This window comes from Carex rostrata, chromosome 18 (genome assembly GCF_964058835.1).
Source record: "Carex rostrata chromosome 18, lpCarRost1.2, whole genome shotgun sequence".
Taxonomy (NCBI): Eukaryota; Viridiplantae; Streptophyta; class Magnoliopsida; order Poales; family Cyperaceae; genus Carex; species Carex rostrata.
In genome coordinates, this window is record NC_135935.1 from 9,787,823 (window position 1) to 9,856,046 (window position 68,224).

General features: G+C 33.4%; 1 protein-coding gene and 3 long non-coding RNA genes across 8 annotated transcripts; 3 read left to right on the forward strand and 1 right to left on the reverse strand.

Moving 5' to 3' along the window:
* The first annotated feature begins 3,711 nt into the window (after nucleotides 1-3,711).
* LOC144569682 (uncharacterized) lies at nucleotides 3,712-5,669 on the forward strand. Its single transcript, XR_013516131.1, has 3 exons — nucleotides 3,712-3,755; nucleotides 3,932-4,007; nucleotides 4,442-5,669. It is a non-coding gene; the product is annotated as an uncharacterized LOC144569682 (long non-coding RNA).
* Nucleotides 5,670-37,368: 31,699 nt separating this feature from the next.
* On the reverse strand, nucleotides 37,369-39,610 carry LOC144569649 (uncharacterized). Of its 2 annotated transcripts, XR_013516117.1 has the most exons (4): nucleotides 39,280-39,610; nucleotides 37,935-38,887; nucleotides 37,810-37,871; nucleotides 37,369-37,620 (listed from the first exon to the last, which is right to left on the reverse strand). It is a non-coding gene; the product is annotated as an uncharacterized LOC144569649 (long non-coding RNA). The 2 variants fall into 2 exon arrangements; XR_013516116.1 differs by lacking the exon at nucleotides 37,810-37,871.
* Nucleotides 39,611-40,386: 776 nt separating this feature from the next.
* Nucleotides 40,387-41,971, forward strand: LOC144569734 (uncharacterized). The gene is made up of 2 exons (XR_013516142.1): nucleotides 40,387-40,871; nucleotides 41,475-41,971. It is a non-coding gene; the product is annotated as an uncharacterized LOC144569734 (long non-coding RNA).
* A 13,546-nt stretch (nucleotides 41,972-55,517) lies between these two features.
* Nucleotides 55,518-56,873, forward strand: LOC144569736 (alcohol dehydrogenase 1-like). Of its 4 annotated transcripts, XM_078320204.1 has the most exons (4): nucleotides 55,557-55,643; nucleotides 56,452-56,534; nucleotides 56,617-56,692; nucleotides 56,793-56,873. In XM_078320204.1, exons 1-4 carry the CDS (start codon nucleotides 55,607-55,609, stop codon nucleotides 56,849-56,851), a joined length of 255 nt encoding a protein of 84 aa, XP_078176330.1. In that variant the 5' UTR covers nucleotides 55,557-55,606; the 3' UTR covers nucleotides 56,852-56,873. The 4 variants fall into 4 exon arrangements, 1 of the variants encoding a protein (XP_078176330.1); XR_013516144.1 differs by lacking the exon at nucleotides 55,557-55,643 and adding an exon at nucleotides 55,518-55,543 and having other exon boundaries at nucleotides 56,617-56,867; XR_013516146.1 differs by lacking the exon at nucleotides 55,557-55,643 and adding an exon at nucleotides 55,518-55,543 and having other exon boundaries at nucleotides 56,626-56,867.
* Nucleotides 56,874-68,224: the final 11,351 nt, after the last annotated feature.

Sequence of the window (68,224 nt, forward strand, 5' to 3'; positions counted from 1 at the left end):
AGTGAGGATAAGTCAAACTATATGTCCAGGCAAAACTTACCATCGTCCATGATAAACAGCAGCAAGGTAGAGTACAATTTTTAGTAACTTATCACATTTTTGCAAAATGCATTTCCAAGCTAATAATAATAATATAATTCTCATAATTTATTTTCTTAATATTGTAGGTAACAGACTCGATAATTTCACATGGATGCTCACATGGATGTTTTCTTAATATTGTAGGTGGCAATCTACCTTCAACTTTAACCAGACCTTTTAGTGTCCGAAAGTGCACATTTTGGTGAATTTACAACCTCTAATATATCAACAAACTAGGTGGTAACTTATTATGTGAATTTTTGTTAACTCATAGCATAGTGGGTATATTTTGGGTATATTAGTAGTGTGCAAGTACACAATACTGTGTTGTAAAGGGTTTTTCACTTTCTTTTGATACAATGTGTTGATTATGCTATGTTAATGATTTATGCTTATTAAATGCTTTGCAATCTCTTTTCTCAATGTGTTTTTTATCGATTTGTAAGATGTGTTATCAGTTTGAATGAGAATTGGGAATTGTAAAGGAATATTGGGTTGGTACCGGGAGAATAATCCAATGAAAACATTCTGGTACAAAAAAAAAAGGAGGCTAGTATTTCCAGAGGTATTTCCATGGAAAAAAATGCACGAACTCATTCAAATAATAGCACCAACATTTGACCAGGTGGGGCCCACTTTTGTTGGCCATGAATTTGCTGGGGTGGGTCCTCCATAAACTGCCCTTGAAAATACTCAAGTGGGTCCCAGGGGTGTCACCCTTGGAAATGTTCAAGTGGGACCCATGTTCCCTCCCCTTGAAAATAATCTGGTGGGCTCCACGATGCTTCCCTTGAAAATAATCTAGTGGGCTCCACGATGCTCCCCTTGAAAATAATGTAGACAGAAGTCAAATTTGAAAGTATTTCCAACGGTCCTTTTTTCAAGGGTAGTCTCTTGAAAAAAGCTAGAAAAGAGTATTTCCAACGGTCCTCTTGGAAATACTGACTATTTCCAAGGAGGGTATTATCAACGGTAGTATTTTCAAGGGCAGCGCTTGAAAATGACGATTTTTGGGCTTTTTTCAAGGGTAATCCCTTGGAAAAAGCCATTTTCGGGAGCATGAAAAAAGAGTGAATTCTAGTAGTGTGATTAAATAAATAATTCTTGTGTTTATTTAATTAATTGTTATATATTAAAATTTGTAACATTATTAGATTAGAAATGAAGTAATTAACTTCATCAGTGAGATTTGGGCCGGCCTGCTCAAGATTCCAACACAAGTACATAACATATAGTAAATTACAAATAATTTAATTGACTATTGATTGCTTGATAAATCGTGAAGATGTAGAAGCTAAGCTCGATCACTTGAAGGATATCTGAGGTACTTGTTTTATATACCTTTACTAAAATATTTTTTGGGAGGTGACAGCAGCAGCTAGCCCACAGAAAAGAACTATATAATTAATTAAGCTAAGTACTTAATTATTTAGACTATATTTTTATTTTTGAAAAAAAAGTGGAACGAACGGGCAACTGGATTCATAATTAACTAACCTAAATTTCAGAACCAAAATTAGTACGCGAGTAATCACCAGAAATTAAATATTCATTTTACAAAAAACATTAATTTGTTTAGATATATATCGATCCTATGATTAATGATTATTAGTTAGTGGTCATGAAACCATTGTGTTACATGTGTTTGCCTCTTATTTGCCGTGCAGTAGTCGGCTCCATCATTTGCCACGTCATCGACCTTAATTTCATAAAATGGAATTGCATGCTTTTGAGAAATCCATAATATATATATATATATATATATATATATATATATATATATATAGTCGGTAGGGGAGCTGCTCATTCAGGAACTTTTAAGAATTCCTGGTACAAGAACTAGAATTAGGGTTTAGAGATACAAACGTACAAAAGGATAAGGGCAAAATAGTCGAATTAAATAAAAGAAACAAAAACACACACCAAGTGGCAGGTTTCTATGGCACCGTACCATACAAGTACCTAAACAACTCTATCAGCAAGTTCATTGTTTTTTTTTTTTTTTCTAATTTTGGGACATTTCCTATATATATAAATTACTACAATGGAGGATCAATAGGAATCATCAGGTAGAAGTGTAAGATAACATAGTGGATCCTGGCAACTTTAATTTTTCTTAATTTTGCTAAAATTGTTCTAAAAAAGAATTATGATTTTGGTAATACCAGTCTCTATTAAAATTTGAAATACAAGGTAACATGTCTTGTTTGCAAATAGCACAAGTTCATTCTAAAAAATGTGAATGATTACAACGAGATCATGAATATGTAAATCTACAGTTAGAGAAAAAGAAGTGTTGTAGTAATTAATTTTGAAAATAACTTTTTGAGACAAGAATTTTGGAAAAAATTCAGAGAGAACATTTTTTTTATTTTTATTGAAGAGAAAAAGATATTTCTCATACCTCTTGCCCAATTCATGCATGTTCGTTTGGGCCCCATGTGCCGCCACAAGGTTGTATTAGCCTTCAGCTTCAAATGATGCGAAGAATTCTGCAAAACTCCTCTTACATTTGTGTCCCCCCTCTACCTTTATCACCAAACTAAATTTTCAAGTCAAAACTAAGTATGTAAATTGCAATAAGATAGTAAATCCTTTAATTTTATGCTACAAATTGAAAAAATAGGTTTGACTTTGAACGCATCGTTCCAGGTGGAAAGTATATATAGTGGCATTCATTAATTCCATGATATGATCTGTCTGATCATAATTAAGGTTGACGACTTTCTCATGGCTTAATTCGAACTGATCATCATCGTGCATGGTCCAAATTGATTTCATCCGCTCTAAAGACACTAGCTAACTTGTGGAAATTAATTAACTGCCGAAAGAAGATCGATGATGCTTGGAAGTTGGAACTGCAGATATAGTTCTAGTTAGACATTTTCTAAACCCGGAACGGGTAGAACCCGTTTTGTCCGGCCCGTATCCGTTACCCGTGGTACCCGTACCCGTTTTGCCGAAAGAAGTGTTGTAGTAATTAATTTTGAAAATGACTTTTTGAGACAAGAATTTTGGAAAAAATTCATAGAGAACATTTTTTATTTTTATTGAAGAGAAAAAGATATTTCTCATACCTCTTGCCCAATTCATGCATGTTCGTTTCGGCCCCATGTGCCGCCACAAGGTTGTATTAGCCTTCAGCTTCAAATGATGCGAAGAATTCTGCAAAACTTGTTACGTTAAGAAAATTTTTATAATAGAAAAATAATAATAATAATAATAATGAGAATGTTTAAAACATAATAAAAAAATATATATATATATTTTGTTGTTGAACTAGGAGTTGAAGATTAAAACAATTATAACATAACATTAGTCTGAAATTTCGAAACAGTCAGACTTAATCAAATCTTGAAATTTATACCTTACATAAATTAAAGATTTATTAAGAAATATGGAGATTTTTATATACATATCTATATATGTATATTCTTCTTTTAGTAATATCAAACAAGTGGAGGGTCTATTTTGAAAAATGTCCAAAATGCATGTAAACAATTCAACCCTCTCTCTCCCTTCGTTGCTCCCTTGTGTGTTTGCTGCCAAAAGAAAGAGAAGGAGAGATCATCTCTTCTCTCTCAAAAATCCACCAAGAAACCTTGAGAAATTGAAGAAAAGAATAGAAATTGTTGAGAATCTCTCATTCTAGTGGCCATCTAGCTTCCCCATTGGTACTCCCTTTCTCTCCTCTCTCATCAAAAATCTGAATTTTATCTCTATTGCTAGGGTTTTGCTCAAATCTGAAATATTTGTATAAATGATGAGTAATCTATCTCCATTATGCTTCTAGGTTGTTAATTTAGTGATTCTCTTCTCAATTCTATCTTAATCTTGATTTTCTATCTAGGGTTTGGTTCAAATCCGAAAATTAGAGAAATATTTTGATTTGTCTAGTCTAATCCAACAAACAAAGGTGTTGATTGGTAAGTTCTTCTCTCACTCTCTTAATATCTGGAATTAATTTGGTGTTGATATCTTTTCTTTGTTCCCTCTTTTGTGTATAGTGATAGTTAAACAAAGTCATAATATTTTTGAGGAAGTGCTAATATTGTCTCTGAAAGGCTTAATATTTATTGAGTATGGTGATAATTAAACAAAGTCATAATATTTTTGAGGAAGTGCTAATATTGTCTCCGAAAGGCTTAATATTTATTGTGTATGGTGATAATTAAACAAAGTCATAATATTTTGATGAAGTGCTAATATTGTCTCCGAAAGGCTTAATATTTATTGAGAAAGGCTTGATCACTTATTCCAAAATGGATTATCTTAAGGAAAGTATATAGAAAATAATATCACTCAAGTAAGCATATCAATCGTCGAACAAATATTGAATTAAGTATATATGTTAATATAGGTGTAGGCTCGGTTGAGCAAGATTTTGCGGGATCTTTCGAGACGTCCGAACTATAAGTGCGAGATACGCTTTTCATAATCAGGTGCGGGGTTTCTGGACTTGTTTGATATTTTATATTCAGAATTAAACTGTGTTTCGATTGACATGTTGATTATTGATTGAATTGCATTATCGGATTGTGTTGCATATGCATTGCATTGCCCAAATAAGTGAAACTTGAATTGTTTTATCTGATTGATTTGCATGCTGGTACGGTTATTAATTGTGTTGATCTGAATGATCTGATTTTGGAATTAAAGTCACCGTGCTTCATATCACCATTGGTTGGTGGATATGGTATTATTGTTATCCACCGTGATGACGTTACCCAGGGGGTGAAATCGGATTTGTCAAAGTCTCTGCAGAGACTTTGATGCCCAGTGTTCTAAAGCTTTAGATCGTCTGGCCCTCGGCAGTTCCCAGTACCGGTTGGGACGAGGGGTAAGTGACTTTGTATTATGATTGTGGTTATATGTGACTTGTGCATCAGAGGCATTACCCAGGGGGTAATGCATTTGGATGGTCAATTTGCTTTATATGGATTTTCTGGATGTGAATTGAAACCAGATTTTTAATTAAACGGTTAGGCCTGTAACTACAGATGAGTGTCATGAGAAAAGGTTTTACCTGGCGCAGCCGTCTGTAGGTGTCTGTAACCCTACAGATGAGAGGGAACGAATTGGGGTCCAGATTGGTGGAACATTTGTAGTTACTACCAGATATTCTGAAACCGAGTTAAACCAAATATTGTGTGATTGAATTTCATCTTGACAATTCTGAATTGTGATTTCATTTGGATGTATGTTGTTGGATTTATGCATTCTTGTTTATATATGGTTATAAACTGATAGGAGCTTTATTTGTGTTTTATTTTTGAATATAATCTGTGATTGCAAGTCCAGGAACGATTTGTGGCAATTTATCGCACTGAGAATTTATTTCTCATCCCCTCTTTTGGGTAAATTTTTCAGGTGCTGGTTCGGCTGATCCGGGAGAGGCACGAGGTCGGTAGGCCCTGGTTTCACCGCTGCCTAGCTTGTCTGGTATTGTGACATTAGAGATTATGTATATAGTTATGTTTTGGTTATATATATATATTCTCTATGTCATTTTGTGATGCGTATCCATCGAGATACGGGTTTTGTATACTGTAACCTGACCAGCTGGGATTTGTGATCTGTTTATGTTATTTATTGGTTTTGTTTGCGCGTTATGTTTTACTTTCTATCATATCGTAATTGCCTAGTAGGTATACGGGCAACCGTATGCCTACGACAGGAGCATCTGTCATGCCTCGTGGGCCTCGGGGTGTGACAAAACTCCTCTTACATTTGTGTTCCCCCTCTACCTTAATTTATCACCAAACTAAATTTTCAAGTCAAAAGTAAGTATGTAAATTGCAATAAGATAGTAAATCCTTCATTCTGTAAATAGCATTTGTTAATTCAAAGAAAAAATAATTACAATATGCAGTATATAATTTATTTTATTTATTCATCTGTTATCATAATTTAACATATATGTATAAATTTGATCATCATGTCATAATTTTCGTACACTTGTGAATATTTCCTGTGCGAGATTGAAGTGGATCTATGTATACGTATGGTATATATGGATCTAAAAACCAAGTACGTGCATGCTAATATATAGTTTATTTAATTTGGATTTCACAGATAATAATTAATACAGAAACCATATGAGTTCAAGTAAATTACATTTTATTTTAAATATATTAATACATACTGAGAATTGAAGTACAGTACTAGTGCACCTACCAACAGCCAACAGCCGTCTGTGACTAGTGATAGGCATTAATTGCTTCATTTTAATAAAATATAAAATTTAATTTTATGCTACAAATTGAAAAAATAGGTTTGACTTTGAACGCATCGTTCCAGGTGGAAAGTATATATAGTGGCATTCATTAATTCCATGTAGTGTATTTATACTCGGGCGGGTACGGGTACCCCGGGTATACCCGTCTCGGGTACGGGTACGGGTATACTCGGGTACAAGGGTATTCGGGTACGGGTATGGCGGGTATAATTTTCAAAACCCATACCCTACCCGTCCTATACCCTTACCCGTGTATCCTTGACGGGTAAGGCGGGTACGGGTACGGGTAGGGCGGGTACGGGTATTTTTTTTTTTTTTTTTTTTGCTGTTTTTTTTTTCTGGTTTTGTTTTTTTGTTGGTTTTTTTTCTGGTTTTTTCCTATTTTTTCTGGTTTTTTTTTTTGGTTTGGGGGAAAAAATCAGAATTTTTGAATTTTGAAATGGATGAACAGTAACTCGGGTATACGGGTACGGGTACTCGGGTAGTCGGGTATGGGTTTAATCGGGTACGGGTAAACTCGGGTAGGGTATGGTCGGGTATTGGTCCAAAATAACGGGTCCGGTCCGATTTTTGCCCGTACCCGCGTACCCGACCCATACCCGAGCTCGGGCACGGGTACCCCGGGCGGCGGGTACGGGCGGGTACGGGCGGGTATACCCGACCCGGGTTTTTGCCAAACTCTAATTCCATGATATGATATGTGTGATCATAATTAAGGTTGACAACGTACTTTCTCATGGCTTAATTCGAACTGATCATCATCGTGCATGGCCCAAATTGATTTCATCCGCTCTAAAGACACTAGCTAACTTGTGGAAATTAATTAACTGCGGAAATTAAGAAGATCGATGATGCTTGGAAGTTGGAACTGCAGATCTAGTTCTAGAGTGCTTTCGCATGGCCCTTGTGGCCTTGTCCAATATATATATTGCTCTTTTAATTAGAACATCTAGCTACTTCTATTCATATTCATATATCTAATATCGATCTCCCTTGTCCAATATATTTATCAGTTTCAATTTGTTGCACGTGCCCTTTGCATTCGTCATTAGGTGAAAGTTAATTAAGTTCGTTGCAAATTAAAAGAACCATAAGCACTTAAAAAAAAAAAAAATAGTTGGACCCTCATTTAATAATGTTTACAAATTTTATAAGCAGAATCAGAAAAAGTTCCCAATTTTTTTCAACGTTAGAATTATCTACACATATTAAAAAAAAAAAAATCTTATAGTTAGATATATATCTTTCAACCTTTCACAAAATAAAATATACTAGTAAAACCATTGGTGCATTGAAATTTGAAAAGAGCACAAACCAATTTAATTGAGATGGAATTAATAAACAGGCGACACCCTGAAGCACAACAGCTAAAGGGGTGGTAATGAGCTAAAAAGGTGACAATGATCTAAAATACGAAAAATACAATGGTCACAATCAATGTTATTAAATGTGATTCTTATGCCGTATGCAAAAAGTCACTGCATATCGCATATACAGATTATTATTCGGATTTATGTATACAAAATTAAAAAATGAGAATTCAAATATATATGTATGTATTTTAATTTATTTTCATATAAATTCATGCAACAAATATAATGCCACAAAACACAAGATGTGTGTGTATCGGTCACTGACTTTAGTACTTCCCAATATATTTATAAAGTGCAACCAATTTATTTCTAAGGTCTTTTGTTTTAGGACTTTAAAAAATTACAAAAAGTGACTAATAAATAAGTTGTGCATTACCAAAATACATTGCATTTGAGAGTGCGTTATAACTCAGTGAGATGATGATGTGGCACAAAAGCTTCTTTAGTTGCGGTATAATGAAGGTACTTTAGTCCCACAGCACTAATAATTAAAATGGAACTGTTTGAGAGCCTATAAAAGGCGCTGGGAACTAATGAAAAAATTACTTGACCGGACCAAGTTTGGATGAGTAATTTATGGGTTTTGGATCAGATCCGACATGGTTGGTCTGATTTGGATCCAAAATTTTATTTAATAATTAATAAATATTTTTAAATGAATTGCATAATACATTTGCGGACCGAATAACCATAAGGTTACATATCAAAATATCAAATTCCGATACAAACATAAAATTCTGATACAAACATAGTTCACATAATAAATTTATAGTTCACATAATAAATTCATGCATACCAAATCAAATGAATTTATACAAATTAATATAATTGCTTATAATTAATTTACAAATATTTCATACAAAATTACCAATACACTTAAGCACATTTTAAAGTGTAATTACCATAATGCTGGCTATAACATCCATAGATCATAGTATCCCCAAATCTAAAGTGAACGGATACGGTTAAAATATTAAACTATGTATATTAAATAGATCGTTAATGACCAAGTTAGCTCGTGCCGAGCCAGGTCAAACTCACACTCATTAATTCTGGCTCAAGTCTGTAGCGAGCGAGCTAGTTTAGCTCGGTAAATTAACGAACAAGTTGTTACCAAGAAAAAGTCCTTGGAAGAGTAATTTGTTGATATTGTAAGTGCTGATTTTTTTTTATTAATAGCTATCATTTTATAGAAAATAACACAAATGTCTATGTTTTTCTTGTAATTTTTAAAAATGCGCGAACTATTGATAAATTCGGCGTTTCAGAAAGAAAGTGGACTGCTGAGTTTCTCAGTGGCTGAGATTATATATATTTTTTTTTTTATAATTTGAGGTGAATTTGATGAGAAGAGAAAATTATTGTTATCTTAATGGAAAGAAATGTACCTGAAAAAATAAAAAGAGATGTTATTCGTTGTTGCCACGTGCACAACACATGATTTATAAGGGGACAGTACAGCTTGAGTTTTTCATTTGAAATGGTCGAATTGTTTGATCAGAGCGAGCTGTTCCATTCTTATCTTTGGAGTGAATGAAGCATGGGATATGAATTTTGGTTATGTGCGTATCCTTCCAAATCATCTGACTCAAGCAAATTGAAACGGATGGCCATTGGCCTAGAAAAATCTCAGCCGGGATAACTTCATTCCGGTGCCTATAGAGACTGTACAAATCCGTTTTGAGATTTGCGTCAGGTCAAAAGAATCGTCTGATCGTAATTGTCTCTCATTTCTCCTCATTTCATTCCTCTCATGATCGAAGTGATTCGAGGACTACTCCGACCCTCATTTTATTCTCAAAGGAACTCAAAAGCATTGTTTACTTAAAAAAATAAATAATAGTCAATCATTGTTACATCTCAATTTTCGCATAATTATTCTCCAACGTGCATATAAAACTGTTTTTTTTTAAAAAACTTTTAATCTTATTTAATTTAATATTTTTTTTTGAAAATCGGGCAGAGACTGCCAGATATGCATTCATAGAATTGCCGAATAATACATACATCCTTAACTAATTAGAGATAAGTCTCTGAACCAGAGTAACCTATCCCCCGCTACTGGTTAAGACATACACAATATATCTAAACTTCACAACAATTCTTTTTTAATTGAGTCCCATTCACCTACCTACAAAATTTTTCCCAAAGCGTTGCCTCATGTACCAACCATCCCGCTACAGCATCTAAAGGTCTCACCTTGTTCTCGAAAATTCTGGAGTTCCTAGACTTCCATAGATGCCAGCAAACACAGGAGAAGAGAATTGGCCATCTTCTGACCGATTGACCCAACAGAGAGGAGGCCCTCCATGTTTCTTGAACCGAATTTTCGGCCCTCAACAACCGAACACCAGTTAAAGCTTCCACTCTTCTCCATATAGCTATTGCAAATCTACACTGGAACATCAGATGCACCGCTGACTCAATGCAGTTGGCAGCGCACATTACACAAATCAAATCGCAGTTGAAATGGCGTCTCTGCATGACCTCCTTAGTCAGAATTTTACCTTTGAGCAACAGGTGAATGAAAATTCTTACCGTTGGAGGGATGTTGAATTCCCAGATTTGTTTAAAAGGCCAGTCAGTTCTACCTGCCGCAGTAAGTACCTCATACAGCGATTTAGCACTGTACTGTCCATTCGCTGTCCATCTCCAACTCAAAACATCCTCCGCGTCGGTAAAGACCAGGTTCTCAGTCAACTATATTGTTGGACTCTTGGGGATAACTCTACAGATATCTTTTTTTGGGTGAGGTTGTATAACTAAAGAAGCAGGAACTAAATCTGTTGTGATCCGTAGGAATTGCAACAACCCTGCTGTTCCAAAACTAACCTTTCATTTTTATTTTTGAAACGCACGAATTCTAATTAAAATTGTTTATATGCACGGATCTCAAAATAAATAAAATGTTAGATTTGAAATAACAGGGTCCTGCAATTCCTACGGATCACAACAGATTTATTTCCGAAGAAGCAAATAGTTTTTAGACGGATTCGGTAGTTTACTAGTTTATGATGTGAATATAACTTATAGAGAAAATTTTAATTTATGACATCTGGCTATGGATTCCATATACTATGGTCTCCATTCAGATATTTTTGTTCTAAGTTCATGAAGTTATTTATTATTTGATTTTGGGACATTTTAAATTACGATATTTGCGACGAATACCATAACTCGTAGTGTTAGTTCTACAATCCCAGATTTCAGATTTCGGTCCTATTTTTTGTAGTTTATCTTTTTATTACTATTAATAAAAAATTCGGTTGGTTCTAACTCTTGTAGGACCAATATTAATTTAGAATTTACAGTGTTATTTTTCTAGAAAAATTAAATCTAGATAAATTGAAAAGCAAAATGCCTCTCTTTGTGTATATTATATTGTGCGTTGTCTCAGCATATATGTATTAAAAATTTAAAATATTTAGAAAACATTCTAACGATATTAATCGGTACAAGCATTTAAACACACAAAATATTCACCTAAATATTATTTTTAAATAATATATACTATTTATGACGAAGTGTATAAATACATAATTTATATCTTATTCATGACATTTCAAACTTTTTGTGTGTTTGTTGAAAATATTAAAATTTTGATATATTATTAACGTTATAAAAGGAAAAAATTATTTCTAAATTATAGTCTTCTTGTATCTGAATCATAGTTTAAAATATGGTAATATTATTTCTAGGTACGAATATGTGTGTGTTTGCATTTATGATAGGCTACAGACAAACAATTAATCCATAACGAGAAGGATAATAAAAAATATTGTATTCTAAAGAAGTGAAGAGTTAAGGCTTTTTTCGTTTGTAGAAAAGGAATGTAGACTTTGTGACAGTGATAAAGTGCACACGACAATATTTTTTTTTTCGAGGAGGATATTTGCAAATACTTTTCCCTGCTACGAATGTACACTTGGAATAATAATTAAGTCTATTATCTTTTTTATCTCCTCTATTCGATTTCTATAATATTATTCATACTTTTCACCTTGATTCTCAGAGAAGGATTTTTTTTTTTTTTTTTTAAATTGAAGATGAACAACCCGAAAGGCCAAAACCTATTCGATAACAAGTGTTGATCTGCAATTGTTTGTCATAAACTATGATGTATCAAAATGAGATACATATTATACCTCAACGTAATATTAATTGTGCTATTTTAATACTAATTAAATTAACAATATCAAAATTAATATATTGATTATTTTACGACCAAGTTAAGTTGAGAGTAAGTAAATTGTATATAATCATATACGATCAAGTGAAGTGATTATAATTAAAAATTATTTTTGGATATCACAGTAAAAGAAATATATTGTCATTAAGTATGGTTCATATGTGATAACAAAGTTAGCATTCAATCAATGAAATGATCAAATCAAATGCCATATGCGGTGCCGACTGCCGAGTCACAAGTATATATAGTTCATATTTTCCATATACTGAGACGATACGGACTCCGTTCGAAACGGTTGCAGTCATTTGTCATTTTGTGAAGGCGTACAATGGATCTCTCATCCACCAAAATCATACGTATAAATCTTACGCAGTTTACGTGGCTCATTTGAAGGCTCCAGGTCAGGTCACACGGCAGCAAAACTCAATACGACGATGACATGTACAAGTATGTCAAGAAAACTGGTGTATTAAGTAATTCAAAATTTTACGCTTGCTGAGAAATATATTATTCTGAAAACATAAATCTGCTGTGATTCATAAGAATCACAGGAACCTGCAATTCAAAATCTATCCATTCATCTGTTTTGAGATTCGTGCACGAAGAAAAATGAACGGGTAGATTTTGATTTGTATGATCCCCGTGATTCTTTGTAATCATTCACAGCAGAGATTTATTTCCTTATTTTTTGAAGCCTCCCACTCTTCACTTGTCCATCTCTTGATTGATTGAAAGGGAAAAAAGTACGACAATGGCGAGACGGGTTAATGCTGCTGCAGGTAGTCTTTATTTGAAAATAATACTCTCTCTGTATATGTGATATGCGTGTGTTTCTTCATCCCTCCTTAATGCTGCTGCATATTGTAAGATCTAGACGGCGATAAAATTAAAAATGCTGCCCGATTTGGAGATCTCTGTATGCTTCAGCGTGAGTCTTTTATGGATTTAATGAGTTCTAAGTATTTAGTGGAAATTATCTAACAATTTGAAATTCGATGGATAATATTAAATAATTTTTTGAAAGAAATTTAAAAACCTAAAATTTGATGGGTATACAACCAATTTGGCGAAAATAAAATACTGCTCATTAGATATAAAAAAAAAATGGGGAAAAAAATAGCTATATAATTAAAGCTCAATACTATAAAAAATAAAGGTGTCTATTAGTGGTTTGCTAACGGGTTACCCGTGACCCGTTCCGGGTAACCCGTTAGGGGTAACGGGTAGGGCGGGTAGACGGGTAGGACGGGTACGGGTACAACCCGCAACGGGTAGACGGGTAGTTTTTCCAAAACCACTACCCTACCCGTTTATTACCCGTACCCATTGCGGGTTGACGGGTACGGGTATCCCGGGTACGGGCGGATTTTTTTTTTTTTTTTTTTTTTCCTTTCTGTTTTTTTTCTGAATTTTTATGCTTTGAGATTCGTGCCAAGTTAAAGGACATCCCGGATGGAGTTTAGATATAGGAGTCCGTTTTGAGATTCATGCCAAATTAAAATTGATGACTCAGATCTCATTCTACAAAGTCAGGTATTGCACTGGATCTGAATTTTATATGGTGCCGCCAAAAAAATTTTGAAAATCAAATTTTGTAACGGGTCAGGTACGGGTACGGGTAGATGGGTACGGGTAGGCGGGTACGGGTTGGCGGGTAGACGGGTACGGGTACAACGGGTTTTTTTCAAAATTATGTTGTCCGGTCCGTTTATTACCCGTACCCGTCTACCCGTCTACCCGTTTGTACCCGGGCAACGGGTACGGATACCACGGGTAACGGGTACGGGCCGGGCAAAACGGGTTCAACCCCTAACGGGTTTAGCAAACCACTAGTGTCTATGAAGGAACTCGATCAGAGATAATTAATTGATGATTTCGTAATATTTAGATAAATTATAGTCTTAATGTAACCCCTCATACACAAAATTATGTTGATGAGACAATCAACCTTTTCAAAATTATAATGTTAACGTAACATTTATTTTAGGAAAGTATTAATATGGGCTTTATATGGGCTAATAATAAAGAGTATGACTAATATAACATCAGTGTCATTTCAGTCTATATAACACCAACTCCAAAACCTATCAAATCGAGTTCAAATGGTGAATCCAAACTGTTCAAATCGATCTAGTTCATTAGTTGTGCATTTATATGTAAAATTTATAAGTTTTTGAGTTTATTTGGTATCAAGTTAAGTGGTCAAATGTGTGAGTTTTAAGTTAATTTTAATACATTCATTTTTCAATTTTTTTGCCACTTGATTTGATACTAAAATAACTTGAAAAATATAAAAAGTTGGCATGTAAACGCATCACTCATAAAGTAAATTAGTTTGAACGGTTTGGATTCACCATTTGAACTCGATTTGATAGGTTTTGGAGTTTGTGTTATATAGACTAAAATGACACTGGTGTTATATTAGTCATACTCAATAATAAATTAGCAAACAAAAAAAGATCAACTCAAATTGCGAAGGATAATTTTGGATGGAATATATCTTTTGTTTATTCATTCTCTGCAATATATTTTTTCTTTACTCTCTGATTTGAAGCAGGAAACACAGTGACTGCTTACCGAACCAGGTTAATTAGTTACTTCTTATTTTCACTCTTTTTTTTTAGGGGTACAAATTAGGATTACAAGTTTACAAATTGCACCATCTTATTTCTAAATTTATGAGATATTTGTTATTAAACACTATATTAACCCAATATAGCAGTCATTAAGCACTATATTCCGCATATGCATATCCCGCGCAAATGCATATCTGAATCCGTTTCCGTATAAGAAATCCAAATACGAATAAACGTAGCAGATAATTTTTTGTATCCGAATTGGGGTATTCGTTAAATAGAGAAAATAAAACCAAATTCAATTAGAGATAAACAAAACGGACATACGAATCTAAAATGAAGCGGGCTTTCTAACACAAATTCGCTTTTCTTATCAAAACCAGTATTTTTCCTACAAAGACCTGCCTTGGACTTTAATACCCCATTGTGGGACTAATTTAATATTCCGGACCGGAGCAATTTTTTTTTTTTTTTTTGCATTACTAAAAACAAGTAGGTTTTGATTATAATATTTTTTACTATAATATAAAGTGCATTATTCATATGACTCAATTATCTAACAATTATTAACTTCATATTTGTATTCAAATATGTATTCATAGATTATCGATCTGCTCCGTATCCATATTCGTTGAAGGTAAATTTGATTTTAAATTTTGACATCTTTTACTATCTGTAATCGTTTCCATCACCCGGAGGCAGGCCTTATACTGTACGACCCTGCACCTGCACTAGGATGTATTATTGTGGTAAATCTCCTCCTCAAAATTAATGAGGTGCACTGGAAGAGCCTTCATTGTTCTGTGAATTGTGATTGTCCTCTTACAGTCTTACGCTTCCTTTCTTTTATCAGTGTCCAGCCCGTGCCTTTAGGTCTACTTATACTTATAGTTGTACCTTTCTTTTCTTTCATATCTCAGCCCAAAAAGGCCCACTGATAAATCAATAGTCTAAGAACAAAATAGTCAATCCATTGTGGTTTTTTTTTGGGGGGGATTTCAAAATGCCCTCGGTTAATTAATCAATCCATTAATCCAACTAAATTCTACACATAACATGTACAAGTCAAAACTCTCTGAAGAAATGGATGAAATATTATTTCTGTATTTGCTTGGTGCTATTGAAAAAAAATTATTTTCTTAAACTCATTTCCCTAAATTTTCATTATATCACGTTACATAGCTTCGTAGAAGATTTATTAAATATATGTATATTTGAAGCTTTTTTATCTTTATTAATTGACTGTATCATAAACAAAATGAGAAACTATTAATAAGACTGAATTCAATGTTCTCTTCAAAAAAAAGAAAGAACAACAATATCTCTAATAATAAACGAATTCAATGTTTTTAAAAGTATTGTACCTTACATGTAATAACATAATTACTTAGGGTTAATAAGTGGTGCTGCTGCAGTAGTCCTTGTTACTGCATGCAAGGGATGTAGATGGCATGCATGTGCAGATTTATTTAGATGAACACTAGTTTTTGGCTCTATTAATTAATTGAACACTTTACAATTAATATTGGATTTCAACCAAGCACATACATATATAAATCTCACTTCTTTTTATTTATACATGTACATAACATAAATACGTTGTTGCATTCTTCTTGCTCTAACTCTTTAATTGATGTAACATCATTCTTCTAGGGCTTTGCTTCAGGAGGAGAACTACGTACGTCCACAACCTTTACGATAACTGCAGGATCGATCGATCGTACGTGGAGTGTAAGGTCTTCCGACCACTGGATATATAGCTAGGTTATTGCTGAAAATCACGAGATGACAAAGTACATTTGCAATTATTAATTAATTTACCAATAATGAATTAAAGAATTGCGGAACATATATCAAGTTCTCTCATATAGGGGTCTTCATTGGTTTGTTTCGGTTGAAACCGCACTCAACTAGGCAAATCAAAGTAATAATTTGTTTTCAAAAATAAAATCGAACCGAACCGATTTAGCATTGCAACCGAACCGAACCGAATCAAAGTTTTATTTTAGTTTGTTCTGTTCAAATCGAAATATATATTTTTTTTATTTAAAGCAATTAATTTATAATAAACTGAGGTATATTAAGAAATAAACCGAGTATCAAGAAATAAATTGAGATATTAAGAAATAAATCAAAGTATTTAAAACAATTGATTAAGATATAAACTTGAGTATTAAGAAATAAACCGAAACGGTCCGGACCAAATTCATAATATATAAAAGTTCGGTCAGTTTGGTTATTTTGGTTTTGAATTTTCCAAACCGAACCGAATCATAAAACCGAAAAAACCGTATCATTTGATCCAAACTAATTCAGTTCGATTCAAAACCAACTAACCGGATCCAATGAACACCCCTACTCCCACATGCCACAACCATTATATAAATTAGAAGCAAACATGAGAGTCATCATAAAATTTTGTATTTGGTCACTGAAATGAGCTAATTTTTTTTATCTTTCGTTTGAGTCCTCAATCGAATAAAATAAATAAAAGGTGTAGCGAAAATTTACCCCAAACATATTGGATTCAAATCCCAATTACAACCACGCTGTATGGATGAAAATGAAAAGGAAAACTCATTTTTTTCCTCTTTAAACACATTGTTTTTTAAGGAGCGAGTAATGAAAGAGCACCAATAGCTCCACTGTCCCGGCACCACCTATGCATAAAATTATCTAGCAGTTGTGATGATATATATATCCGGGTCAAATTCCCCTAGACGAGGTTTATTGAGTCATCTAATTTATATGCTAAGTGGGGCATAACTCTTATAGATAATTTATGTTATATTGAAATGGATCTTACAAGTTGCAAATAGCAAACTCTTCTTTTCTCTCAATTTCTGTTATTTTGATATGGATTTAATTGGTAAGTTAGACAATGGCATAACTACAATCTCCGGCCAGCAAAGAAAATAGGCTTCCCAGGCATCCACAAAAATGAGTGAATTTGATGCAAAATTTGACAAATAAAAAAAATTGAGAGAAAAAACTTACAAAAAAATAATGAAAATTGGTATTCAAACATAAACAAAACAGCAGAGAAAGTGCACATAAGCAATTTAATGTAAAATGTCAGCCTACAGTGAAGAGGGTGTTTCTCTAACAAAAAATGGTAATAAGACAGGTGGTAACAAGAAATATTGGAAACAAAAATGATTGGTCGAATTCATCAGGATAGTAAGAAATTGAGCTAGCTTGAAGAAGCTGGAGCAACCATTCAAGTCCTACATAGATCGAAGGAGCTATCTAGTACACAAGTTGAAGTATTGAACTAGGACCAGATAAGGTCAAAAAAAGTTATAGTTCAAATCACATCCAATTCAAAAAAATATCAACGTTCTTTACAGAACTATGAACGTGCTCTAACGGAAAAAAAATTAGAAAAATCAAATCGAAAATATCATTTTTTTCTCGAAAAAAAGAACTGTGTGGATCCAAAATGTCATAATTTTGTAATAGAAATTATGTGGCTAAGCACGCATGAGACGTACTACTTTCCTCAGGACTCAGTATGAGTGGTAAATTCCTCAATTAAGATATGAGCTACATGTGCATGCCGCACATACTCAACTGGAGCCCAGAGGAATCCAGGATGTGTTTGCATACGACCACATTTAACCTATTGAGAAGAAACTATTTAAAACACTGAATTACTGTAAACTATTCTTTGTAGGATTAATTACTGAAACTAAACCGGACTGTATGCACTATTTTTAGCTCTTAGATATTGATCCGCTATAAATGACACTTTTTCAATGATTTTGTACCGGGCTGCTTGATTTTCAAACTTTGCTACTAGAGCTTAAATATCTTTGTATTCAGCCCAATAGCTAAGTCCATGAAATTTCTCAATATATTAGGGCTTTTGGATTTTATGCTAATTCAATTACTCCGTTTAACAACACAGATTATGATACAAATATGAGTGCAAAAATTTCATTTAACAAGCAAAAGGCTAAAACATAACTGTTGTGCTCCATTTTTCTAATCTTAGTTTAGATTTAAAAATCTTTAACAATGATATTTTTGACACAAAATGTTCGACAATTTCATGCTTATTTTCTGAGCATATGTGTTTACAAATTATGCTCTGATCATGCTTTAAGAAATAGAAAAAGGCCTACTTTTTTTTTTTTTTTTAATAAAGAACAACTATGAATTCAGGAGTTGAACACCTGCATTAATTCACAATATACTCCGAACACATTCTTATGCTCAATGGTTTCGTTTTGTATTTCGGAATATTTAATTCATTAAAATTACTAAATACATGTAATATTGTGCATGAAATGAGATCCTGGCTAAAAATTGAAATAATTATTTGTTTCATAAAAAAAAAATTACCTCAAATAGGAATCGTGAAAAATCGAGTCAAAATGAAGAATCTTAACTCTATGTTACGCGCAATGCCAATTCAGTCTAAAGTCAAAACTGAGAAGAAAGTCGAAAATCAACTAAAGTCGGGAGAGCAACCACTCTAATGCAAGTAACTTTTTGAGCCAATCCCAAAATACCCTCTCTGAATTGATATCATCTTTGTTTAAAAAAAACTAATATTTAAAAGGTTACATTTTTCTAAAAATCACAAAATAAATTGTATATTTTTTTTAATTGAACATTACAAATATCATATTTGATCTTTTTACTTACGTACAATCTCCAAAATGATATTTGTGAATTAATTGGATGTTTCAGATAAGACCATATTCTATTCTAGAACTTCAATTGATGAATAATCTCCAGCAGCCAAAATGCCAATAATATTGATAAAATCGAACTGCACTTTCCCTAATACAATTGCTTTGACAGACCACTATTTCTATCCAGTTCATGTTAATTATTCATTTTTTGGTCTCGTTCCATCACAAAACCCTGATAGTTCCACCCTTAATCACATATATAATATATCTTCGGGTTGCAGTGGACTAATTGAACCTTTAATTACTTTGAGCAACCATATTCATATTCAAACATAAAGCAAAGGAGCAAGTATACTGTTTTGAGTCTCTCTCTCTCTCTAGGTTCATAACCACCACCACCACCATCATCACAATAGTAATAATAATAATAATAATAATAATAATAATAATAATAATATAGTAAAAAATAAAAATAATGAGAGTAGGACATTAATTATAAATAATTGTCTATCGATTTTTTATAAATTTAATTAACAGCTTGAGCAAATTAATTTGGACAATCCATCTGAACAAGATCAATTTTAAAATGAAATTTGTTTATTCATTTGTCTAATTATTCATATTGTTTTTGATAAGATGTTTATGGATAACAATAGAAAACCATTTACTTAGTACCATTTAAAATGAAATTTGGATAACCTTTTTGTTCGCTCACAAGTAATGATACAGTAACAATAGAAAACCATTTACTTAGATTATGAATTAGAATATTTTTTTTATGATAAAGTTATTAGTAATATTTCTTCTGTCTTGCTATGAAGATGAAATTAATTTAGATGAGGCGTACATGAAAAGAGTCCATAATATTTATAAAATGAAAATAAAATAATAAATACAATTAAATAAAGAAAGAGTTCAGAAAACTATTATCACCGAAAATGTATAAAGAGAGAAAAACAAATTAGTTCTGCGTTGCTTGTACATTCTATACTTGATTGTGTTCATTTATTTTATGGATGAAATCTTTGATGTATTAATGGTTCAAAAGACTGCCACCTTTTCCCGATAGCTACAAACATTTTGTTATACTGATTTAATGAGTTCTAAGTATATAGTGGAAAATATCTATCAATTTGAAATTCGATGGGAAATATTAAATATAAATTTTTGAAAGAAATTTAAAAAGCTAAAATTTAATTAATGGGTATACAACCAATTTGACCAAAAAAAAAATACTGCTCACTAGATAAAAAAAAAGCTATATAAAGCTCAATGATAAAAAATAAATAAAGATGTCTATGAAGGAACTCGATCGGAGATAATTAATTGTGATTTCGTAATTTTTTTTTTTTTGAGTAAAGTGATTTCGTAAAATTTTAGATAAATTATAATGTTAAGTATAACCCCTTGTACACAAAAAAATTAAGTCGATGAGACAATTAACCTTTTCAAATTCAACAAATTGTTCTAATTATTAAAATAATCACTGCACAATTATCATTACAAAATTAGAATCAAAGGTTTATTTCTATTTTCAACAGTTTAATTAACTACTGACATTGTTACAATTTACGTAAATCATAATTTCGACAGATTTATCTACAATGAAATTTTAATTTTTTTATCGTTATTTTTTATTTGGCATGGATGTAATATTAACACCACCAATCTTTAATTAAGAATATAAAAAAACTTAAGAATATAAAAAAGGTAATTTGTTAATGTCATTGAAACAACTAGCTGGTCTGGAGTTCACCAAAATTCCGAAGAATAAATAAAAAAAAGTTAGAAAAACGTGTTGCACTAAGGAGTAATATATACACGAAACTAATTAATAACAGGCTAGGGGGGAGTGTTAATAAGTGATGAATAAATTAATTAATTAAATTAAGATATTATAACGAAGTGACGAAGGACGGAAGGAAAGATATTTTGGAAATTCTTGAAATCTTTTTATTTTTGATAAAATAATGAAAGGGCATTGGCCGTTTGAATTCGTAAAGTGAGGTGATCCTCTGCAATACCTGAGAGGATACTGATTCCCAAAATAGCACCTTTTGTTACTATACGCCGAACGCCGACTATTCAATGCTAGACCTCTATATCAAATCTATAATATTTTATTTATTTACTATTATTTAAAGCAGGACTGAAAGGAATTGAGGCAACGAGAGGCCCAGTGAGGACTCTGCCTGTCACCTTTTACCTAATCGTGGCTCCAACAGGTATATACGAACACAAATGGAGAAAAACTGGACCGCATCCTGAGCAGACCAGTCAAGATGCAGTGAGCGTAGTGTTTCCCCAGAAAAAAGAGACTCTTAGCAGGTAGGGGCGGATCCACTGTAGCACAGGGGGGGTCAGCTGCCCCCCGCTGGATTTTCAAAAATTTGCTTTTCAGACCTCTGCCCCTCCCTGGAATTCAAATTGCCCCCCCATAGCCCATTCTGGAATTCTAATAGACGGAACGGAGCTCATATAAACTATGAGCGAAACAAATTAGCATAGCCCAAATAGGCGCTGATCCCAAATAGCGAAAATTAGTTGAACCAAAATTCCCTATAAATGTTGAATTGTTGATTTTTTTCAAGTAATTTTGGATTTTTATTATATTGATTGGTATTTTTTTTGTTATGTTGAATTGAACCCGATAAGCTATTGGATTTGAACCCGATAAGCTATTTGCATCCGATTATTGCCACGCCCTGACAAAAATCCTGGGTCCGCCCCTGTTAGCAGGTACATTACTATATATGCAAAAGTAATCCAAATTAAAGCTTGTAAATTTTCACTGCAGTCGAATATAATAAGCATTTCAGTTGTGTAAGATACTTGGTTGTTTCGTTGGTCAGCACTCAGCAGTCAGTAATTGGCGGGGAGAATGCTCTTTCATCTTCTCTCAAAGAAAAGAAACGGGGCAGCGTCTCTGAGCCGTTGAACGAAAGAGACGCTGGAGATGCAAAACCCAAAAATTGAGTTACATTAGATTAGATTAGATTATATTAGATTCGATTAGGGGATCCGGACTCGTACTGGGTCAACGCATTTTTGACCTTAAGTTGAAGTTGAAAAACAACCAAGGAAATTAAGATGATGAAAACATCTCAAACATAAGCTTGCTTTTCTACCAATTACTATTACTACTAATAATGGAAAAATCAATCGAGCGGGCCCCTCGAAGGATCTACAGGATAGGATAGCTAATCAGTTTCTTCTGTTTTTCTACTAATTACTATTACTGAGTCGGCCTTAAATTAATCTATTGGATTGGGCCTACTAAACTGGGTCATGTTGGGCCGGATTAAACTTAATTGTAATGGAGAGAGCATATAATATAATCTTAATTGGAATAACAAAAGTTGGGATTGACAGGTATCAGAGCAAAACAAATTGGGTTTTCATCGAATCCACCCCCTTTCAATTTTCTCCATAAATTTTCACAACTTTTCATTCATGTCTGCAATGCAGATTAAGCATCAGTAAATATAACGAGTACGTCAGGCTAAGAAAAAATGCTAGTCGATCCTTTAGTATGTATATATATTAATTACAAGGAGATATACCTTAAATTTTGAATTAATTGATATGTGGAAAATTGGGATGATTAAAATTCTTTATGCATGGTTCTAATTTGAGACATCTCATGGGATTTAATTAATTATATATATGATCATGTGTTTGGGTCTTAATTTGCATACAGAGCCACGTCTTAATTTATTTTATTTGTACTAATCCGGCCTTGAGATTTTCTAATATATGCAACTAATCTAAATATATATTCTGGACACAGTTAATTGAATACTTAATAACTAAGTGTGAAATTATATGTATCTTATGTCATCAATTATTATTAACCATTTTGCCCTGACCATTAATTATACTGTGTTTTTTTAAGCCAAGATGACCTCAAAGCAAATAAGTTGGGTTTCAAGCTTAATTAGGTTAACTTGTGTAAAAAAAAAAAAAAAAAAAAAAAAAAAATAGGGATAGTCTAGTTGTTTTTTTACATAATTTGAGCTTTTTCCATGGTTCTGTTGTTTTATAAGAATAAGAAGGTGACTGGGCATTAACCGAAACTATGAGAAACGTTGAGTGTTAATGCTATTTGATTAAAAATAAATTTGTGTTGATCAATAACCTTTAAAAAAAAAAAAAAATGAACTGCACCAAAGAAATAACATCTGGCTAGATTGTAGTTTCAGTGGTAAAAGCATAAAATAATGAAATAAAATAATAAAATGTACTTAATTAATAAAACAAATGTGCCATTGACTCCTAGTGTTGCAATATATATATGTGGTCACATACCGCGTATGCAATATGCAATGATCTTCTGCATGCATGAACAAAACCAATGTGCTATCGACTCCTCGTGTTGTGTGCATTTTGCATTGGTATTCCATGAAAATACAATTACAGTATATCAAGGATTGGATTGTTAACAGTGGTTCAACAATAAAACACACAAGCGAGAGTAAATATGCTTAATACGAGAACACTTGTTTAAACAAAAATTATACATATGTACATATAACAAACTTTTCATTTGATGGTTTATTAACAAAAATTACAGATAACAAAAATTATACATATGAACAAGCGAGAGTAAACTTTTCATTTGTACAGGTAGCAAACTTTTCCAGGTAACAATGACTTTTATTTAAAATTCTAGATAGCAAATTTTATTTTATTTTTATTTTTATTATATAAATTGTAAGAATTGACCGACAAATTCGATGCATGTACTATAAATATAAATATAGGGCGCATTTGATGTGTGGGAAAAGATAATTCTAAGAATTAATACTTTATTTGGATAAATATTTCTTGTATTTTCTATTACAAAATTTTGAGAAAATATTTTGAAAATCGAAGAAGAAATATAATCTAACCATACCTATTTTTTTTGTATATATATATTTTGACAATCAAATAACATAAATCCACCAAAGCTTGCTACTTTCCTTTATTTTCCTTTATAAAATAGAAGGCGATAGAAATATCAGAATTCAGTGCCAATTTGTTATATTCAAATGCAAAAGGAAAAATACCATTTTCTCGAAGACCACGTCTGTACAAAGAAATTTTAAAATTCAAACACGAGATTAATTTGAATTCTCTCCGGTCTTGATGTTATAAATGGTGTTGTCATAACCATTTGAGGGTTTTATAGTCCGATGAATATCGAATTAAATTTGGTCTCATGAGCTATATATTAGATTAGTGTTAAAATTTATGTGAACAACTTTATGACTCATGTTAATTCAGTGTGTTCAAATTTTGATAAAAATCGAACGGCTGTCAACATCGTGCAGCAGAACACCTTCAATGACGTCTCGTAGGAATTTGATTGAAACCAAATTAAAGACTATTGTTACAGAGGTAGAAGCAGCTTAACCCTAGTCTGAAGGTGTGTGCTTGAAATCTGTTTGACCTGTTGGCATTGCCCTTGATTACCTTGAAAGGCCAGTGCTAGATTCTTGCCCTTGATTACCTGAAATTAAATTTGGCCTTTGCAGTTTGCAGATCCCCATTTTTTGGTTGGACGTCGACTATATATATACCCATCAAATGTAGTAAAGCTTCATGACATGTTGGTTAATTTACAAAAACATCCAATTTTACAAGAAATTAAACACAGTACATTTATTATATTGTCCACTCCAGCACGTCAAGTGAAAAATGAAAGGAGACGATACGTCGATACTCGATAGCTATATATTAAAATAAATTTGGTAAAAGTAGGAGATATTTGAGATTTTTTTTTTAAATAGAATTCGTAATAATTGTTTCGTTCAAACAAGCCTGGCGCGGGCTGAAGCTAGCAAACTAGCCTCCACCGATCCTAGGGATCGGTGGAGCAAAAAAAATAAGTTCTACACCGGTCCTAGGGACCGGTGGAGCAGCTTTTGCACATGCCACAGCTACCGCACGGAAGGCCACAAAATTAAACTCTACACCGGTCCCTAGGACCGATGGAGCTCTTTCTGCACCGTTTCTGTGCATCGGTGTAGGATTTACATTTCTATACAACACCTTTCTTCTTCTCTCTTCTTTCTTCTTCACTTCCCAGACGCCATTGTTCTTCTTTTTTTTCATTATTTCGTTTTTTTCAAATTCAATAGAAAAGTGGTCATATGAACAGATCGCCACCACCATTGTACTCAGCATCGTCTTCTGATTATTGTTGTGAGTTTTTTTTTACTCATATGCTTATATTTAGTGTTATAAAATTGAAAAATATTTAGAGTTTGATTTAGTGTTTATTTTGTAGTCATATGTTTATATTTTAGTTTTTTTTACTCATATGTGTATATTTTCAGTTATTTTACTCATATATTTATATTTAGTTTATTTTTTACTCATATGTTTATATTTATTGTTTTTTTGTACTCATATATTATGTAGTATTTTTTTATTTAGTATTTTTTTTACTCATATATTTATTAATTTAGTGTTTGATTTTTGTTCAGCAAAATGTCACTGCTATTGATCAATGTGTATTATGGTGGTAACCTTCAAAGCACTTCAACAGGTGTTGGTTATGACATAGGGGCTGCATTTACCTTTACTGTATCTGATTCTACCAGTTTTGCCATTATAAGACGGCAAATATACGTTGGACTTGAATTGCTTCCAAGTCGAGTCAAATTGACAATCAGGGTACGTATGAACACAGCACCGCCCGGATCGTACCATTTCTCACTATTTCGGATAGAAAATGAGGAAACTTGGGATGTCATTAAACAAACTGCAGCTCAAGTGGCTGGATTTAAGGTAATAGAATTGGTAGCTGAGGCGCACCAGGCTAGAAACCAAACCAGTTATGATCCGTGTCCAGATAGTTTGTCCGGAGGTAGTAACACACCGTCGGTTCAGACCGGCTTTGATCCTAATTCGGGCAGTGTACCTGTACCCACCTACACACATCCGGTTCAGGCCAGTGACGACCTTTGTGAGCAATCAGATCAAGACACAGAATCTGATAGAAGTTCTTTTGATGATGATGATTCGGATGAAGCATGGAACGCAGATATGGACGAAGCGGAGGCTGAAATGAACGACCAAGAAATATTGAAGGATTGGCACAACTCGATCCCATTTCTCAATCGAGGACCTAAGCATCCATGTTCCTCATTCCACGATGATTTGCCAATGCCATACGCGGATCGTGCATTTTTTGCGAACCCCCCCAGGTTAGATGAAAAATTTGCTGAAGGTCAAATGTTTGAATCCAAAGCCAAACTAAAATCAGAACTTGCTAAATTTCACCTGAACAAAAACACAGAGTTAGACGTGCTAAACAGCAGCAAAACCAAGTATAGAGTTAAGTGTAAATCTTCAAAATGCCAATGGAAATTGTATGCAATTGTAGTACCAACGGGTGCATGGACAATTTCCACCAACCCGTTTATCCACACATATTTTGGCAGTGCTGAAAGGTTGGATAGTCATCAAATGACTTCTAGAGTAATTGCTGATATTATTAAACCGGGTTTGAAAGATGATCTGGAGTTAAGCATTAAAATGGTCAAGCATCTGGTTAAAGTTAAATTTGGGACAGTAGTGCCCTCGTATAATAAGTTGTGGAGAGGTAGAGAACTTGCAATTGCGGACTTGTTTGGGAGTTGGGAAAAGTCTTACGAGGTGCTGCCATCGTTTTTGGCTGCCATCAAAGCGTCTAATCCAGGTACACAGTACCTACTAGAAAGTGAACCATCAACCAAGTTTAATATCAATATTTTCAACCGGGTTGCATGGGCATTTGGGCCATGCATTGAGGCATGGCCTCATCTTCGACCCGTTATCAGTGTTGATGCCGGGCACTTATCCGGAAGGTATAAGGGTAAACTTTTTATGGCTTGTGCTTACGATGCAGAGCAACAACTCTTGCCACTTGCATTTGCAATTTGTGAAAAAGAGTCTATAGAAAATTGGGGTTGGTTTATGAATTGGTTGCGTACCAATGTTGTCGGACCAGGAAAAATATGTGTCATCTCGGACCAGCATCTTGGTATACGAGGGGTGTTTGAGGCTCCTAATCTGGGATGGTGTGAGGAACAAGGTGAAGCTGTACACCGACTGTGTTCACAGCATATTTGTGAAAATATTTGGAAAAGATACCCTCAAAAGTGGATCAAAAAGGTATTCAAGAAATTTGTTGAGAAGAAAAAAATCTGGAGATTTGAAGAGGGGATGAATTTGATTAAGCAAAGATATGCAGGTGTACATGACTACATTATGAAATTTGGTAAACGGCTCCGCAACTCTGATGCAGAGCCTTTGGCTCTGCATAAGTGGACACAAGTGCATGATGGATTCCTCAATCGGTGGGGTATAATGACAAGTAATGGCTCTGAGGTACTAAACAGTGTATTTAGGATTGCCAGGCAACTACCTGTGTGTGCAATTGTTGATAAGACATTTTATAAGTGCGTCGACTGGTTTGTAAATAGGCGGGAGGTTGCGATTGGATGGGAGGCAACGGGATTGGATTTTTCAATGAACATTACACAAGTTTTACATCGTCGTAATGAGAAAGCAAGAAAACATGATGTAAGACCGATGTATTATGGCCATAACAACTATGAGGTTATTGATAAAGATGGACTTCTCGAGACAGTAAGTTCTTATATGAAAAATCTAATTATTTACTTTCACGTAATACATTTGATGTAAATAATTTTTTTTAATTGAAGGGTGTTCGGGGCGAAGTGAAGTACAATGTTACCTTCCCTCCGGAAGGAATGCCTATATGTTTGTGTCAGAGACCTCAATTAACAGGAATCCCATGTAACCATGTTCTTGCAGTTTGTTTCGTGAGGAGGCTAAATCCTAACAACTATGTTAGCCCATATTACAGCTTACAAAATTATATAAACACTTGGTCTGGTCGTTTCAATGGATTTGGAAATAAACGGGATTGGCCATTGTATAATGGCCCCGTTATAAGGCCAGATCCGGATAAAGTAAATAAGAGTAGGAGAAAACACAAGCGAATTAAAATGGCTATGGACAAGATGGAGGCCCCTGCGAAGAGGCGTAATGCTTGACAACATAATTTGTAAGAATTGGTTGTGTTTTAAATCATTTGTAACAGTTGTACTCATTAATGTTTCTTATTTAGACATTTTTATTGTATTCTAAGAATTGATTGTGTTGACATTGTATTGTATCATTAGGGATGTATCTTATTTAGACATTTTTATTGTATCACATTTTTATGTGAAATATGTGTTTTTGTACCGGAGAATCTGCTGGTATTGAGGCAGCAGCATTTTTCTGCACACCTGAACTTTAAAGATTGATTCCCACCAATTGGCTACACCAAATTTTGTGTTCTTTATATGAAAATTTCGCTTAAGTCATGATCTATATGCATGTAAAACAGTTTTATAAAACTCGGTCCAGAGCTATGTGAAATATGTGTTTTTGTACCGGAGAATCTGCTGGTATTGAGGCAGCAGCATTTTTCTGCACACCTGAACTTTAAAGATTAATTCTCACCAATTGGCTACACCAAATTTTGTGTTCTTTATATGAAAATTTCGCTTAAGTCATGATCTATATGCATGTAAAACAGTTTTATAAAATTCGGTCCAGAGCTATGTGAACCATCAGTTTTTGTACAGGAGAATCTGCTGGCAGCTACAAACAAGCATAATTTGAACAACACATTTAGTCATGCTACAAACATTCAAATAAGCATAATTTAAAGGATTATTAAAGTCAGTCTAATTAAAGTTACAATAGTCAATTAAACATAAATTTAAAGCCAATCTAACATTAACCTTACATTAATAGATCCAATCTAATTACTCTTCAGGTACCTCTGCAAAAAAAATTTAAAATGTATCATGCATTATGCAATAAATTATGGATCCAATCCAAAAATTAAAATGTATCATGTTTAATAGAGATACTCAGTCAAAACATGTTAATTCCTTCTTCGGCGCACACGCGGTGGTCCAAGGGCACCAGTCCCGAGAGTGTACGGGTGAGTAGGCTGCCTTGTACGGTCTCCAACAGGTGGATCCCAGTAGGATGGAACATAATCTGCTGTAAGATTTCCAGGATCTGCAGTGGAAGGAGCATAATTTGAAGTTGATGGAGCATAACCTGAAGTAGATGGAGCATAACCTGAAGTGGATGGTCCCATCATACTAAAGCCTCCCGCTAGTTCATCGATCATGAACTGAGAAATCTGTCCATGCTGTGTGCCGCTCATGAAGTTCTCCCACGCCGGAGGAGGCTCTGAAGTTGAAGGGCGATGGTAATGCTGATCAGGGATATCATCATTCAAATTGATCATGTCCAAGTCCGTAGGGATCCCAGCACTGTCGAGTATGCCTTGGAAGATGTGAATCTGATCAATATCCTCCATAATGGCACGGACATTCTCGAGCATCAGCTTGCCATATGCCATTTGTCCCGGTGTCTTCACCATATCTATTGCTTGCATAGTGAATTGTATCTCTCGAGAAATCTGCATAACACATTTCGAACTGTGACATATTGCACATTATTATTGAAAAATCTAATTTGATTGAAAAAATAAATAATGTACGAACCACACGAGAATGCCTATGACCATGAGGAACGTACTCCATTGTTGCAACATCTCCTGTCCGCAGGGGAGGCTGACGTCGTAGAGCTTCCGGATTGTTATCTGATAGATACACTGATCTCATACCACGCGCGTTGAACCAATGCATGTACATATGATGCCTCCCCATGTCATATGGTCTCCGCTCTCTAATTAGTATTGCAGGCTTCTCAATGAACTCACTATGAGTAATCTTCCAACAACCATCCCTTGTTGAGTTGCCATCATGATACCACGCATCTCTTAAATAACTGATCTCATCCCATGGTAAAGGAGGAGGAGGCGGGATCTCTTGGTACTTACCAAACTGGCGCATGACCCTATCCGCATGCTGATACTCTACCATCCAGAAATGGATCACGTAACCGCAGGTCATCCAATACCTCTTTTGTCCTCGAACATGTCCAGGTAACTGATGATAGTAATCAACGTATGGTCGCCAGTTAACTGTCTCATCAGCTAGTCTGTCGAAGCTATCTCTATATGTGGCTGTACCACCTGTCAAAAAAAATATAAATTTTAAAAAACAATTATAAATCTATCGAATTCATCTCGAATTATAAATCTTTATACCTAAGTGAGGGTTGCGTTTCCACAAATGTCGAGTGGTCCACTTAACACCGAAAGCATTTATCGTATCCTCATCTGCACCACCGAAGGGAGGTGGCTCGTCTCGGGGAATAGGCCGACCAATAGTAAATCGAGTCCATGACCAAATCTGTAACAATAACATCGGACCCGATATAGTGTCTACTCCTGCAAGGCAAGCACGCGACAACTCTCGATAGAGATGTGTGAGTACGGCACCTCGTGGAGTCTCTAGATCATTGATGAATTGCAAGTACATTGTAGGGACTCCATCCGTACTAGAATCCGGAAACATAACTGACCCGAATAAATCCATACAAAAACCTCGGGTGTACTATGCAACTCTCTCAGCACTGTGCCAATCTTGTAAGGGTTCACTAAATTTGGCCCGCACCCATTTCAGTCTAATCGCATAAGCAGAGACGGACAATCGTTCTTGCGATGTGTTAGGATTATAAATCCTATATTTATATGGCATTGTCTCAATGAGGTTATCGTAAAAAAGAGCCGGATCAGCCCCTAGATCATACTCTAAGTATGGGTTCCAATCAGTATCGCTGGTGCCAGTAATCGGATCACCTGCAAATTAAAAGAATTATACAATCAACAATTCACCTTAAAAAAATAGGGATTTAAATTAACCGATAAACAACTTTAATTAGTTAATTACCCTTAATCGGTAAGCCCCATAGACATGCAACATCTTCCAGCGTCACTGTCATCTCACCGACAGGTAGATGAAATGTATTGGTCTCCGGCCTCCACCTCTCAACCAGGGCACTAATCAAATGCGGATCAATCTTGCAATCATTAAGGCGAGCAATTTGATACAACCCTAATCTCTTCAGAGCATCATCCATCCGACTATTGTAAGGAACACTAGTCTGATGTGAATTTATCTGGTTCAATGAAAAAGAAGGCTACCAAAAAGAAATAAAACATTATAAACCCTTCAAATACTTCATATAATATTTATTTGCAACAAATAATTAATAGATATAATCAAAATTACCATATCACGAACTTTCCATGCTCTGTGGTTCTGTGGTGCTAACTTCAATAGCTCCGGATAATTCACATTATCCATTGACTCTGTTAGAAAATTTGATAAACAATATTTTTGCAACTAATGAGAGTCATCACACATAATTATATAAACAAACATTTTTTCAAGCATATGGCTACAATAATCAAAATTTATGTAAACAACATATCATCTAATTTTGATTTTAATAATAAACTTCATGAATATACTAAATTTACACATTTATAATTTTATCTAATTTTAAACTTCATGAATATTACTAATTTTACACATTTATAATTTTATCTAATTTTAAACATCATGAGAGTCATCACACATTTATCTAATTTTATACAAATTATAATACATACTACTAAAAATTTACATTATACTACATGAACACTTAATTACACAAATTTATTCTACATAAATACTAAAATTACACTAAATTAACATCAAATGAACTATAAATTAACACTACATTAGCACTAAATTACACTAAATTAAAATCAAATAAACTCTAAATTAATACTACATTACCACTAAATTACTAAATATACTCCAAATTAACACTAAATTACACCAAATACTAATTTCACACTACATTTCACAAAAACAATCTAAAAATACTAAACAAACTAAATTAAATTAGTTATTTATTTTAATTCGGCTAAAATAAATAAATTAAAAAAAGAGGAATTTTTACCTTATCAAAATCGTAGATCTGAAGAGTTTCTAATTCTCTTCGACGATCTGAAAATTTTGAAACAATTGGATGGAAAAATGATTGAGTATATTGAAAGAATTAAAAAAAAAAAAAAAAAAGGAAGAAGATGAACTCACCGTTTGGAGAAGAAGGGCTCGCACGGGTGGGGAAAAGGAGAAAGGGGGCGAGCTTGCGCGCAGCATTTACAAAACAAAGCTCCACCGATCCGTAGGATCGGTGTAGGCTTCAATCGGATCTTCTGTGGCTGCTGATTACGCTGATTGCGCTGAGAGGAAAATTGAGCTACACCGGTCCCTAGGACCGGTGTAGAAGGGTTTTTTTTTGCTCCACCGATCCTGTGGATCGGTGGAGGCTAGTTTCCGAAAATCACCTAGCGAAGGGCTTATTCGGTTGAATTATTTTAACGTAATTCTATTTAAAAAAAAAAATCGATATTTGATGCTAGCTTTAGCTAGCTTTTACCTTTGTGTACTGACGGTTGGGATTTTCCATAAAGTCACGCAAAGACGTTTGAGATATCTCAGAGGATACCGATTCTCATTTTACTGAGACGTACGTGTTTTGTCTCTTCCTTTCCGCTTCCCAGTGTTAATTTTGATAGCTTGAATTTTATATTTTTAATTCAAGAATCAAATCTTTCGCTGCTTGTTGTGTCGTGTCATCAACAGTGCCTCTGCATGCGTTGAATACGCAATCAAGCACATGATTCGGCAAATTCATTCTTTCTATCATATCATGAATTTTAAAATTTACAATTTTATTTGCATATATAATTGAGTTTGATTCGTATATCATTTAAGCTTATATAACATCAATTTTAAAATCTATCGAATCAATTTCAAACGGTGAATTCAAACTGTTCAAACTAATTTACTTCATTAATTGTGCGTTTACATGCAAATTTATAAATTCTAAAATTTATTTACTATTAAGTCAATCGGTCAAATGAATGAGTTCTTAAGTTAATTTTAATACATTCATTTTTCACCATTTTTATCGCTTGATTTGATACTAAAGTAACTCGAAAATATAAAAAATTAATTTGCATGTAAACGCATCACTCATAAAGTAAATCGGTGTGAATGGTTTGGATTGATCGTTTGAAGTCTATTTAATCAATTTTGAAGTTAGTGTCATATGACACCGATGTCATACTAGTCTGACTCTATATAATTTGAGTATAAAGTCAACTGGTGAAAAAAAGTATAAGTTATTTTTTATCGTTTATTTTTTATTATTTTTTATCACTTTACTTTATACTGAATTAATTAGAAAATTTATTAATTTGATATAAATGTGTTACTCGTGTAGTTTAAAACTAATCTAATAGATTTTTAAATGGAGCTGATGAAAACTAAGTTTTTTAGTGAACTTAAGAACATCTTAATCTCACTTATATATTTGTCATGATATATATAATAGGATCAATTAATGTTCCAATTTATTTCCCATGATATGTCATATCATACAATTTTATTTTAAGTGGTGTTTATTCTTCTCACAGTTAAAATTGATATTCAATAACTACGTACGTACGTACACGCGCAGGGTTAAAATGATAAAAATTATATTCTACATAGAGCATCGTATAAAGAAAGAAATTCTGAAATAATTTAATAATATGCTTGACCTAATCTGCATGAATCATGAATATCAGCAAAATATACATTTATCATAAATTTCTCTCTCTCCTCTTTCCCGGTTAGATAATAAAGCATGCAGTTAGATAACATTTCAAAGATAGTTGTCAGTTTTTGTGATTGTAATAAGATTCAAAGTAAGATCCCAACTGATTGCATATATTAACTGACAAATACAACATGCTACTGCATTTTAATTATTTATTCGTATACATTTTGATCTAATATGCATAAATGGTGTGAATCTTATGTTATCCTAATATTCCTGTATGAGGAGGGATCTAATTACACCCTTTTGAATATGGGTACGGGCGTGCGGCTATACTCAGGGCAAAAAATCTACTATTGAGAGCAGAGAGAAATCTTTTTCTAAATACCAGTTTTATCACTTCTTATTTTTGCTTCTAATTAAACATGTCTGTAAATTAGGAAATCACCTTAGAAGCAGTGTAGCATAAGGATAGTTTAATATATTTAATGGAATTACTGTATTTTTTGTATGATATGTGTTCTCACTACTAAGTTTATTTTATCCTCTATTACTTTATGGTCATGATTATGTGTAAGAAGGATCACCTATTAACTTCATCTCCACAAAGAAATAAATTAGCATTATATAAATATTTCTCTATAAATAAATAATAGATAAATATGTGAAGTTGTGATTATTTGTAGAATGATTATATAAAATATTAGATTAATATCTTAATAGTTTAGGTTTTTAGAACAGTTTTTTATATGAGTACCGTAAATTTAGTTTGATTAAATTTCGTTGGTCTTTTTTTTTTACAAAGTTTAAGTTCTTGAGCGTTTTTGTGTTAATAATTTAAACGTACTTGAAAATCACATATACAATTTCTCGATATTTTGATTTATTTATTTCTTCTTAATAAAAAGTAAACATTAAAATTTAAAATTAGAAGAAAATTTTGAGTAAGAAAAATAACATATATAAGACATTGAGACAAACAAAGAATCAAATTTCTATTTTCGATGGCCAACAATTTCCTTGAATTTATAACCGGTTATTAACTTTTCTAATTATAGCAGATTATAATCAGAAGTAAAAACATATGAAAGTCTTTAAGAAGAGTAAAATTGGTACATGGAAGAAAAAAGTTCTCTTTGCTCTCAATAGTTGAATTTATGCTCTGAAAATAGGAGTTCGAATCCAGTGAAGTAACTCAAAAGTTGAGTTTTAGATCTGAACTGTCCGATTCGAATCCATGATAATTCATCCGAAGTGGAGCACACACATCTCGAACAATGAATCCTAATCCCGATGTGATCTCGAGTGACAGATTCAAATCTGACAGTCGCGATCCAAAACCCAAAAATTGAGTTACTTTAGGTGATCTGGACCCCTGAAAATAGCAGCCCCTTTTGAATATAAGCTATGTAGCCGTACTCAATACGTATTGGATATCGATACATATATGATATGCTCTCGATACATATCAGATTAGTTTAGATGACGTATTCTTAATCTCTTGATACGATCTCCGATACAGTTTGACTCGTTTGAATATGGATGACACATCTGAATACATTGGGGATACGCTGGTTCTGCAGAATCGAACAATTTTATAGCGCATGAGTTATACATCGCGTATGGACCGGTCTAAAACTGTGCACCGCGTAGACCATGCCAAAAACAATTTTCTAGTTGCCTACGGCAACAACGACATACTCCTTTACCACTTTTTTATTTACTAGTGTTTACACATTTGTTGTTGGAATCTAGTAGTTAATATATTTAATATGAGGAGGGATCCAATTATACTATTTTATAGTGGCACATATTAATATCATATTTTTATAAGTTACTTTTGCAATTTTAAAATTGAAATAGTCGATCCGAACCATTCAACGTGATATTCATATTAAAATGTAGCTGGAAACCAAATTTTACATTTTTTTTTTTACAAATTTATTACTATTTATTTAGAATTTTTTAAAATTGATGTTTTTCAATGGTCCAGAGTTACCTAAAAACAACAATTTTGTACACATCTTAATAAATATTTAAAAAAAATATAAAATTTGGTCTCCAAGCACATTTTAATATGGAGATCATGTTGAACGGTTCGGATCATCTGTTTAGAATTTAAAATCGCAAAAATAACTTATAAAAATATATATAATGTCAAGATGTGTCACCATAAAATGATATAATTGGATACCTTCTCATTTAAGATATACTTGGGTTGTCCTAAATTTTTTATATTTAATTTATATAAAACAAGTGTTGAATTAATCATATAATTAATATAACAAAAAATAATATATATAATAAACATATTGTATTATGAGTGTTTAGAAATTATCGTATCGATGATAAGATATTCATATCCGTGTTCATGGTAACATAGTGTGAATCTAATTGTTGAACTTCCGATTAGTAAATGTTTAGTATTCGATCTTGACTCAAAAATTGTTTTATTTCTGCATCATGCGGTTCAATGATAAAATTTACGTTGCTTTTGATCATTTTTATTTACATTAGCATATATAACTTATTTGCGCGCTACAAATTCCTTCAGCGTATCTATGCTTAAATATTACGAATATGATCTAAAAATGTATTGAAGGGTCTTGTTGTATCATGTCATCAACAGTGCATCTGCGTTGAATACGATATCAAGTACATGATTCATTTGATCAAAAAAAAAAAAGTACATGATTCACTGTAACTGATTCGGCAATTTGCTCTTCTCAAGTTTTAAATGCATATATATTTTTGAGTAAAAATAGAGTGTTAATGATCTCAATTAGCTCTTTAATGAGCTTAACTTTAAAACATATCGAATTAATTTTTAATAATAAATTTAAATTATTGAAAACAGTCAATAAGTTAATTTGATTATTTATGTGTCAAATTTATAAAATTTTCAATTATTATAGTATAAACTCAAGCGGTAAAAAAAATTATAAATAAATTTTAATCGTTCATTTTTCATTTTTTTATCACTTTAATTTCTTTTATACTAAACTAATTAAAAAATTATAAATTTAGATATAAATGTATTACTCATGTTCATGTAGTATAGATCGGTTTCAACCAGTGTTGTAAATAACGGTATGAGCTCGTCAGACGAACGGAGTACTGCCAAACAATTAATCGAGAATAATCAATCATAATCGAAAATAATTAGCTGATCAATCGAAAAAATCTGTAACGATTTAATCATCGCCAACAATTAATCAGCCGATTAAATGATCTAACCAGCATTTTTCTACAATACTGATTTCAACAGTTAAGTTCGTTATTTAAAACCAATATGATAGATCTTTACATTGAGCTCATCAAGAAAACTAAATTTCTTAGTGAGCTTAAAACACCCTTGTCCTGCTTATATAATTTTATGATATATAATAGGATCTACTAGTGGAAAAAATAGAATCAGGATCGGTTATATAAGCATATTAGTATCGGAATACAACCGATCCTGATCAAGGCGATACTAATACTCCAATAATCTGGATCGGTTAAAGAACCGATCCAAATAGTGGTATCAGGATCGGTTGTTTATAAATAACCGATCTTGATAGTATATAATCTGGACCGGCTGTATACAAGAACCGATACAGATAGTTATTATTTTGGGTTTTTTTTTTAAATATACATTAGGATTTTTTTTTTTTTTTGCTGCTGAACTATGACAAGAAAATAATTGAAGCAGGTTTTTTTTTGTGAATCTAGATATAATTGAAGCAGGGTTTAAATTCAAACACAAACAAGAGTTTAAATCCAAATACCACCAACCCTAACAACTACCACAATTACAAGTAGAAAGACAATCATCACTATAACAAGAAAACACCTACTTAGTAATAAAACTTATCAATCAATCTTCATTCTCTTGTTCCTTGTCAGGAACAGCCTCTTCTTTGTCAGATACAACCTCATCTTCTTTGTCAGATGCCACCTTCTCCTAAAATAACAAAGACATAATTATTAAAAGTTGACAAAAGAAAAGAAATAATCATTAGTACAGCCTCTAAAGATAGAATTAATACCATAATGAGACAAATCCAGTACTGGTACAATACCAGTGGTATGCTATCTCAGAGTACTATGCTTATTAAAAGGTTTAATAATTATATTGAAGAATGTTACATACATCCTCTGCATCCCCTGCGAATGTCTAAAAACCCAAAATTTCTCTGCATCCCCTGCGAATGTCTAAAAACCCAAAATTTTAGAAGTGAGGAAGTTAAAGTGAAGAATAAGACAAGAAAATCATACCTCGTCAGCTTTTGGTCTGACAATACGAAAGCACCTTGATTTCAGCCTCTGATGCAATTTTGCACTACAGTACTAATATTCATTATCACAAGGTTCCTTAGTGGCTTCAATGAAGGCCTGAAATTCATTATCAGTATTAAAGAGACTCAGAATAACTTAGGCAACACTACAAGTTGAAAATAGAAAACAAAGCTCAATACAGTTGAGCTATAAAAACTAAATGTAAATTACAGAAAAGAAAAACATGAAATGAGACTAAGAAAACACAAGTTAAAAAATATAACAAAAAAAAAAATTGTTGCTTCGCCTCTGATCCATCTTGGGTACATACCAGAAATAAATAAAAAAATAGAACAAAAAAATTCGTACCAGTGCACGTAACAGAAATGGTACCAGTGGTACCGGAGTGCACGTAACCAGATCCATCCTTTCTTCTGTTATCAATTGAGGGGCATTTTGGTAATGTTGGCATTTTATACCAGACCTTGCCTTGCAGTACCAGAAAGGAACCAATCCTCACATACAGTTTTCAGATTGCATGCCTTTAAGGCTTCTCAAGTTCAGATTAATCAAAAGTAAAAAAATATGCATCAAAGATATACTTCTATGGACCTAAATTAACTCATTCCAAACAATTATTAAATATCAACCTATATGACATAATCATATTCCTAGTCTAGAAAATTAAAAGTAATGCTGTCTAAATTTTCCTTTATCTGTAATACCATCATTAAATCCGGTACAAGTATAAAATCTGATACAGTTCACTTTCGACGAACCCAAGATGCTTGAAATTACCCGAGAAAGGCTCCAAATGCAAAAATGGCAGCAAGAGTTGGCCGGCACCAAGGTGCTCGCCTCGATCGTCTCCGGCAGTCAGAAAATTCAGCCAGCATACCACAGAAAATAGCACCTCCGAGCACCAGAGAAGCAAATCGCAAACCCTGATTATGCTTGAAGAAATCACACTTCACATTAGGGACACAAAATTAGGGCTTATTTTCAAAAACCATAGATTATGCCTAAACAGATCCCACATTAATGTCCACAATGTAAACAATAGAGAAACCTTTGTTCTACAAAAGTGAACTCTACTAACCAAAACTAACTAAACTGAAATTTAAAACCCTAAAACCAAACTACCCATGAAAGAACGTAGTTAAATTAATCAATTTGGAAAAAAAAAAGTTTGAAAACTTTCAACCAAATTACTGAGATTTTAATTATACAGGTGGTAATACCTGCTGTGTTTTTCGTTCGTTCTAGAAAAAAGGTTCAAAACAATAGAGAGCAAAAACTAAAGTACAAAAATCAAACGGATCAGAGACGAATTTGAGAAAAGTACCACGGATTGCGAGTCAGGAAGCATGAAATTGAAGGCGCTGTGTCTCTCTATTTCCCTTCAATTGCACAGGGGAAGCACCAAAAAACCAAATTACGGAGAGGCGGGGAGATAGGGTTTGGGTCGAGAGGCGGAGAGGCATCGTGGAGGCAGTGGCGGGGAGAGGCGGGGAGACAGTGAGCACGAGGGAGAGATGTGAGGGAGAGACAGTGAGCGCTGGAGAGGAAGAAAGTGAGCACGAGAGAGAGATGTGAGGGAGAGACAGTGAGCGCTGGAGAGGAAGAAAGTGAGCACGAGAGAGAGATGTGAGGGAGAGACAGTGAGCGCGAGAGAGAGATGGAGATAGAGAGAGATGGAGATAGAGTTGATTGTTAAATCTAAGTAACGCGAAATGAAAATTAACATAGCGCCAAATAACCTATCAGGATTGGTTATTATAAAGAACAGGATCAGTTATTATAAAGAACCGATCCTAATACTACACTAATTAGGATCGGTTGTTAGCTTAGAACCGATCTTGATAGTATCAGGATCGGTTCTAAGCTAAGAACAGATCCTATTAGTTCATGGGCTGTGATTTGATTAGTTTTTAGGATCGGTTTTATTAATAAAACCGATCCAGATAGGTATTAGTATCGGTTTGTTCGTATAGCCGACCCAGATAGGCCGTTCCTGATTCCAGTTTTTTCACTAGTGATTATTAATTGTTCTAATTTATTTTCCAGGATACGCCATACAATTGTATTTTATTTTGCATAAAAGTTAAAAGTCAACTCGACTATTTAATATCCATAAAAGATTTTTCATTTATATTTAAACCTGGGATTTTTTTTTATACAGAAGATATTGTCTTTAGGAGTGGATCAAAGACTCATACTTATTTTAAGTGGTGTTTATTCTTCTCAAGTTAAAATTGATATTCAATATGTACACGCACATGCTTAAAATGATAAAATATATATATATATATATATATATATATTATACACAGAGCATCGTAAATAGGAATTCTGAAAATGAAGTTATGTTAGGGTCTGATCGGAACCATCAATTCCCATTCAAAACGAGAAATGGAATTGAAGCTTTCTGAAATTATCTGATCGGATCAGCGGAAGCGACAGGAGATGATTTCTTTTAATGCGATTTGGCGAGAAAATTTTCCTCCGATTAATTCTCGTGAAAAACATAGAGATTTGGCGAGAGTTCATTTGATAAAAAAATGACGGTAATTTATTTCCAACGATACCCACACTCTCTCTCTCTCTCAAATCTAGTCTCTACCCTCTTCTCATTGCTCACGCCTCTCTCCGAATCAGCGCTCCAGCAGCCTCTCATGGCAGATCCGAGAACCGCACTACTAGCCTGATCACATTGACGCCTCTGTCACATCTCAGAATGCAGCACCGATGGATCTGCCGGTCGCAGGCGAAGGTTTAGAGCGTTCACCGATGAGAATGCAAAAGTGCTTCGCAAGGAGATGTTGGAGACAGGGATCTATCATGACGCCACGTAACACTCAACCATAGCCTCTGGCCTCGAAGAGAAGGTGAAATTGTTAGGTAACTGGAAGCTGGTCAAGACCAGAGAATTTTGAGGTAATATTCTAGTTCACAAAAAATCAAACTAAAAAAGTGAGATTGTCGATTGACTTGGTAAGCAATTGAAAAACATAAAATTGGAACTACTGGTATCGTCAGAACTTTCAATACCCAGAAGACTAAAATCCAAGTATGCCTTGAATAAGAATAAAAAAGGTACCAATACTTAATATTTGCAGTATGACTCCTGCGAGGTATGATTGACCTTAATATAAATTTGATCAGATATAATTTTGTTATGGTGACTCTTAACATTACGGATCTACAAGTTTTTACTGTGTCTGGACAATTCTTGTGGCGAGATTATATTTCTGCAAGTCATTAGCTAGCATGTGTGAGATGACTAGGAATATTATTCTTAGTAGAAGGATAATACTTGTTTTGGGTAGTGATATCATATTTTGTTCATATATAGATGGCATATACTTAATTAAATAGTAATAAACTCCTTGAATACTTTTCAGTATTGTATTTTAATGTTAATGAAATATGTATGCTATGTATGGATGCTGGTTACTGGTTACTGGTATTATGCATTAATGTTGGATAATAGCATGCATACTCAAGTACTTTTGATGACATTATTTTTATTTATTTCAGTTTGGCATTGAGTACTTGTTAAGTACTAGAGTACTTCATTTATTTCAATTTGGCAAAAATCAGCACAACTGATAATAATGAAAACTATTGAAAAATTGAAGTGTCGGTTTGCAAATTACACAGATACCATTAGGCGCTAGTATTGGAGCAGGTGGTGGGCACTCAAGTCTTCAAGCACTGGTTTGGAAAAATCAGAACTACTAATGACAAAGGAAATTATGGCAGAAATGGAGGGCTGGTTTGCAAATTAACCAGGTACCAGTGGGCGCTGGTATTGAACCTGGTAGTGTGCATTAAATTCTTCAAATACTGCCACCGATTGAACATTCTAATTTTCTTTTTCATTTCTGTTCTTTTTTCCCATACCCCTTACCTTGTACTGTTTTCTAATTTTATTTTCTCATAATTTTTCGTTTCATGTTATTAAACCATGTAATCTAGACACAACTTGCGTCATATTGTTTTGTATTTACTGATATTGAATTAGTAGATGTATTTATTGGTGCTTAGTAGTTTGTATCACTTTGCCATTTTAATCTTTTGATGTATATTATTTAAAGGGTACAAAAGTCATTTTTATTCAAATGAAATCATTTCTTTTTTGTTATGTGTACATTTCAATCAATAAATAGAAAAGAATTCAATTCTTCACTATTTTTATTCGGATCAACAAAGTTCAATTAGAAATCATGTCTATTGAATTCTATTGAATTGAAATCAATTGAACTCCAATACCCTCAGTGTTCCGATCAGACCCTTAAACTCCGTCATTTTGGGGCGGTTACTTTTTTTTAAAATCTTAATATTTTTATTTAAAGGGTACCGTAGAGGAATCACCATCCTGAAACGAATTGGTAGCGGTTTGTTTTTACAAGTCATGACAATGTTGTTTGCATCTATAATAGAAAACAAGCGCCGAAGTATAGTAAAAAGAGATGATCATACATCGGTCAAGCACCCGATAGCATGAAGAGCTTAGGATCATCCTATACTCTGACAGCATATGGAATTGGAAATTAATTTTGTGAGTTGTTTTATTCTTCAACTGGTTTCTGATATTACTAAAAGAAGAGGAAAAGGATGGGTGTTAAACGACTTGAATTCGTCGAGACTGGATTATTTATTAATTATTATGGATTACTGACAGTTCTTAATGCTCTCAATTTTGCAAAATTGGGCCAAACATCGGCCCGTTCACTACTTGTATATATATCATGTACCTTATTTACCACTTAATGGCTTTCGTCAAGTAAAAGGAAACAAACTTAAATACGTCCGTCCGGTCCGGCAATTTAAAGTTTAATTAATTTCATGCCCAATTCGCTGCCCACGCTGCCCAATTAATCCTTGCATATATTAATTAATTAATTGTTGGGGACTTATATATATTCATATTGTGTACCGCAACCGCAAAGATAGATTAAAAGAGAATCGAATAATTACCTGATTGCATTAATTGTTGACGAACGGCACGGCAATACGGCATGCATCAATTTCATCTTAATTTGAGCTCCTTAATTGACACCTAGCTAGCTTGTATCGCTTCATTGAGCTGAGCTGTACGTACATCCAACTTAATTAGTTATATTTATTAGCATTTAGGGGCATTACAGTACCTACATCCAACAAGTTATACATATTGCTATATATATATATATATATATATACCACAATCTAACCAATAGAACATATATAGCAAGACCTCGTTTCACCTGAAACATGCATATATATAAAATTTAATTAAAAGAGCATGCACTGAATCACTAAATGTCAATTCATGATACTGGATTGAGCAAAAAATGTCGTTATTATATTTATTTTTCAGTAAAAATTACAAAACCGGATGGCATATGCATTTTTAAATATGTCTAATAATACTTGCAACACGTGCCTGCCGACCGTAAATCTGTAATTTCTATAATTAATCCTATCTATTTTCATTCATATATATTTTTATTTTTTTATTGGAAGAATCTTATTTTTTATACTTCTGCTTTCTTATGTTAATATTTTTAAATACTTATTACGTACAGGTGTCTACCTTTTTAGTAATTTTAGTATATTTTTGTTAGTTATTTGAATTTATTTCAGCAGAGACATAAATTAAATCTGCATGTCCTCAATTAATAAAAATGAACATAAATACGATTGACTGATTATGACATTATTTGATTTATAACTTGTTCTATTCATCTATATATTGTTCTTGATACTACAGAATATATCTTGAATATATACAAAATTTATTTAATTGTTAATTCTTTAACATTAATTAATTTAATTTAATTTAATTTTGCTAATTCGTAACTATATATATAAGACTTAATTGCATTAATTAGTTTTATATTTTGTAATTAAATATTTAACGTTAATTCTTTAAAATTGACATTTATTTAAACTTAAGTGAATTGTCGTCATAAATGTAATTATATCAGTAACAGGTTTTGCTTTAAGTTTTCACACTTGGTCACGCATTATATCTCACTATTCGCAATGTAAAATAGAATCTTGGGATAATTTTATATACACCACTCAAAAACTCTAAAATTACATATTTACCATCTAAAAATCTAATAACTCACATATTTACCCAATATAACTTTAGTATATATCAAATATATCCAAAAGTCATATTAATTATGTTTAATTTTCTTAAAACTATAATTAATTAAGGATTAATTTAGCATCCTCTTTTTATTTCCTTAGAATCGTTCTCCTTTATACCCAATATAAAAGATTAAAAACATATATTCCAAACTGAGCCGGTAATAAAACACGTATTCTCAAACTCAGTTACTACTTTTACAGTGGTTGCAATATCATCGTCGAATTCAGTATGATTTATTTTGTTGAAAAAGTTAGAGTGGTTACCTTATTTTTAAACAATCAAGCTGAAGTTTGAATCCTTAAATCTAGTTTGCTGCCCCTTCTATCCGAGTTTAAGTGGGAGAGACGAGATGAGGAGAGTTTAAGCAAAAAATGGAAAGTTATGTCAAAACAGACGGAAAAGAAATCTGTGCGCAAAAGATGAAGGGAAGGAGAAGGAGAAGAGACTAAATATCTTAATAATTATATTTTATATAATCTTAAACTTAATTAATCTCAATTTTTATTAATTGAATAAATATGTGAGTTATTCAATTTTTAGACGGTAAATGTGTAATTATAGAAATTTGAATGATAAATATGTAATTTCATAGTTTTTGAGTGGTATATATGAAATTCTCCCTAAAATCTGCTTGACTTCCTGTATAATTCTGCACCCATGACCCACCCACCCAACAAATATGTATCACAGATAAACGAACTTGGTTGGGTTCACTTGAAATTTTGAACACTGGTATTAATTAATATGCAATTTGCGATCTGTATTATAATATTAATTTGTGATCCGTAATGGCTTTTGAATGTAAATTAATGTTGTAATCAGCACAGACTTAATTATTATTTCTATACAAATTGCAAAGCCTTCGGACATTCTTCCAATTAAAAAAGAACTATTTATATTAACATAATATTGTTTTAAAATAATGTATCATCTCTCCTCATTTTCAACAACTATTTTACTTCTCACCTCTATCATCTAAGTAATTTAAATCAATATTGTAAATAACGGTTTGCGGTCGTCGGACGGATATGATACCGTCAAGTAATTAATCGGAAATAATCAAGAATAATCGGCCGGTTAGTCGGGAAAGTCCATGATAGTTTGGTCACCACCGACGACTAATTGACCGATTGATCGGTCTAATCGGACGTTTTTTACAACACTGATTTAAATTTTGAGTTTGAATATAAACATAGAGGACGATCCGATATGTTATGTTTTACCATTTTCTCTTTCCATTTTCCTTTTGATGTATTTTGAAAATTGATCTCTAAAAATTCATAAAAGATAACAATGTCATAATGAAACCCTAAATCTTTGTTCTTGCAATTTGCATCGTACCTATTTAATTTAAACACTCAATTTGTACCAAGCAGTCACCGACCGATTTAAATTTATTTATTTATTTTTTGTTCTGCTATTTTTATTTTATTAATTATTTTTTATTATAAAAAATTTGGACATATAATCTGAAGTGAATATATATACGGTGGTTTGCTTTTAGTACCGAATAAATGAATGTGTTGTATCACATACAAATGGATAAAAATTGAAATTAAAAAATTTATATATGATTGGATTTTAAAGGAAGAAGATTATATATGTTAGAAATAATAATGATACATCATCTTAATTATTACAAAAGTGAGAAGATAAAAGGAGATATTTTCTTAATTTATTGGTTGAAGTGCGAAGAACAGATCGAGAGACAGAATTAAAAAGGGAAATGGAAAATGGAAAATGTGGTGTCAATAGGCATGCAGGTTTGAATTTAAAAAGATAATGGAAAATGTGGCATTAGCCCCCTACAAGGTTACAAGGTTACAAGGCTACAACTACATACATGATACATGCCATTTCATTTCATTTCCTGTGGCTGCATGTGATTAAAGCGACTGAGACTGAGTACACAAACAAGGCATCAGCATCAGCATCGGCATCACCAAACAGAAACAGTACTGACGAAAGACAAGACCTGACCTCCAGACAATTCAATTGATTGAATTCGGACCAAGAGTGTGACCATGGTAATATGATATATAATATCCATACAGTGCAAATTCATCGGTACTACGGATAATTATTTTTGTTTTCAAAATTTTAACACTTAATCTAAACCGTTCAACGTAGTCTTCATATGAATATATATTTATAAACTAAATTTTATATTTTTTAGATTCTTTTTATTAATTTTTAGATGTTTAGAAAATGACTCGGTTTGAATGATATAAAATATTCAGATTAAATGATTTTCTAACCAAAAAAAGTTTTTTTTTTTTTGAATAAAGGACTTAAAGTCGTTTCATTAATTACAGAAACAATTTAAGTTACAAAAATGTTTTAACAGAAATATCTCACATCATCAAAAATTCAAAATGATACCCTGTGAAACATGCAGTTATGATCTGGTGTCTCGTATGGACGCTAACATGCCATTGGCGAATTATTTTGTATTATATTTAAATTACGAATTTTAAGTTTTTAATAATTATTTTTGAATCATAAACTTTATTTCATAATATTGTAACTATGACAAACATTTAGTATATATTTTTATTAGTTCATATTTATGCCAATACAAAACTATATATTGCCATTTTTAGTGTACAAATCTCATATGGAATCAAATATATAACTTTTTGTTTTTTGCATCTTACTAAAACGTTTTTATTATCTTAGCTTGACTACTCAACAATTGAATGCAATATAATAGTAGGATATGGGATGATTGAGAATGAGTTGAATTAATACCGATCAAATTTTATTTTTCCTAGCACTAAAGAAAGTATAGCTCTGTATCTTCTAGCACTTAAGGATCGCTTGGCATGAAAAAGACTGAGCGAGACAGTTCTAAAAAAAGAAGAAAAAGATTAAGCGAGACTTAGTTAGCGACTTTGACTGACTAATGAAATTTTTGGAAATATAGAGGATTTTTGTTTAAATAGAAAAAAAAAAATCAATACAAACGAAACAAGTATTCAACGTGTTGGATTTTCAAAATGTTATATATGACGACACTCTTCAGTAAGTGTTTGTTCAGCAAAACGCCTTTCATAATCCATCGTGACACTGCTTCGGTGAAGATGTTTTTCGGAAATCCAACATCTTGAGTGCTTATTTCGTTTAAATTAATCTGGTTACTCTATTTAAAAAGAAATCGATATAGAGACAGAAGGATAATATAACTTTTCTAATTATAATTTTAATCAAGAGATATGGAATATTTTTGTTCTCTCTAAAAGTCTCGTATCAATCTAATTTTCTTCATATTAATTTAGAGATGTAATATATGTTAGTAATTACAAAATTATTTATCATAACGAATTATTCACATCAACAAAATTAAATTTACATAAATAAAATTTATTTGAAATGAATATGAAGAAAATTGTTAAATTATTGATGTAATAAATTATTTTAATTTCAATAGTTGTAGAAATTGAAATATAAATGACGGGGCGTCAAAATTGATTTAAAAATTGATTTTGCCAAGGCGTTTGATTCAATCAATTGGGAGTTTTTGTTCCGTGTTATGACAGCAAGGGACTTCCCGACTAAGTGGTTGAATTGGATTCAGATACTCCTTAATACATCCTCTTCTAGGATTGTTTTAAATGGCCAAGTTTCTGAATTTTTTCATCATAAACAAGGTCTTCGACAGGGGGACCCATTGTCTCCCATGTTGTTCATTATAGCTGTCGATGTGCTACAAAGAATGGTTGAGCAATCCAGTCAGGTTCTGACAGGGGTCATATCCCGAAAAATTAAGCTACCCATCCTATCTTTTCAGTATGCGGATGATACTGCAATGGTGGCAAGTGCAGATCTCACTACCATGGTAACTCTAAAACTGATTCTTCGACTTTTTGCTAGTATCTCGGGGCTGCAAATCAACTATAGTAAAAGTTCATTCTTACCTCTGAATTTGACTCAAAGGCAAATTCGGAGAGCTGCTGTAGTGTTGGGGTGTTCTCAAGCTTCTTTACCTATGTCATATTTGGGAATGCCACTAACTTTGAGAAAGCCAAATCGTCAAGATTATGTTCCACTGTTGGAGAAGGTTCAGAAGAGAATACAAGGATGGCAAGGTAAATTTCTTTCAAGGGGAGGCCGAATTCAACTTATCAAATCAGTTCTTGGTAGCTTGCCAATTTACCTCATGACTTCCTTTTTTCTGCCTAAATGGGTGATTGGGAGAATTGAACAAATGTGTAGGAATTTTTTATGGGGAAAAATGGAAGGTCAAGGCAGAGGAATACATTTACTGAATTGGGAGCAGTGTTGTATGCCGATTGAATATGGCGGTGTGGGAATACCAAATCTTGCCGTAAGGAATACGGCATTGCTATTAAGATGGTGGTGGAAGGTGTATTCGGGTGAGGAAAACTTGTGGTCAGTAACGGTAGCATGCTTAAGGAGATTACACCCTCAATCGGCTCCAAAGATGTGGATGGCCAATGGTTCGTTCTTTTGGAATCAGCTTATTAGAATTAAACCACTATTTCACTGGAGTGCAATATGGAAGATTGGAGATGGTGAATCAGTATCATACTGGTATCTATGAGACGCACGTCATAGCGTTGAATGTTGTGATATATAATGTTGAAAAGTACGATAATTAACTTTGGCACAACCATCACTTGGGAACAGCAGGATATATATAATATTAATGTTGTGATAAACGCTTTCATATCACAGATTAAGTTTCCTGTGGATAACGGGTCTAATTTCGAGGCTGATTTATGCTTTTTAGCGCCATCCAACTCATCATTTAATTTACCAAAATTTGTTTTGCACTTTTGATGGGGGCAGATCTCAATTCTCGACCTTCCGCATAGTAATTATTTTATCATTGACCCAAATACTGGTCTGCTTTGTTTGACCGTCTTGCCTTCTCCAGGTCCGTCGATTTCAGGCAACCTGCTACAGCAAAATTTCTTCGTTATATATATATGATATTGGGAAAAATAAATTGTCGTTTTATTTGATTTTATATTTATTTCCTTAATACTAATATTAATGTATAAATTAATTCAAATTACATATTTACCGTACTGCAATCTCATCTGATTGTGCGGTATTTTTATTTATATGATTGTATGTCTTCTGATTAATTGTTTAATATAATATGTTTTCAAAAAATTAATCATGTCTGACAATGTTTTTAATTGAAATTGTTGATGCATGAGTTAATTAGAGGTGCATACGAGATATATATATATATATATATATATATATCATATGTTTGTATTCAGATTTAAGATGCATCAATGTTAGTCGCAAATTCTGCTATATATATTATTGTAAGACAATAACAATCAATTAATCAATTTAGAACTGGGTCTAGACAAATGTAATGGATGCATACTTTACATGCTAAACTTAGAATAGTCAAAATAAAAAAAAAGTTATATATATTTTTCTTGATCATACAAGGAATAAAACACACCTCTCTTTCGGCATAGCCATGAGAGAAGTATATATACCTCCCATTTTATTAAACATAATTAAACAAATTCTTACAATTTGAACCTAATACATTTGCAAAATACAAATTATTCATAAAATGAGGAATAAAACTTAAGGATTTATGAAAGTGCATTAAGAAAAAAAAGTTATATATATGTTATGGTGCCTAAGAGACTATATATTTTGATGTGCGGAAAAAAGAAGTAATTAATTAAAAAAAATAAGAGAAATATTTTTTTTAGATTTATGTTTGTTGTGTTTTTCGATAAAATTAAGAAAGACAATGTGAAGAAAATAAAAACTACTCTGTTTTATATTCTAATAAAGCACACAGTATTGAACCAAGACATTCGCTAGTGTTTTTTTTTTCCAACTTCCTTCATTTTCTAGTACACCAAACGAGATGCCAATCGGCTCAAAAATTATGTACACACCAGGCTGATGTGCCATTTAGGATATGTACCTATTGCTTTATCCAAAGCAATAGAACCACCCAGGAGATGTGCCATTCATACTGAAGCAATAGCACTATGGAGGGCGTATCTTATGGTAATTGACAAAGGTATCATATCCTGTGTATTCTACACACTGTCAAATACTCTCAGATGGCAGATCTGCTAGAGCACAAAGTCACAAGTGAGAGATGGAGCTATCAAGGCTTAGGACATTTTGCATTTGGTAACTCATGCGATATAGTGACCATGGTGACAAGCGAACAGCTTGAATTCGGTTCAGCAGGATTAAAAATTCGTGATTCAGATATAATTTAGAAATTATTTGGTACAATAAAGAAGAAAAAATAATCCTGCAAAAAAATAATTAAAAAATTGGCATTTTTTTTCTTGTTTTCTCGTGAATAATTCATGATTCACATTTTATTCAGAGTTAAGTTCGGAAACGTAAAAAAAAAATGAATTAAACGCCAATATATTGCGAGTCTTGTCACTGTGATAATGACCCGTGTGTTTTTCGGAAAAACCATAAGGTCATGTTTGGTTGTGGAGTAATATGTGAAGTTTATTTCTTACTTCACATTTAAATAGTCAAATGAGAAATAAAAGAAGAAAAGGTGGAATAAGAGATGAGTTAATTGACTCAATTCAGTAAATTACTTCATTTCTCTAGGTGAATTAACTTATTTCACACTTACTTCATCGGTAAAGTTCACTGTCATAATTAGAGGTTCATTTTTCAACACCATATTATATATCTAGATAGATTAATTTAAACCGTGAATTAAATTATCAAACAAAATATAAAATATGTGGAGTAACAGAAAATAAGCAATTTAATCCTTCTTAACTTCGCTCCACAATCAAATATGAGCTAAAAATTTTCATATGTACATATTGAAGTTGTGTGATGCATAAATTAGAACACATATATTAATATATTATATTCAAATAGAATTACGAAAATACACATTTACATACTTTGCCTTCGGTCTATTTCATTCTCTACCATCCAACAAAAAAGTAATCACCACCTTCGTGCCAACAAATACAGTTCTCCCTAATAATTTTATTTTGTGTGAATCAACGCTAATACCACAAAAAAATTTAATAGAGAGTCCTTAATTAAATGTTTATTAGCCAATACATCAACGATTAAAACCAGTGTTGTAAAAAACGTCCGTTTAGACCAAATAATTGGCTGATTAGTCGTACCGTTATAGATTTTTTCCGACTAATTGACCGATTATTCTCAGCTATAACCGATTATTCCCAATTATTTCTAATTAATCGTTTGACAAGACACTATCCATCTGACGACCGCATTACCGTTATTTACAGCACTGATTAAAACAGTTGTAGATTTGCAATCGACCCACTCAACTCTGCTTGTTATACCTCACTAGAAATACGAACACACAATAAAAATAAGCAATTTTGATATAAAATTGCTTATTCGTATATAATATTTCTTTTGACTGGAACTGGTGCCCCACTATTGATGGTACGCTAGTACATGGTTTAATACACATATACAGATAATTGTATCAGCTTTTATAATTCAAAATCATTTCCATCTCTACTTACACCTACACTATATAAATATTTGTTTATCTGAGAAGGATTCCAATAGCATTTTTTTTTATCCACTACAAAATGCCACAACCTAAATTATTTATCTATATTTCAAAATTTTAAAAGTTACATATCAAATTGGAACCATAAATTTTCTTCGTTCTAACGAGAGATGTGTCCATATAAAATGTTATGATATTTTGAATTTAATCTATACTATACCAATTTGTCAAAAAATAAACGCATTAAAATTAATTTATCAAAATTAACTAGATTGATCACTTGATCTAATATAAATTAATTAAAAAATTCACAGTATTTTTTATTAAAAATACAATGCTCATGAAATTGAAGAGGATCAACTGTTTAGATTTATCATTTTTATTTTAAATTTTATTATTTAACAGCTCAATTAGAAATTGGAGCCCCTCCCTCAGCTAATATATATAATAGTTTTTTCTTTCCAATTTTCAATTTAAGGTGGCATATTCTATTTTTATTTCTCGGTAGAACTTAGTGACAGAAATTTAAGGTGGCATATTCAATTTTCAATTAGAAATTAGTGACAGAAACAGAAAATAATTCTTCCAAGAAGAATGAAACTAAGCTATTGTTCCTCCAGTAGGGAATGAAATGGAGGTCTCCATTTATTGTTTGATAAATACTTTGTTCTTTAATAATATTTATATTTACTTAATAGCTACTTTAGAAGTTCCTTCGTACTTATTTTGTTTAACAAATTTTAATTGCTCCACAATTTAAAAAAAATAAAAATAAAAATAAACCAGTTAAATGAAAAAAATACGTGTTCATCTCACTTTATAAATTTTTTTTTAGGATTGATGTACTATCTTAAAAATATCATCAGCTATTTACTTACTTAAGAGTCAAACAGTATACTTGTACAAAGATGAATATTTAATTTAAATATTCGTAATGCATAAAATTAAATCTCCGAAGTATCTCGAGTGCGTATCCTCTGAGATACCTCATATTTTGTGCGACCGATGTGTCCAATTTCTATTTGGGAAGTAGCCAGTATCATTTCAGCTTTGAGATTCGTCAAGAACGTATTTGAACAGTTAGGATTTTTTCAAAAATTAACGATAGATACGAGGTACCTCAGACAATGCTAATTCGATATCTCGCCGTATCTTTTCACGGCAAAAGAAAGTTCTCCGTATCTTTTTTTTTTTCACTGCTCATTAATTAAAAAATAATTTCACTTATCATATTTCCCAATAAGAGACCGACTCACTAGTCGTGTTAAACAAGCTACCACTCTCCTGTCCTTGTCCCTTCCCCAAATCCACATTTTCCCTTGCCCTTTTCCAAATTCTTGTTCTACCGCGCCTCGATTTCTCAGCTGCAGTGAGCCATCCGACGCTGCGGCTCACCGACGCTCTGTTCAACGGAAGACCAGATCCGGCAAGAAAGATATTAAGAATACAAAATGTAGGTATTGGTTTAGATTTATGTTTGTTCTCTCACTATATTTCATTTCCGTTGTATTTCTTGATACTGAAAATTATTTTCCAGTAGATCTGTTTTATCGCTGCACTTCTACTATAGTCTATTTTGGCGTTTCTTTTTTTATCGAATTTTTATGCTTTTTCGAGATTTTTTTACTTTGTGTAGGTGTCATATGCTGAAATCGATCATAGTATACTGTCATTAAAAGCTCTGTGGATGAAGGCAGTACGAACTTAATATTGTCTTTCTTTTGTTTAAGGCTGATTATACACAGCTCTGTGGTTCTCCTTCCCTTGTGCTTCCATTTCCCAGAACCTTTTTTGTCAAGTTTAATGTCTTTTTGGGATGGATTTCATCGAATATCATACATTGGATACAGCTCTGTGGTTTCAGAAACCCCAACTTCAGCTGTGTTCACATTTCTAGAGAGGAGAACCACAGAGCCAATCTATTAGCTAACCGGGCTAGATTTCATCGATTATCATACATTGGATACACATATCCTCTCTTCCTTGAAGATTCCAGCTTAGATTCCAATTACCAGTAGATGTTCCATTAATACAAATGTACTAGACATCACTGAACTATGTACTGGTAAAAGGTTGTGCCTACGGGCTATGAACAACAAAAAAAAAATATTGCCCTGAGTGGATTCGTTCCTGTGATTATTACATGTGTAGTTCAGTCAAGTCCGATTACACACAGTTGAGTAACAATTTATATAAAATGTTCCATAAAGTACTTGCTGATTTGTGATATTTTTTTATTTTGAGGATATGATTTTCCTTATATTTCGTATAAGAGAGCTACTCCACGACTCCACCCGTGCCGCTCTTCTACTCTATACGGTTAGTTAATTAGTTTCTTAGTTTTTTTTTTCCCAAGTTGTTATTTGTATGGTTTTGATTTTGTGTGTTTCTTTGTACTGTTAGCATACTAGCTGTAAGTAGGGCTGCTAAAAAGTTAGAACTAATTAAGTAAATTGTCCATTTTTTAATTAGTATTTTATATACGTGGACTAAGAAATGTATTAATAAAGTCAGAAATACTTGTCTTCAACAAATCGTATCATCTGAGGGGCAATATGGTCTCTTACTTCTTCTCTCACAGTGTAATAGATATTTCAATCCTGCACTCTTTAAAATAACCACATGGAGTTGTTTTTTTTTTTATCAAAGAGTTGTTTTTATTATGTTAAAATAACTTTTGTAGGTTAAACAAAATGCACACTCCAAGCCGATGACCAGCACGACAACAAACCCATTCAGATGAAGATAGTCATGACAAGTCAGCAGGTTTTTTATAATTAGTGTGGTTTTTTCAATTATTGTAATTATTTTGTTTATATCTGTAACATGTTGCATCTGACCTGACTATAGAGATGAAAACTATAAAAAAACCTGAAATAATATTCTCACCTAACTAGATGATATGTACGTGCACCTGATAGGTATTCATGTATTAAATTTGATAATGCAACAAGTTATTCAATATAATGCACTTCCCTCAAGTTTGATATAGCCATTCAAAAAGCAGGGAAGAGGAAGCACTGCTCTTCCATGTGTATAGCAATACTGTGCTTATTATGCTTATTGTTTGTTATATTTGCAGGGGGTGAACAGAACTTTTCCCTTTGTTTCAAGTGATGAAGCTGATGATATATTATAAGTTCAAACACCTATCCTCTTTCAATTGGTTAGTTGATCTTCTGAAATAATATGTTCTTTTATTAGTTCAATCTATGCAACTGTGCTATTCCTTTTCTGGAGAATGAATTAGTTTATTTTAGCAATTAAAATGTCTTATAAAACAACAAATTACTTTTTGGAATCCTTGTATTAGGTATATTGGAAGATATTTCTCACAAGTACATAAAATGAGCTTTAAAATATGATTCCCAAAACAGTCTGCATAAAACTTCAAATATTTGTGATGCAAACATGAAGCAATTATTAGGCACTAAATGTAATTTTGTGGAAGTTAGGTAACAATACCCAACTGCTCCTATATTATGTAAAATTTTTAAGTGTTAACGTATGATTTTGCTATTCCTTTTTTGAAGGTTCATTTGGTGAATTTCAATGTGGGTGTCCAAGCTTTGATGCTTCTGTACTAGATCTCTTCAAAAAACTAAATAGCCAGTGAACGGTTTTACCGTGCTCTGTATGCAAAGCTTCTTATTCCAGCTGCACTAACTTCTTCCAAGGTTCTCTCTCTCCCTTTCTTTTGCCTGCTCTCACGCACTTGTTCTTAATTGTATTTTGTAAACTTTAGTTTATGATTTTCAATGTTTATGTTGATTCCTCAGCCAGAGCTATTTATTGGGCTACTGACAAAAGCAATGAAGAATGATATCAACTTGAAAAGAGTTGTTGCCTTCTCAAAGCATAGGTGATGGTCAGACCTGAAACAAGAAGGTTGGTTGTAAGCTAAGTCCTGAGCTGAATCTCCCAACATTGCTCCTGATGTTCTGAGCTGTGGCAAAAAGACCGGTAAGTATCTGATGTAGCTTCAAGCTATTTTGATTTCCATTGTTGATGGTTTATGGATAAGAAATGGATATTGGGGATTCTTGGATGTCATTAGTAAATAGTATAGCCGTATTTATAAAAAAAAAGTTAGTAAAAAGTAAGTTCTTATTATCTTTTTATGATATTATTATTATAGTTGTTTTGGTACCTAATAGGTTATATCATTGTGCAATACTAATGTACTCAAACACGTAATCATATCAAGATGCATACTCTTATACGGCATAGTCCTGCTATGTGTGTTTACCAAATTTACAAAGAGAAAATGGACACTGTACTCTTTCAAATTTCCCTTTATTGCCTTAATCAGTTAATCAGGATATTATCATATAAATGAACATGGATACTGTAGTCCCTCTCCAAAAGTATAGTGTTCCAATCATTTTATTGATGATACTCTCTTCGCCCTTTCCAAATTTCAGGCCTAATAAAAGCTGTCGTCTCTTCTATGGTGACTTTCTTGACTGAAACTTGATCAACCCTCATCTAGCACCTTTATTGGACTCAACTGTCACATACACATGTTTCACATTGATAAATTTCAAAGGTAATCGGAATTACTATTTCTTATTTCAATTAGATTACTTTTAGTAATTCATTGCTATCTTATTTGTTCTTTTATTTTTCCAATTTGAGAAAACTGTCAATTGTAATGGTTCACACACTTGCAACTGATGAACAAACTCAATTGAGTAATATCTAGATGCTAAAATTTAGTGCCAGAGTTCTTTTAGTTCTTGGATGCCATTAGTAAATAGTAAGTTATGCCTTCTTTATAAAAAAAATAGTAAAAAGTAAGTTGTTTTTATTTTTTTATGATATTATAGTTAATTGATCTGATTTCTATTTTGTTTTTTCTGGTTATTTAGGTCTTCATGGTACTTGTAATGTTGCAAGACCACTAAAGGGTTTTACTGTGGTAATTTGTGTTCTGGTAACTGTTGCCTTGGTGGTAAGTACATTCTTCACTTTCTTTTTTCAATGAGTTGTTAAAAGTTGAGCTTCAGTATGGAGCGATTTATTTGGGTAATTAGGCTGTCCAGGGAGTTAGGCTGGCAGGAGCTTTGTGCATCATTGTTGTTGATTTGAAGCCAAACAAATTTGACCTATGTAAGAATTTTTTTGGTACGTCTCTAGAATCCAATATAAGATCTTCAGTTCACCTGGTTTGATTCTTGATTTGCACAATTGTCCCTTTCACTATGCACAGGGGCAAGAACAAATTTAGAGGAAATTGTATCAGAAAAACAATGCCAATTGTGCTACTGACAATACCAACCATATAGCAAAAGTAAGTACAATATTAAAGCATGTTTATTACAGTTTCAAATTAATCTTATTTAATTGTTGTAAAATCATCTTAAACTTAAAATATATGCAAGTTGTATATAGCTATTTGAAAATATAGTGCCCTATGTATGACCAAGCAAAAACAATAAACAAAAATGATTGGTTTTCCTGTTTACCACCATAACCTATGAGTTCTGAATTAAGTTAGTTCTCAACATTACACATGCTACTTTATTTTCTTTCGCTCTATATTTTTCACGAAAAATACTTTTTTTTTTTATACCAAAAGTTGGAAGAAAAATTTACTAACTCTGCCACAAGAAAAAACAAAGAAAAAAAATCAAGAAAGGAAGTTGAAGAATTTGATTTATTGGAAAGTGGGCTGAATTTCAATTTGTGTTGTTGTGATGGGCAGGTTGTAGAGAATAATGGAATGAGGGATCCTAACTCTGCACTGAACATTGTGTGCTCAGCTGAAACTTTGAAGCAGCTTCTCCAGGATCGAATGAGAAAGGAGCTTGGGATTGCATCGGCCTAACCATGACGAGGCTGAAGCTGACTATATCCTAACCCGTCTCGGGCAGCTTGATCAGGTAATCCCTGTTCTCAAGTCTACTTGCACGTGTTTATGCACAATTGCATTAATTAAAAATATTACCAATTACGTGCGTAGACTCCTGATAGGATTAGCTTGATGTCTTTGAGTAAAGCTTAGTGAAAAATCAAGGTATGGTGAGGGAACTTTATCCAAGAAATGAATGAATCTTTGACACACTCACAAATTCGCTCCGACGATTCTTCCCCCTTTCGATCCTTCTCAGAAAGAAATGTCCTTCCAGCTGTTTTAGTTAGTCTGAAGATTTTGCAATTAAATTAGTAGACTTTGATTACAGATAATGAAATGGCACGACAATATAATCTGGGTCCTGACAACGTTGTGTTAAAAGTAGGCAGGTCATTGCCACATGATATGTGGTTCATTAGCATTGTGAAATGTTATACTGGCTGGGGTTTGATCATGGCACCAAATGTACGCATTCTATCTTTGTTTTATACTGTTTTGAAATTCATTGTTCAATCTTGTTTTGTACCCAAAACTAGTTTGCTTGGATCTGTCATGCTCAACATCACATTCTTGGTGTATTGTGAATGCTGTATGAACGAGCCACATACTCGACTGATCTATTCAATGCATGAGCATGCAAAATGTTCAAATGGTAAATCTAACTTTTGAATTATAGACAGATGAACTCGGCTTGAACTTAAAATAAATCTCCGTTTCCTTTAGCGAGTCGATCTGATCCGAGCCAAGCTTCCCATTTCGCTTCTCCCTATCGAAGCAGAGCTCTTGCTTTCTTGCTCTCCAGTTTCGTCACTCTCTCGCTCCGTTGCTCTCCAGTTTCGATCTTCTCTCCTCTCAGGTGCTCTCTCTCTCTCCTCTCTCTTTCTCTGAGCTGCTTAAATTGGATAGTATACCATGATACTGGTACTGATTTTATTTTGTAGGTTTTCTTAAATTACAATTAGGTTCAAGGTTTTTAAGTGATTAATGGGTTTTGTTAAACCATGATACTGGTACTGATCCAATACAGTGATTTATCATTTACTGCCACATTTTGAAACTATCGAGTACCAGTCCGATTCTATCTTTTTGTGATACTGGCACTGATATCCATGATACTGGTAAGCAAAAGATAAACTTAACACAAAAAATGTATGTTTTGAATTAAAAAATATCTGTATGTATTTGGAATAGAATGGTAACCAATTTTAAGTTATTCTGTATTTTTGATACTTTTGTACTGTACCAGCAAAGGGATTTTGTATCCTCTGAGATATCTCAAACTTTGTGTGACTTTATGGAAAATCCCAACTGTTTAAATATGTTCTACACGAATCTCAAAGCACACATAATACTGACCCCCTACAGCACCCCCAAATAGGCACCGGACACGTCGGTCACGCAAAAGTTGAGATATCTCAGAGGATACGGACTCCAGCAAAGGCTGGTATGTATTAACTGGCAAGTTAGTGCTAATGCCCTCTTCTCTTTCCTTATTTTTGTTTAATGTCTGTTTTTTTATTGGGGCATGGTAATTAACTTGTCTTTTTTCGAAGTTTGACCTACAGTCTCATGAAAAAACAATGCTCATTTTGATTAAAAAAATAAAGTTGTCTCACAATTGAAGAAATCAAATTTTTTTTATAGAGTGAGTTGGAGAAAGAGAGAACCTCTCTGTAGTTGAAGGAAAAGAAGAAAGTGTTGGCACAAAGAGGTGCACTTCTTTCTGTTTTTTGTAAATAATTTTTCTCTCAAGTAAATCATATGTACAAGAAAACATAATCAAGATACAAGCAGTTCGATTTCCTCATGTAAATACGAATTTGATATGCAAACAGTCAAAGACAAAATGAGAATTATAGATACTTTTTTTTTCTGATTCTTACATGTCACTGTTTCCCTTTGCAGCTCCAGACAAGAATAGCTTCAATGATAGCATTGCAGATAATCAAGTAGGTGTGACTTCCCTCCATGTTTTCCTATTGCTTTGTAAATTCTTTCTAGGATAAAATAGAAACTAGTCTATATTCAGTTCATACCATCTGAGCTACAAACATCTCAAGGTCCAATTTGCAAAGCTCAAATTTTCTGTATTTTATCATGGTTTGAAAGGTTACTGACAAACAAAACTTTTGTTCTCTGAAATACTCTCTCTCTTATCAAAAGGTTACTTACAAGCAAAACTGTTTGTTTTAATTATTAAATGCTACAGTGTATTTTGATTATAGTGTATCAGTGGTACCATGAAAGCAGATAATCCCATCAATTTGTACCTAGTTTGTTTTACTTTTACACGTAGCATATGTAAATTTGAGACTACCATATATTTTGCTCTTTACTTTGTTTATGGTTAATAAAGATGTATTAATTTGTTAGTGCATGGTGTTTGTAAATTTGTGCTTTTGGTCCTATTTCAGTTACAGGTTAGTCAGTTAAGCTTGTCAGTAAGTAGCTAGTACTCTAATATGTATATATATTTATATTAGGCATGGTGTGTATAACTTGTAATTGTGACAGTATATGGAGGAGCTTAATGAACAATTGTGCATATGAAATGTTAGTTTTACACTTGTTGGCTATGACAAATTCATAATCTGGTATCTCCTGTAAATATGTCAGATGCTATTTATTTAACCCAGTCTTGTTTTAGACAATTTTATACTGGTTGGTTGGTTTGCCAACTAACCTACCCTGATCTTCATTTAGGGGTAATTCATGCATGCTTCCTCATATATTTTTTTAATTTTTCATTTTATTGAGTAATTGTATAATATTTTGTGTGTTGTCAGGTATCTAGTATAATCTACTTGGACCCTCCAGCTGCAACTGGGTTGTCTTATTCCCTTGACCATTCGGATTACACCACTGGATCAAGACAGCTGCTGATTCACACAAGTTTCTTTTGAAGGTCAGTTTTTTATTTTTTTATTTTCTTGTTGAACTGTACTTTAATATTTTTTTACTTTAATTTTCTTGATAAGTCTTATTTGCAACTGTCAGGGACATCATTAGTCTTATGACTGTTAGGAAATTTGAGCATGTTGATTCTCATGGATTTTAATTAACATTTGATTTGTAATATGAAGAATGTATCTAATTGGGCCATATACCATTTTGAATTCTGCTTATTTGTTGTTTTTGAATTCATGGATTGTTTAGTTTACTATTATAATTTGAACTTATTTGTTGTTTTTGGATTTATGTTATAAATTATGTTACCGAATTTTTAGTTTAGTTTACTGTTATAAATTATTAGTTTAGTATACTGTTATAAATTATGTTACCGAATTTGTTTAGAATAGCTCAACTTATTTGTTCAGTTTGCTGTTATAAATTATGTTACCGAATTTTTAAACATGTCTTTCAAATATACTACAATTAATTGAGTTTGAGTCGAGTTCGGGCTGAGCTTAAAGAGTCCAATGGACTGAGCCGAGTCAGGTTTTAATGAAAGAATGAATGCGTCGGGCCAAGTTTTGAACGAGTTTCCGCTCATTAGCACCCCTAATTGCCCAGCTCAATTTTTTTTTAAATGTAATGGTAACTAGATGGTGGAACATCAATTGCATTGTTTACAAAGCTATATTAGGTTTGCATGAATATAAAAATTAACAAGAAAAATGTTTCTCTAATTTGTCGAATCTATCACCTCTTGCCTTTATATGAGAAGTTAGTCATGGCAAGATTAGGAGTCAGCTTCGAACTTCTTGCAACAGGTGACACCCCCATAATACTGGTACTGAGCATTATACAGTCCGTAAAAACTTTGCTGTTGGAGGTAGTACAACTTCTATGTTCCTTATATCAAATAAAAATGGTTCGTATCTTCGTATTTTTTACTGACAATATAGCATTTCTTTTTTTGTTGCACGGCTTAATTCTTTTCCTTCTGGTTGTTTCGTGTATCTAACCAGTAGAAGTCAGCCAAAGATGACTTGGCCGTAACTTATTTGAGCTGATAGGTCTATCTTATATTTTTTTTTAGTTGGTCAGATCTCACAACCTTTACTCTTGTTTAGTACCGATATTTGAGTTGTTTTATTGTTATGTAGATGAAGCTTTTCTTGAAGTGGGCTGGTTTCTTAAAATGGCACGCATGCAACTACTACGACTTCTTTCCGGTTTGGTTTGTAAGATAAGTTTCCTTCTCAATATATCCTTTCTTTTTTTGTTGCACGGTTTATTTGTTCCCCTTCTAGCTGTTTGGTGTACTTGATCGGTAGAAGTCAGCCAAAGCTGACTTGGCGGTTACTAGTTTGAGTTAATAGGTCTTTGTTATACTTTCTTTTAGGAGGTCATGTCTCGCAACCTTTATTGTTCTTTTGTTTATGTAGATGGAGGTTTTTTTGAAGTGGTCTGTATTCTTGGAATGGCACGCATGCATTGTTTATGTAGATGGTGGTTTTTTTGAAGTGAGATGTATTCTTGGAATGACACGCATGCAACAACCGCGATTTCCTTCCAGTTTGGTTTGTAAGATAAGTTTCATTCTCAGTATATCCTTTCTTTTTTTGTTGCACGGTTTATTTCTTTCCCTTCTAGCTGTTTGGTGTACTTGACCGGTAGAAGTCAGCCAAAGCTGACTTGGCGGTTACTTGTTTTATTTGATAGGTTTTTGTTATAGTTTCTTTTAGGTGGTTATATCTCCCAACCTTTATTGTTCTTTTGTTTATGTACATGGAGCATTTCTTGAAGTGGGCTGCTTTCTTGGAATGGCACGCATGCAACAACCACGATTTCCATCCGGTTTGGTTTGTAAGATAAGTTTCCTTCTCAGTATATCCTTTCTTTTTTCGTTGCACGGTTTATTTCTTCCCCTTCTAGTTGTCTGGTGTACTTGACCGGTTGAAGTCAGCCAAAGCTGACTTGGCGGTTACTAGTTTGAGTTGATTGGTCTTTGTTATAGTTTCTTTTAGGGGGTCATGTCTCGCAACCTTTATTGTTCTTTTGTTTATGTAGATGGTGGTTTTTTTGAAGTGGGCTGTATTCTTGGAATGACACGCATGCAACAATCACGATTTCCTTCCGGTTTTGTTTCTAAAATAAGTTTCATTCCCAATATATCATTTCTTTTTTTGTTGCACGGTTTATTTCTTGCCCTTCTAGCTGTTTGGTGTACTTGAGTGGTAGAAGTCAGCCAAAGCTGACTTGGCGGTTACTTGTTTCAGTTGATAGGTCTTTGTTATAGTTTCTTTTAGGTAGTCATATCTCACAACCTTTATGGTTCTTTTCTTTGTGTAGATGGAAGTTTTTTTGAAGTGGGCTGTATTCTTGGAATGGCACGCATGAAACAACCACGATTTCCTTCCGGTTTGGTTTGTAAGATAAGTTTCTTTCTCAGTATATCCTTTCTTTTTTTGTTGCACGGTTTATTTCTTCCCCTTCTAGCTGTTTGGTGTACTTGACCGGTAGAAGTAAGCCAAAGCTGACTTGGCGGTTACTTGTTTTATTTGATAGGTCTTTGTTATAGTTTATTTTAGGTGGTCATGTCTCCCAACCTTCATTGTTCTTTTGTTTATGTAGATGGAGGTTTTTTTGAAGTGGGCTGCTTTCTTGAACTGACACGAAAGCAACAATCACGATTTCCTTCCGGTTTTGTTTCTAAAATAAGTTTCATTCACAATATATCCTTTCTTTTTTTGTTGCACGGTTTATTTCTTGCCCTTCTAGCTGTTTGGTGTACTTGACCGGTAGAAGTCAGCCAAAGCTGACTTGGCGGTTACTTGTTTCAGTTGATAGGTCTTTGTTATAGTTTCTTTTAGGTAGTCATATCTCACAAACTTTATGGTTCTTTTCTTTATGTAGATGGAAGTTTTTTTGAATTGGGCTGTATTCTTGGAATGGCACGCAGGAAACAACAACTATTTACTTCCGTTTTGGTATGTAAAATAAGTTTCCTTCTCAATATATCATTTCTTTTTTTGTTGCACGGTTTATTTCTTCCCCTTCTAGCTGTTTGGTGTACTTGACCTGTAGAAGTCAGCCAAAGCTGACTTGGCGGTTACTAGTTTGAGTTGATAGGTCTTTGTTATAGTTTCTTTTAGGTGGTAATGTCTCGCAACCTTTATTGTTCTTTTGTTTATGTAGATGGTGGTTTTTTTGAAGTGGGCTGTATTCTTGGAATGGCACGCAAGCAACAACCACGATTTCCTTCCAGTTTGGTTTGTAAGATAAGTTTCATTCTCAGTATATCCTTTCTTTTTTTATTGCACGGTTTATTTCTTTCCCTTCTAGCTGTTTGGTGTACTTGACCGGTAGAAGTCAGCCAAAGCTGACTTGGCGGTTACTTGTTTTATTTGATAGGTTTTTGTTATAGTTTCTTTTAGGTGGTTATATCTCCCAACCTTTATTGTTCTTTTGTTTATGTAGATGGAGCATTTCTTGAAGTGGGCTGCTTTCTTGGAATGGCACGCATGCAACAACCACGATTTCCATCCGGTTTGGTTTGTAAGATAAGTTTCCTTCTCAGTATATCTTTTCTTTTTTCGTTGCATGGTTTATTTCTTCCCCTTCTAGCTGTCTGGTGTACTTGACCGGTTGAAGTCAGCCAAAGCTGACTTGGCGGTTACTAGTTTGAGTTGATAGGTCTTTGTTATAGTTTCTTTTAGGTGGTCATGTCTCGCAACCTTTATTGTTCTTTTGTTTATGTAGATGGTGGTTTTTTTGAAGTAGGCTGTATTCTTGGAATGACACGCATGCAACAAACACGATTTCCTTCCGGTTTGGTTTGTAAGATAAGTTCCTTCTCAATATATCATTTCTTTTTTGTTGCATGGTTTATTTGTTTCCCTTCTAGCTGTTTGGTGTACTTGACCAGTAGAAGTCAGCCAAAGCTGACTTGGCGGTTACTTTTTTCAGTTGATAGGTCTTTGTTATAGTTTCTTTTAGGTGGTCATATCTCACAACCTTTATGGTTATTTTGTTTATGTAGATGGAGGGTTTTTTTGAAGTCGGCTGCTTTCTTGGAATGACAGGTATGTAACAACCATGATTTCCTTCCGGTTTGGTTTGTTAGATAAGTTTCCTTCTCAGCATATCCTTTCTTTTTTCGTTGCACGGTTTATTTTTTCCCCTTCTAGCTGTTTGGTGTACTTGACCGGTAGAAGTCAGCCAAAGCTGACTTGGCGGTTACTTGTTTTAGTTGATAGGTCTTTGTTATAGTTTCTTTTAGGTGGTCATGTCTCACAACCTTTATTGTTCTTTTGTTGATGTAGATGAAGGTTTTTTTGAAGTGAGCTGTATTCTTGGAATGACACGCATGCAACAACCACGATTTCCTTCCGGTTTGGTTTGTAAGATAAGTTTCCTTCACAATATATCTTTTCTTTTTTTCGTTGCACGGTTTATTTCTTGCCATTCTAGCTGTTTGGTGTACTTGACCGGTAGAAGTCAGCCAAAGCTGACTTGGCGGTTACTTGTTTGATTTGATAGGTCTTTGTTATAGTTTCTTTTAGGTGGTCATGTCTCCCAACCTTCATTGTTCTTTTGTTTATGTAGATGGAGGTTTTTTTGAAGTGAGTTGTATTCTTGGAATGCCACGCATGCAACAATCACGATTTCCTTCCGGTTTGGTTTGTAAGATAAGTTTCATTCTCAATATATCATTTCTTTTTTGTTGCACGGTTTATTTGTTCCCCTTCTAGCTGTTTGGTGTACTTGACCTGTAGAAGTTAGCCAAAGCTGACTTGGCGGTTACTTTTTTCAGTTGATAGGTCTTTGTTATAGTTTCTTTTAGGTGGTCATATCTCACAACCTTTATGGTTATTTTGTTTATGTAGATGGAGGGTTTTTTTGAAGTCGGCTGCTTTCTTGGAATGACAGGTATGCAACAACCACGATTTCCTTCCGGTTTGGTTTGTAAGATAAGTTTCCTTCTCAGTATATCCTTTCTTTTTTCGTTGCACGGTTTATTTCTTCCCCTTCTAGCTGTTTGGTGTACTTGACCGGTAGAAGTCAGCCAAAGCTGACTTGGCGGTAACTTGTTTTAGTTGATAGGTTTTGTTATAGTTCCTTTTAGGTGGTCATGTCTCACAACCTTTATTGTTCTTATGTTGATGTAGATGGAGGTTTTTTTGAAGTGAGCTGTATTCTTGGAATGACACGCATGCAACAACCACGATTTCCTTCCGGTTTGGTTTGTAAGATAAGTTTTCTTCACAATATATCTTTTCTTTTTTTCGTTGCACGGTTTATTTCTTGCCATTCTAGCTGTTTGATTTACTTGACCGGTAGAACTCAGCCAAAGCTGACTAGGCGGTTACTTGTTTGATTTGATAGGTCTTTGTTATAGTTTCTTTTAGGTGGTCATGTCTCCCAAACTTCATTGTTCTTTTGTTTATGTAAATGAAGGTTTTTTTGAAGTGGCCTGCTTTCTTGGAATGACACGAATGCAACAATCACGATTTCCCTCCGGTTTGGTTTGTAAGATAAGTTTCTTTCTCAGTATATCCTTTCTTTTTTTGTTGCACGGTTATTTCTTCCCCTTCTAGCTGTGTGGTGTACTTGACAGGTAGAAGTCAGCCACAGCTGACTTGGCGGTTACTTGTTTTAGTTGATAGATCTTTCTTATAGTTTCTTTTAGGTAGTCATGTCTCACAACCTTTATGGTTCTTTTGTTTATGTAGATGGTGGTTTTTTTGAAGTGGGCTGTATTCTTGGAATGGCACGCATGCAACAAACACGATTTCATTCCGGTTTGGTTTGTAAGATAAGTTTCCTTCTCAATATATCATTTCTTTTTTTGTTGCACGGTTTATTTCTTCCCATTCTAGATGTTTGGTGTACTTGACCTGTAGAAGTCAGCCAAAGCTGACTTGGCGGTTACTTGTTTGAGTTGATTGGTCTTTGTTATAGTTTCTTTTAGGTGGTCATGTCTCACAACCTTTATGGCTCTTTTGTTTATGTAGATGGTGGTTTTTTTGAAATGGGCTGTATTCTTGGAATGGCACGCATGCAACAAACACGATTTCCTTACGGTTTGGTTTGTAAGATAAGTTTCCTTCTCAATATATCCTTTTTTTTTGTTGCACGGTTTATTTGTTCCCCTTCTAGCTGTTTGGAGTACTTGACCGGTAGAAGTCAGCCAAAGCTGACTTGGCGGTTACTAGTTTGAGTTGATAGGTCTTTGTTATAGTTTCTTTTAGGTGGTCATGTCTCGCAACCTTTATTGTTCTTTTGTTTATGTAGATGGTGGGTTTTTTGAAGTGAGCTGTATTCTTGGAATGACACGCATGCAACAAACACTAGTTCCTTCCGGTTTGGTTTGTAAGATAAGTTTCCCTCTCAATATATCATTTCTTTTTTTGTTGCACGGTTTATTTGTTCCCCTTCTAGCTGTTTGGTGTACTTGACCTGTAGAAGTCAGTCAAAGCTGACTTAGCGGTTACTTTTTTCAGTTGATAGGTCTTTGTTATAGTTTCTTTTAGGTGGTCATATCTCACAACCTTTATGGTTCTTTTGTTTATGTAGATGGTGGTTTTTTGAAGTCGGCTGCTTTCTTGGAATGACAGGCATGCAACAGCCATGATTTCCTTCCGGTTTGGTTTGTAAGATAAGTTTCCTTCTCAGTATATCCTCTTATTTTTCGTTGCACGGTTTATTTCTTCCCCTTCTAGCTGTTTGGTGTACTTGACCGGTAGAAGTCAGCCAAAGCTGACTTGGCGGTTACTAGTTTGAGTTGATAGGTCTTTGTTATAGTTTCTTTTAGGTGGTCATGTCTCGCAACCTTTATGGCTCTTTTGTTTATGTAGATGGTGGTTTTTTTGAAGTGGACTGTATTCTTGGAATGGCACGCATGAAACAACCACGATTTCCTTCCGGTTTGGTTTGTAAGATAAGTTTCCCTCTCAATATATCCTTTCTTTTTTTGTTGCACGGTTTATTTGTTCCCCTTCTAGCTGTTTGGTGTACTTGACCTATAGAATTCAGCCAAAGCTGACTTGGCGGTTACTTTTTTCAGTTGATAGGTCTTTGTTATAGTTTCTTTTAGGTGGTCATATCTCACAACCTTTATGGTTCTTTTGTTTATGTAGATGGAGGTTTTTTTGAAGTCGGCTGCTTTCTTGGAATGACAGGCATGCAACAACCATGATTTCCTTCCGGTTTGGTTTGTAAGATAAGTTTCCTTCTCAGTATATTCTTTCTTTTTTCGTTGCACGGTTTATTTCTTCCCCTTCTAGCTGTTTGGTGTACTTGACCGGTAGAAGTTAGCCAAAGCTGACTTGGCGGTTACTAGTTTGAGTTGATAGGTCTTTGTTATAGTTTCTTTTAGGTGGTCATGTCTCACAACCTTTATGGTTCTTTTGTTAATGTAGATGGTGGTTTTTTTGAAGTGGGCTGTATTCTTGGAATGACAAGCATGCAACAAACACGATTTCCTTCCGTTTTGGTTTGTAAGATAAGTTTCCTTCTCAATATATCCTTTTTTTTTGTTGCACGGTTCATTTGTTCCCCTTCTAGCTGTTTGGTGTACTTAACCGGTAGAAGTCAGCCAAAGCTGACTTGGCGGTTACAAGTTTTAGTCGATAGGTCTTTGTTATAGTTTCTTTTAGGTGGTCATGTCTCGCAACCTTTATTGTTCTTTTGTTTATGTAGATGGAGGTTTTTTTGAGGTGAGCTGTATTCTTGGAATGACACGCATGCAACAACCACGATTTCCTTCCGGTTTGGTTTGTAAGATAAGTTTCCTTCACAATATATCTTTTCTTTTTTTTCGTTGCACGGTTTATTTCTTTCCATTCTAGCTGTTTGGTGTACTTGACTGGTAGAAGTCAGCCAAAGCTGACTTGGCG

What these genes read in the sequence shown, in the direction of transcription:
- LOC144569736 (XM_078320204.1), top strand. Translation starts at nt 55,607, where the DNA reads ATGGATATTGGGGATTCTTGGATGTCATTAGTAAATA. An exon ending in TTGGATGTCATTAGTAAATA is followed by an intron (nt 55,644 to 56,451) that starts GTATAGCCGTAT and finishes CTGGTTATTTAG; the next exon opens with GTCTTCATGGTACTTGTAAT. An exon ending in TGGTAACTGTTGCCTTGGTG is followed by an intron (nt 56,535 to 56,616) that starts GTAAGTACATTC and finishes TTGGGTAATTAG; the next exon opens with GCTGTCCAGGGAGTTAGGCT.